This window comes from Leuresthes tenuis, unplaced genomic scaffold (assembly GCF_036924035.1).
Source record: "Leuresthes tenuis unplaced genomic scaffold, fLeuTen1.0.hap1 SCAF_4, whole genome shotgun sequence".
Taxonomy (NCBI): Eukaryota; Metazoa; Chordata; class Actinopteri; order Atheriniformes; family Atherinopsidae; genus Leuresthes; species Leuresthes tenuis.
In genome coordinates, this window is record NW_027325358.1 from 24,866,626 (window position 1) to 24,937,031 (window position 70,406).

Below are 70,406 nucleotides of genomic sequence, written 5' to 3' on the forward strand. Positions count from 1 at the left end.
TTAACTATTGGTTTATGAGCTCTGCAAATCACTTCACTCTCATGATTCACACAATGTCCCAACTTTTTGAAAATTGGGGCCGTGGATGAACATGATTATCTATGTGATTACAGTTGAGTCGAATCTAATTAGATTTAATTTCCTCCTGCAAATCTTTCTTCCACACCATCAAAACGCTTTTCATTCAAATTCCTCACTGCCCTGAATTTCTCGAGTCTGCGCAGCTTTGGCTCTGCTACCAATTGTGATTATAATTCTGTCTTTCAATTGTGCAGCTGGCCACTTTCCACGCTTCCTATTAGATTCTAACCACTTTACTTATCCCTTAATACAAGAGAGTAATTGGAGTTTACAGTCGTGATGGGAAGATTTTCATCCAGAAAGAGGTGGAATGATGCCAGAGATAAGAATAAAAGTTTAACAGTTTAGACTTTGGGTTATTTCTTTACCCATTCATCTTCAGCCAAATGTTCAGTTGCAAAACAATGGAGGATGAGATGAGACTTGGACTGCAACAACAGGAAAAATATACTGGTTCATCACAACTCGATATTCAGACCATGAGTCACGCCGACAGAAAACAGGAACTTGTGTCTGTCTCAGCAACAATCAGGTGGATGGATGGGGTTCAAGTTTTCTAATGTAGACAGTGTCATGATCAGGTGTTTTCTTGCAGCTGTTTACTTTCCTCCAGTTGCAATTAATAAAAAAACGCACCACAGAAATACTACAATTTCATCTGCAATCACCCGAAAATGTTTCGTTTAACAAACGGAGCTGAATGAGTTTCCTAACATCGAAACAAGCTTTTAATACAGATCCTCCAGCTCTAATACGGGGGAAGAATCTGCCATCATATTGCTTATTTCTCCTCTCAAATGTGTTCGGGAACAGATTTTGGTGGATAGCTTAAAAAATACAAATGAGAAAAAGGTCACATGGACAAGAATAATCATAAGAATAAGAATAAGAATAATGGCGACAAAAACAAACCAAAAAGTCTAAGTAGCAAAGAAGAGAAATTCACATACAGTAAAGATACTTACTTAATAATATAGAAATGATTAAATGGGAAAATATTTTTGGCTTGTCATGCCTGTATATTTCCACATTCATTTACGCTTCGGTCTTTATATTTCAACACAAATGTGTTGATTTCTGTGCATTTCCTACTTTATTTTCTTATTTCACATATTTCTGCTTTGTTGAACCATCATTCCATCCAGATCACGCTCAATCCAGCTTTAGAGATGAACATTTTTTTCCAAATTATTTTCTTTCTGAAAACACATCGCAGAAAGAAGAAAAGTCCTCCAGACCATCGACTCTGATGTGCTCCCGGTCCGTTGTGGCTGGTTTGGATCGGTGTTCACAAACTGCTGACGTTTTCTGTTCCCTGTGTCAATTCATTCATTCACAAAGACTAAAGAGACTCACCTAGATCGGGCAAACAAAATACTGAAGTCAATCTTCTCCTTTGCCTCACAAACAGAGATGTATGTTTGGAATAAAAAAAAAATGACAATGCTAAGGCCTTGACTCACGATTATTTAATCAGCACCTGTCAGACGGTCCATTAAATGCCAACATCATGCACAAAGAATTGTTGAAAACATACACATGACTGTCTGTTGTACAGAGGAAGTTGAGGGTTTTTTCTTTTCAACAGTGTTGTTTACTGGCTCCTGAAACTGCTCCTCTGACCACAGAATTGTGTCAGTGTTCCTGCCAGGTCAGAGTGTGCTTTTAACCGTTACTCTTCTGTTTGCACACTGAACATAAACTGTCCAGCAGGCTTTATGCCGGACAGCAATAATCTGTCCTAAATTTTTCCATGAGTTGCATATTTGGTATTCCATTTTCATTCAAGTGCATACATCACGTTACAGAGCATAATGTGAGTAACGACTCGCCCAAATTATGTCCCCCTTCGCCACCACAAGGTTTGCACTCGTCCAAAGCATCTTGTTCATTTCTGCTCACCCAACAGTCTCAATTCAGTTATTCACAAACCATCTGGGAGTTAAAGAAAGGCACACAGTGCCATTGTCTCTCAACTAAACATGAGAAATACCTATTGAAGTACTTCATATAATTTAGGAGTGCAACAAGATTGAAATACAGTAACTGACTGATGCTATGAAGGCTGAATGACTGACTTTTAAGCACCAAAAGTAGTTAAAATAGTATTAATACAAGAAGCCAAAACTGTTCATTAAAGTTACTAATAATAGTAGTGTGGAAAAAACCTGAAACTTGTTTAGGTTTGCTATAACTTAGGAGTCTGAACATGTGTTGTTGAACTTGAGAGCACTTTGTTCTGCAGGAAGTCTGAAGCAAGAGGAGCAACAACTTCAGGACTGTTCAAGTGGACGTGATGATCGCCCGGCACCATCACCACCTTGTGCTGAAAGACAAGTGAAGATGATGCTCAAAATAATGATTCAACCTGCACTGTGAATCCAACACTGTCACATCACCTTATATAGAAGAGGTGAGTGAAATGTTGACATCTAGTGGCTAATTTGCAGAATGCAACCAATTGAATGCAACCCGATAACCACACAAGGTTATTGGGTTGCACTAACCCAGCAAGGCAATTACACATTCAAATTAAACGTAAAGAGGTTTTAAAGCCTTTCATTTGCTGTTTGCTAAACAGTCTTTTGCTATATTGAGCATAACGATATCACGATGGCAATACATTTTCAATATATTGTACAGCCATACTGAAAAAATTAAACATTTTTTTCTTTGGTAAAGACAGTCTATATTATAAACTGCGCAGTCTGTGGACGTACGGGCTAAAAAGTAACCAGGTGGCTTCATGTCATTGGTGAATATTTTACACCGAAACTCATGTTGATTCAAAGTATATGTAATGTATGTTCGATTAAAGTAAAAGGTGAGCTATCTAAGTAAAAGAAGAACCTCTTTGAGACAGAAAACTCTGCTGTTAGGCTCACTACACCCCACTAACCCATTAATCTCACTTTAAAGTGTGTTCTTCTGATGTCTAAGTCCTGTGTTTACTCTCCTGTTTTGATACATATGTACTCCTGTGGGGAATATTGAGCTCTTTAAGCTGCTAAAAGCTCCACTGTGTTGACCAGCTGGTCTCTACTTGTGTCTGCTGTAAAACCTTGATTAAGTGGGGTATAGTGGACGTTTAGTGTTTCTTTACCAAGAGCAGCTACCTGACAAGCCGAAACCTGCTCTGGGAGCAGGGGGGAGCTGTGGATGGCTCTCCAAAGGCTAACTCGTATGTGCTGCATCTTTCATGGTGCAACAGAGTTCTTCACAATTCACAAAGAATAGAAATCATGAGGTACTCTGACGCACATCCTCTGTTCTCTCTCATCAGCAGCACTTGACCAAGATGCAGTATGTAGGTCAGCGCTGAGGTTCACGGATATTCAAATTTCTGTGCTCACACCAACACGGCTGAAGCTGTCTGCCTGTTAGGCTTATTACACACAGGCTTTACAGCTAAAAATAGACGAGAAGATGCAAGCACACTTATTTTGCATCAACAAACTGGAAAAGTGCACTCACATTTCTGTCCCTGTAGCCCCTGAGAAGCGCTGCCGTAAATTGCTTCTGCTCGGGTTCCGCAAACATTTTCTCAAAGCCGCTTTCTGCTCTGTAGAAACAAAGATTGCGTATGCATTTACAGTTGTGTTTGAAAGAAAGCACGCAGTCTTCACTTCACGAGCGTAAAGGACATGATCTCACGACCTCAGATGAAAAATGCAGAAGCAGTGTGTGAAAAACTAAGTGCGTCCAATGATTCAGTAGCTTGTAGAAGCACCAGCAATCGCCTGAAGTAGTCGTTATCTGTGTGATGTTATCAGTCTCTTGCATCACTGTGGAGGAATTTTGGCCCGTTCTTCTTTGTAAAACATCAGTTTGATGAGGGTTTTAGATGTTTTTTTGTCAACTACTCACTGAAGGTCCCACCACAGCGTTTCAATCAAGTTGAGGTCTGGACTTGGGGCCACTGAAATATTTTTTCTTTTTAGCCATTCAGTTTGTAGATTTACTGCCATGAATCGGATCATTTTCCTATTGCATCACAGTTTCAGGCTGCAGAACAAGCCCAAATCATCAGCCCTCCACCACCGTGCTTGACAGTTGGTAGGAGGTGTGTTGGCTGATATGTTGCGTTTGGTTTTCTCCAAAAGAGCTGCTGTAGATTATAACCAAACATCTCCACTTTGGTCTCATCTGTCCAAAGAACATTGTTCCAGAAGTCTTGAGGCCGTGTAGCCGTAGCTTTGCAGACCTAAGCCGTGCTGCCATGTTCTTATTTGAGACGGGGCCTTCTTTCGGCAACCCTTCAAAAAGCCTCTGGAAGTTTTTCACACACTACTTTTGCATTTTTGCTAAGATTCTGTTCAATAAATGTGTAGCTGTAGTTTATCAAATGTTTTATTCAACCCATTCTAAGATGAAAGCAACATCATAATGTGCAACATTTCAATGGATAAATGTTTCACTAAGGACTCGTGGGTTTACGTCACTATATGCAAAACATCAGAGTTCAAAGGTGGCGGGATCTGTTTTCCATGACTAATGTGGTGCAATAAGAAAATATGAGGAACATCTTACAGAATAACCATAACAGAGGCTTGTATCCTCGACTGCAGCTCCAGACTCTGCTCCAAGCTGATGCGCGCTATATTTTTCTGAAAACAAACAACATTTCACGAGCTGCACAGTACCCCTGTGGGAGAAAAGCTACAGTTTAACATTAACCCACCAGATTAATCCGGAAGTCTCGGGAGAACACAACCCCTGTGAGAGGAAAAAATCTGTTACACCTTCAGCACATGAGACAAAAACGGAGCAGAGAGGAAACAGATAAACATGCACCTCCTTCAACTTGAACTAAACCCCGCTCCAGAAGAAGTTTTGCAGACTCTTCGGACAAACTCCGGTTTCCAGCCAACAGCCTGAGGGTTGCCCAGAACAAAAAAAAGTTACTGCACGAGCGAATGCACGGCCGTCTTTTAAAGCAGCCAAAACGGAATGACGTGTTACCGTTCCACAGCCTTCTCGTAAGTGTAAACTTTCTTCTTGTCGTCCATCTTTTTTTCAAATTGAATCATCTCATCCAAACCCTGCCGTAACACTCCGGGCATTTCTTTCTGCAGGGAAGAGACACAAACCATGAGGACAGGCAGTCGACAGACAAGAGTGGACCACACACACACACACAACTGTTCTCTCCGTGCGGTTATTGAAAAGCGTAATGCAGGAACATAATGGGAATCGTTAGGATTGGCCCAAAGGACAAAACTGCACCAGATTCAATTTCACTGGTGACTGAGAGCATTTCTTAACTGTAATGTCTTTCAAAATGTCAAATAACCAACATATTTTCCCATCTTTGCACAATGTAAAATTCATGAGACTTGGTAATGAAGCCCTTTCAGCGCATATCAAACTAATATTAGCTGGAGGTCACTAAAGCAGCTGTTTGAGCGCTCAGCTGAAAAAGCAATAATAACTAAGAGTGCATTCTGAAACTGAACAGCGACTTTTCACAGTAGCTAAAGCTCTGCGTATTGAGCTGAAGAGATTAGAAAAAGGCAATCATATTAGACCTGAAGAGAAAGCAGTTTACTGTCCACCACTCTTTCGACCGTCTTTCTTCCAGCTCATCCTCGCTCTTTCTTATTAGGAAGGAGACACCATCACAGAGTGCTGTTGGTTGCAGCTCAAATACTCATGTTAATACCAGGAGTGAGACGATGCACTCAGCTCACGAGATCCAGACGAGATTTTAAGAAAACTGCCATGACTAAATATATGACTGGACCTACAGACTTTTATTTAACCGAGTTGCACATGCATTTTGAAATGTTTTATCATAACTCTTTACATGCATGATGTAAGCATGAGCTTTTAATAAACTTTCTTTTTCTTTTCTTTAAGTTTCTTCCACAAATTGAAACAAACTAAAATTTATAAAAGTTCAAATAAAATATTTCTTTATATTAGCCGCGGTGTACGGCATTATTTTCATACAATGCTTGCATATTGTCCGTGTCTTATCAGTCACTCTACTACCATTTATCATTTCCGCCGGGAACCCGAAATGCTGCCAAACAAATGATTTGAAAGTGGCGGGGGCATCTTCAATGGAATACCGCTATTTTCATTCTGGCTGCTTGCTGCTTCTCCTCTTCTTCTTTTCCTTCTCCTTCTTTAGGTTCTAGCAGGCTAGACGTAGCAAAGGCGCATTACTGCCCCCACAGATCACACATAGAAGTTTGGATAGCTCCCAAATCTCGTATATCGTTGAGATCTCGTAAATCTCGCGAGATCTCGTGGCACGAGATCTCGTGGCACCCCTAGTTAAATACTGAATATTTGTTTTTGCGAGTGTTTGTTTAAGGCTCTGCTTCTGACTGCTTCTGACTGCTCAACAGAGTGGTGCTGTGTGCCCCCACAACCCCCCAAATTCCCCAAAAAGGGAAGGAATCACCTTAGCGAGCAGTGACTCAACAGGTTCTTCTTTCATGGTTACATCTCGGTTAAACCCTGTAGCTTGGTTGTTTTATGTTGGATTTTCTACATAAACCATGTGCTTTCTTAAAGGAAGCTTCAGGATTCATAGAAGTGTGTCTGTCAGAGTACCTGAGCAGGTGGTAACTGCATTAGATTACATAGCTGCTGATTCTTATTAGGCTCTTAGGGCGCGCGTCTACAGTTCTCTCAATGGAAGCGGCCTGTTTTTATTTAATTATCTTTAATTTTTTCAGTCTAATGTATTAATCAGGGTTTCTCTTTTAACTGCATTTCAGTGTAATCATTATTGCTGGGTTCAGTTTCAGCAGATGACTAAGAGTCTGTGGGATGGGCTGCTAAATCAGGGAAAAAGGAAAAGGTACCGGATCTGTAGGTAAAAATCCATAAGAGTCCAGCAGTATGAGGGCGTCCACCATCTCAGGATACAAAGCGCTGAACTGTGGAAAACACCATGAGGACGGTGATGCCATTAAATGCAACAGCATTATTTCAACTTTATGTTAGTTGTTAATATAAAAAACCACCTACCATTCCAGCTATGTTCCCACCTGAAAAGAAAAGAGGAAAATGAATAAAAGACACTGAAGGCATTCTAAAGCTGTGATTCTTGTCTGTGGCTGCACTCACCCATGCTGTGGCCTATGATGGAGAATTTGCTCCACTGCAGAGCTGCGGGAGTAATTTCACACATCATCAACCCAGTTCAGTATCTCATCACAAAACACTGAGACCGTTTTTTTAGTTGAAAGAAACCGTCGCTGCTTTCAGCTGTTGTAAAGAGGCTCTGCAGAGAGGGTTATTAAGATATGCATGAAATTTTCATTTTTCATATGGATTTATGTGTCGTGTGTTATCAAGTATAATCAAGACCGCACAGTGCAGCGTTCTGCATGGTCTCGCCGTCTCCCTCACAGGACTGAATTACTATCATCGTGTGAGCAGGTTTTGTTCAGACTGTTATGATCCTGGCTGTCACACAGCAATGACGAGTGTGTGTAACACTAACTGCATGAATGAGGAAGACTTCCACTCAGATGTCAGATGACTTACACAAATGCTGAAAACACAGCTACATTATAAGATAGGGGCTTATGGACTTTTCTGCACACAAACTTGGCTAAGCCGTTTTTAAGCGAAGATGGCACAGCGCCCCGCTCCAACATGCCAAGGCCTCTGCCGCCATCTACAGACCACAGAGATGAATTTCTCAGAAGTTACTTAAGTTGGGAGCTTGAAAGTATTCGGCTGTTTACAAGTGATCCAAAACCTTTCATACGAGCATAACGCCAACATTTGGTGGCTGATTGTCGCATTGGAACTGCATTCCCAAGCCGAGCTGCTCGCATGTCTGAAGCACTGCATTTAAAACTCCAGTCTGAGAATTGAGTTGCCCCGTAACCATGGGAACTGCAATACCCATATACACAGTATGAGCTCTTATAAGGTCAACAACACTTTCATAGCTCGTTTCAACATGAACAGTGATGGACTGAATCAGGGGGAATGCAAGAGACCCTATAAAAGTTTTTTTCAAGTTTGTGAAGTGTTAAAAAAATGAGTCACTCGATCAATTTGAGCTAGTGGCTCAAAGTGTCCTGTGACTTCTCACACACCGTCAACGACTCTGCACACATCCATCACGTATGAAGGAAAGGCGTACAAAACTCCAGCCGGTCGATGCGATGACAGACCGTGACCCGCCAGGTCCACCGCCACATATCTGCATTCTGATGGAGGGTTAGGGTTAGAAGAGAAACCGAGTGAACATTCCTCCAATTATACAAATACGTGTAACTAAACTTGACATTTCTTTACGTTGAATTTGAGCGGGCTAGCTTCAGTTGAAGGGACAGAGCGTGAATGCTCGTCACAGAGACCCCAGAGATCTTGGTAAATGGCGTTAGATTCAATACTGTTGTCAGGTAAAATTTCATTAAAAAAAAGAAAAATGCTGATCAATTGGCTTGGTTTTTACTTTTAAGTTTGAGGCAAAACTTAAAGTTTCTATGAAGATATGGGGAGCAAAACAAGGTTTTACGTGAGCAGTGTGACATATTAAATGTGTTCTCCGGTACCTTTTGGTAGAAGGGGAAGGAGGGTGTTGAATGTACCGCAGTTGTCAGCCCAGCCGTGCAGGCACAGAACCGGATGACCGTGATCAGGACCCCAGGCTTTACCCCTGATCTCTCCCCATGGCACCGGCACGGAGAGCTCTGAAACTGGAGAAACGATGCTATTTTATAGACCATCAACAATTCCGATCACCGACTTGAACATTTCAGCCTGTCAAAGTACAGGATTTGCTTTCCCCCCCCCCCACATCGCACGAGTTAATGTTCCACAAGACAAATCGAGCAATTTGGCAGCTTGGCTTCGTTTCCTGGGGGAACTAGGCTGACCTTCAGGACGGACGTGCTACCAAACGCGGAAAATGCTAAAACACCAAGAATATTCTAACTCCAACATTGTTAATGCAGCTAACAGGTTTAGAAAAATAATTTATCTGCCACAAGGCTATGCTTTATATCTCCTTACTTATTGATTAACTGGGAGTTTCTGCACGTTGTGTACAAGGAACATAAATGCAGATATGCAGATTTGAAATTTCTGCTGCAGCAGAAGTTTTCTGCCTTTATATCAAGAATATATCCATGAATCAGCCACAGCGTGTCAACAACACTGATCATTTAATCAAATGGAATCAGTGGCTGGTCTGTATTAATAAGTCAGACTACAGACAGTTTGTTAAATTGGTGTGGGGGTGGGGTGGGGGGCATGACCCTCCACATTTTATAACCGAGCATCTGTGAGAAGTGCTGGTGAGGTGTATCCACTCCACGGGGGACCCTTTTAGGCATCTGCTGCTGGTGACTGAGACAACATGAAACATTCAGAGGACTTTTGGGCTCCGTGGCTCAACGGGTCAAAGCTGTTTGGGCAAAAGGAGGCGAACACAAGAGGTTCTAATGTTATGGTTGTTCCCTCTCCATAAAATTTACATTTTGACCATTTCTACCTCAAGTTCGTCCGAGGCTGCAATTTATTATTATTGTTTTGTTTTTATTATTCGAGGAATGCGATGACATTTTAACAGTTTTTCTTCATATGTGACTTTAACAGCGACTTTAATCATTAATAAAGGACACTTTGAATAGAATTTTCCTGCAAGTAAACTCTTGCCTCTTTTGTGACTCAGCAGGTTTTGAAGCGAACGAACGCTCGTTTTCCCCTGAGAAGACAGACTTGACTATGGTTACCTGCTTGTTTCACTGAACTGGATGTCATGTGTCTGACGCCTTTCAAAACTTGTTGCATCTCGGGGAACACCTCTGCTGAAAAACGGATACACTCAAAAACCTATTAAACGAAAGCAAATTTTGGGAAAAACTTCGAGAAAGACAACTTTTAAAACCTTTTTAAGGTCCGCCGATGCTTTCCGGGTGTTGAAAAACACGTGAAGTCAGTTGAATCTGCTATTGGATAGAGTCCCATGTGACACTGGGATCTGAGCCAATCAGCGTTTAGAAGAGGAGGAGCTTACCTTTCACCCAGTGTGATGTCAAACCGTTACCAGCAGAGGGCACGTTCAGCACCTGCTCAGGATCCAACAACTTTACTTTTATACCAGTAAAGATGATGACGTCACATCACAGCAAACTTTTACATGACAACGAATTGATGAAGATTAAAATGGTGGTTTCCATTCTCTTTGCCTTCCCACGCTTCTTTAAATCTACACTAAAAACCTACTTATTTCAGATGGCTTTTAATACCCAGTAGTATGATGACACTTTTATCTTATCTTATTCGATTTTGTTGTATTTTATTGCTTTTACTGTTATCTTATTGTTTTTTACTTATTATTTTTTTCTTTATTTATTATCTGCTGTGAAGCACTTTGGTACACTGAAATGGATTGTTGTAAAGGGCTGTATAAATGAAGTACATTTACATTTACGTCTTACAAAAATGCGTGAGGTTTGACATCACACATGTCCATGATGTAACAGCCCCAGCAAAATAATGTTTTTTTTTTTTCTAAATGTCTTGCTCACATGATCCAAAATGCAATATGATAGAAAGAGCTCAGAAGCTTTGAACTGATTTATGAATGTGAACATTATTGGTACCAGAATAGATTCAGGTTGTTCTCTTTACAATCAGTGATCCTTGGACTTCAGATGATTCTCAGAAAAGAGGTCTACGTTGAGTCAGAAGTAAAGCGACAGGCAGTGTAAAGCAAAACCTGACCTTGAGGAGAACTTGATGCTTCAATAAGAATCAGAATACTTGAAAAGTCATTTGAAACCATACAACGTAATATAGTTTTTTCTTTTATATCTATATCTTTTATATCTATTTTTCTTTTATATTCATTTTATGAATATATATAAATAAATATACCATATAAAAAAATACACCATAACTGAATGTACAATGTGCAATACCAATCTATGGGAAGCTATCGGATAACTAGAGACGATTATAAATGAGACTTCAAGACGAACTTACATTTCTATGTTTAGCTTATGTTGTAGCATCATTATAGTACAAAATGCAACAACATATGTAATTCAAAACTTTGGCTGATTCTGGTTATATTGCAGCTGTTTAGGTTTTAAATGGCCATGCAAGGCCTCACAGATTACAATAATTTACAGGGAGAACTTCAAGCAATCGTTCCTCATCAGCTGTAGAGATGATTTTTTTCAAATAGAGTTCATCTGGAATCAAAAATGAAATACCTGCGTGAGACTGGAGCAGAAGTTGCACCGCTGAACAGCAACAGGGCAATAAGTAACTCAAGCATCCCCCGAATATCAAACAAATCACGTGTCAGACGAACTAATGAGTTTTGATGATGCACGTGGTTTAACATCATGACAGCTTATTTTACATGCATGGTTAATGATGTGAGAAAAATTTGGATTTGTGTACAAAACATTGCAGCTGGTTTATACTAAACATCGAAGCTGTTTGTGTATTACTGCTGTATTTACCTCCTGCATGTGTGTGTGTGTGTGTGTGCATTTTTGTGCAATAGGATAAGTACATTAATAAAATGTTTGGCCCTGGGCACAGACTGTTTGAGGGTCCTATTCCCAACCACAGGAGAGCAGGATAGTTAGCCTCAATTCGATGCAAAAGGTTTTCTTACGGCTCTATTTTGCATCCCTGTGTTGTCTTTGCATTTTTCTGCTGCTCAGCCATTCAACAGCCGCAACCTCCAGACTTACTTTTGGGTTGAATCAACAGCTCTCTAAACACGTTTCATCACATGATGCAACATTATGCATCGCCTGCCTCTACACACACACACACACCTATGAGCATTTTTCTTCCTTTGAATATATTTTCTGATAATGTCAGAAATGCAGTGGATCATGTTTAAGCAGGGCAAAATGAGAAGATATCCCAGGTAATCACTTCGCGATCACTTCAGAGTCGTCGTTTGCTCGGAATCAGAGGTGTCCAGATTACACATGGAGGTGCTGAGAACATTTTAAGAGACGTGCAGTGAGAGAGGTGCACTGATGGGAGTGTTGGAAAAATTTGGTGGCGGGACAGAGGGAGGGAGTATAAAAGGTCAGCTTTGAGAGGGAAAGTCAGGCCAAGAAGAATTAAGTGATAATCACACAGGATATTTCATAGTACCATCCAGGTAGGTGATGCCTTCTTTTATCTGTTTTTATCACTGAATCTTTGATAAAAAAATCAGCTGATCGGCAAATAATGAAACTTATTTAGTTTTGGAAAGAATGGGCAGAAAAAACAAATCCCATGACTGAGGAGAAGTTTTTTTTTTTTTTTAAAAAGAAGAAAACACGATAAAGAACTCCTGATAGATAAGAAATAACTGAAACTGATTTTATTTGATTTAACATTCAAGCTGAATAGGAAATGTCCTTGTAACATAAGGTGACGCTTTAAAATACCAACTTTGCAGAATTAAAACAGGCAATTTTCTGCTCTTATAAAACTGACGTTTGCAGAGCAAAAATTAAAGATAACAGGTAACAGGTCCTTGAGGACAAAAACTCCTGTATTCAAAAGAAAAATCTTTTTCGATTTACATGCTTTTTTGCAGCCCTGGAGCAGCTTCAAGAGCAAACCAGCCGTTCATTTGATTTCACTTAGAATAAATTATACAGAGCTGCACTAAATTTACATTACAGACACACTGAGGGCAAACGAGGTAATGAATCCAACTCTGCTTGGTAATGAGGTGCCCTTGAATCAAGTGGCTCTTGGCCTGGGGCCATCAAATCAAACAGGAGAAATGCAACACCAAACATCTAGATAAAGCTTTCTGTGTAACTCTCAGCAGCGTAATAAAGTAAGGAGATTCTATTTTTTGTCCTCTTTCCCCTTTAAAAAAAAACGAACCAGAAGTTTAAACCTAAATGTTTTTTTATCCACTTCTTTCTCACCAGACTCTGTCTCCCGAGATCATGGCCGACTATGACATGGTTTTGAAGCACTGGGGTCCAGTGGAAGCAGATTACGCCGCTCACGGGAACTTGGTTCTGACCCGGTCAGTGGCTCGGGCAAAGCAAGGTTATTCTTGTTGCTGTGGGTCAGATTGTTTGCAGAGAATCAATTAGTATTTCAAAAATAGAAACCAGGCAACTTGAGATGATTCTAATTATAACTTTTTAACTTTCTTTTTTAAGCCTGTAATTGTTTAAGTTGCACACTTAGTGACCCACTCACACAATTCAGTCTGAACACCACCAGCATCACAAAAAGGGAATTCCAAATGAATTTTACACATTCCTGAGAAAGTCAAGAAACACTTTAATTCCATAAAGGTGTAGACGGGATAACAAATCTGTGCAGGTGCAGGCTAAAACATCAAAACCTAATGAAACGCTCCAAAATGGCCAAAAACACATCTTTGCAGCAGTTTTGGTCCCAGTGGTGTATTATCATCTGCTAAACTTTCTTTTCCCTCACAGTCTATTCACAGAGCACCCAGACACCCAGAAGCTTTTCCCCAAGTTTGTCGGCATTGCTCAGGCAGACATGGCCGGTAATGCGGCCATTTCTACCCACGGTGCCACTGTGCTGAAGAAGCTTGGTGAGCTGCTGAGGGCCAAAGGCAACCACGGTACCATCCTCAAACCGCTGGCCACCAGCCATGCAACTAAGCATAAGATCCCCCTCAATAACTTCAAGGTGAGGCTGGTGGACGCATGGGCTCATTTCAGTCTAAACGTTCCCTTCTTCTTCCCCTGAGATTGCTCTGTAACCTTCACATGGAGTAAAAGCAGTATCCACCCTTTTCTCTGCGTTTTCTCCCCTTCAGCTGATCGGTGAGGTGATTGGTAAAGTCATGGCGGAGAAGGCAGGACTCGATGCTGCCGGGCAGCAGGCCCTGAATAATGTGATGGCTGCTGTGATGGCAGAGATTGATGTCACCTACAAAGAGCATAACTTCTCCGGCTGAAGACCGAGGTCACTGGGCTTTTACGAAAGGAAAATCTACTTGCAAGTGCCTTTACTTTTAATAATGATAACAAGCCACTCTGTATCCTATATGTTTAAGTGCAAACTATAGTGACTTTACTCATAAAGAACCTTAGAAGCTTCATAAAACTTGCTTCATGAAACTTGACTGCATTAAATCGTTTAGATTTTCAAGTTTCAGTGGATTTTTCACCCAAACTCTTGAGAAACAGGTATAATCTGCTGGAAATGATCATCTCATTTTGCCAATAAACCTCTGTTGCTCTTCTCTGCTCTTTACTTTTGTCGTCCCAATGTTTCACTTGCCGACAGACTGATGGATTGCTCACCTCCTGCATCTTTTATTTTAGGAGACTGGAGTTCTAAATCAATTAAAGTGTTAGTGCTTCCGTTATTTTTAAAACGCAAGGTCATCTCTGCTACTAGTCTGAGAGTTCATCAGTTCAGAGAGATCGAGTGCCCACAGCTGTGTCACAAAAGACCCTCCCACACTGCTCAGTCATGTGATCCATCTGAAGCGCCTTTCGTCCCCTGCCGGTGGAATTATCAGGGCCCTTATCATTCCCTCCACATCCAGCCCTCTACTTTAAGAAAACAGAATGTTCCTCCTCGCTGCCCATCTCCACGTTCTCACCCCTGATTCAAGCCGAGATTCTTCTGCCCTCAATTAATTATGAATCTGCTCAACACGAGGTTCGTCTTTACTTGTAACTCCCTCGAGGTCACTTGAGTTTCTTTGCTACTAGCGGGATGCTTTTCCCTTTTGTTTTCCCCTCACATCTCTTTTCAGGAAACAGAATATTACAGCTCTCGAGCAGGTTAAAGGATTCAGCGTGTCACAAAAAACACTTTTTGTTTCAGGATTTGAAAAGTTTAACTCAAAATCAGATTAGAGGGGGGCTGATAATGACGAAACAGCATCGCTTTCTAATTTTATTATCCTTATATTTATTTTACCAAGTAACTGATTAAACATACAGTCCAGTCAAGTGCAGAAAATGCATCTCAATCTCATAAATTTATCCGACTCACGCCATGAAGGAGATTTGCTTATGTGTTTCCACACAGAACCTTCATCAGAGCATCTTAAGGCATACAAGATCAGCCATACCATCAATACAAAAGATCTGATGTGTTGACAGTTCATAAAGTCCTTATAAGAGAGTTTCCTGTCCAGGACGAAGATGCTTGAATAATTTAGCATTTGTTGCATTATTGCAACAGGGGAAGTTGCTTCACTGTACATGGTGTTTTTCTTTTTAAACTTTTATTTAACTGAACATTTGGTGGTACATTTCTGACAAATTTACATGAAATCTGAAAGCCAATTACTGGATGAAAACCAACACTTCGACCTTAATTAGCCAGGGGATTAAAAATCCTCTTCATCATAAAAACTGAATTTATATATAGAACACAGGACTCTGACAGGAGAGGTCATCTCGGAGGGAAGTGTTGCTAAACCGATTCTCACGGAAGGAAATGAAGCCAAACACGGGATGAGCTACAGCAGATGTTAAGCTCAAGCGTAGACAATAAGGAGAGCTGAGAGTGACCATGAACAAACGGTAAAAGTCCATGCAGTCGCACAGAGTTTTGCAGGGGGAACCCAAAATCAAAGGCAGATGCGCTCAGAGCAGATTCTTTTTTGTTGTCCTTGGATGTGTTAATAAAACACCCTAATCGCATTTTCAAGACCACATTTGTGTGAATAAGGGGAAAAACGTGATTGTTTCCTCTGGCCGGAGCGCTCAAGTGCTTCTGTCTAAGAGGACAGACGTACAGTTTGTGACAGAGCCAAGAGAGTCCAAGATATCAGTGTTATCACTGACATTCCTCACTCCCGATGACTGCTTGTTGTCCTTCCAGTTCCTCACTTGGTGCCAAACATTGTTTGGTTAACTTGTCTGACAGATATATGCCGTGATGATAACCTTTTATTATCGTATGTGTCTGTTGGTGCGTGCATGCAGACGTGACACCAGGCACAGTTCATCTGGGAAGACACACCTCTGCCTCCACCTCTTCTCCTCTGAAGGCTGAGCAGCTGATGACAGAGCTGAGGTTAAACAAATGCTGACATTAATCAGGACTGTGGATTTGTCCACTCAGAGAACAACAGGAAACCATTCATAATTGCTGATTTTGTTAGCATTTTCTTATATGATAAAAAGTTAGCTTCACTGGTTTGATTCTCCACTGGTGTTTAAAGACTATAGCATTGCATTACATCCCTTCTGGAGAGCCTAATTCCAACAGACGGTTGAGGAGAGACATCAGCAACGATCAAAGAGAAACAATCGGTGCGGCCAGAGTCCATCACCGTACAGTGAAAATTGTTATTGACAAAAAAATTCACAGCAGTTGGCAATCTCCCCAGGCATGGGCTACCCAGAAGGTTCACCCCAAGGTCAGGCCATGCAGTGCTCAGAGAAACGGCAAAGAGCCCAAGAGCTCCATCTCAGATTCTACAGGCCTCTATTAGCATGTTAAATGTTAAAGTTCATCACAGTACAAGTAGAAAAACACTGAACAAGTTGCCATGGGAAAGCCTTTTCTCTTTGAAAAAGAACTTGGCGGCACAATTGAGTTTGCAAGGTTGCATCTGAACAAACCACAGAATTTCTGGAACAATGTCCCTTGGGCCGACAAAACCAAAGCGGAAATATTTGGTCATAATGCAGAGCGCCGAGTTTAGTGAAAACCAAACACAGCATGTCAACACAAACACCTCCTACCAAACGTCAAGCACGTGGTGGAGGGCAGATTATTTAGGCTTTCAGCCACGGAGCCTGGGCACCTTGCAGTCATGAAGTTCATCGTGAGCTTGTCTGTATACTAAAGTATTCTAGGGACAAATGTGAGGCCATCTGTCTCACACCAAAGCTTGGCTGAAACTGGATCACACAACGAGACAATGATCCCATGCAGAGAGGCAAATCTACAACAGAACGACCGAAAAAGAATCGAAATGTTGCAATGCTCCAGTCAAAGTCCAGTTTCCAACCTTCTGGTAAATAAAAAATGGCAGTGTTACATGTCACGTGTTGTTGTTCAGACCTGGTATGGATCAGATGATTTTATTCTGTGTCCTGACACATGAAACCTTAGAAGTGAGAGCGGGTGTACTTATTTTCACATTACTGTCTATACAGCAACATGGTCCAGAGAACAGCTCCTCTTCTCATCCCTTCCAGTCTTACGCTTCCCGCTTCAGGCGAGAAGAGGCATCCATCAAAGTGATGGTTGAGATGTGGGATCACTGCATCATCTGCCTGCTACTAGCATGAACAATCTTAACGAAATATTTACATTTAACCAGTGTCTTACACATCTTCTACATGTCCAAGTGAAGAATACCAGCAACTTCCTGTCCTCCATTTGTAACTGATGTCAAACGTTTTAGTTCGTGTCAAAGAGCAACACCTGATCAGAGAGTTTCAACAGCTTTAACATCTGTACACATTAACGTGTGAGAAATCTAGCTCCAAGACTTTAGAAAAGCTTCTGCTGATTCACTAACATGCTTTACTGTCACATTTAATGGCTGCGATTGCATTCAATGACCATATCAAACCAAAGATTGAAACATTCTTCAATCCCATTTCTTAAAAAGACATTCAACCAGCATCCTGAAACTGACTCATCTGAACAGCCAGGTTCCAATTTCATCATCTGCAACTGCAGCTCCTTCCTACGGTGACGTGCCGAGTGAAATAAGGAGGCCGACAGATTTCTCTCCACATTTGAGTAAGCAGTGCTTATCATTTGTGAAAAGAACAAGGAGACGTTGTCATTGAACACCATGTCAGTAAGTGGATAGAAGCAGTCTAAGGACTTAAGTGAATGGTCAAGTGTTTATGTCAATGAAGTATAGAGCCACCGTCGCACATAAACTCTCGACAAGATCCAAGGTTCAGGACTTGTCTTTGTCCCGAGTTGCCCTTTCACACATATACTAAAGAGCCAAGAAAATGTGGGACACGTTCTCATTACTGGAAACAGTCCACAGTGGGTGGAGTGCACAGGAGGCGTGACATGTTTTCAAAATTTCAATGTGGACATCTGCAGTTTGGTGCTTTGGATGGTAGACAGGAGTACTGACTTGGTCTGTAATTACAGTGCCGATATCAACAGATGTGTGACATGACCTTCTGTTCGTCCCACTGGACTGCCGGGATAAAGTCCGAGCTGACTCATCCGGACATTTATGCTTTCACAAACAGCTCCTCTGGGAAAATGTGAAGGCTGCGACGCATGTGTGCAAACACCCTAGAAGTGCCAATAAAATCAAATATATCAGTCGTGGAAGTCCCTCGCGTCCACTGACTCCTCGTTGTCCTCACTTAAAGCCATAACAATGTTTGATTAACCTGTATGATGGCCAACTACCATGATGATGATAACCTGACTATTAATAGTGTGTGTGTGCGTACTGGTGTGCGCATGCAGACACTTGCCATAGTGACTCCGGTCACACTGGGTGACATACTTCTGCCTCTTGGTCCCATCACCTCTAAAGTAACTGAGCTACTCAACAGCACAGAAGAGTTAACTTTTTTTTTTATAGACACACACAAAATCATATTCAGTTTTATTATGGTACTGGTAACATGGTAATATGTAAGACAAGCACAGGTGTAATCGATAACATTACTAGCACAAATAAATATAAACACCAGACCTAATCAAAGCTTGGCTGGTCGAGGTCTGGAGGCAGCGTGCATTTAGTCAGGTTTGACAGGTACAGAGCAGTGGTGATGGGAACAAGGCCGGCTGCCACCTTCAGGATAGTCAGCAGCCTCTCTGCAGCACTGGTCACACCTTCTGCTGTCTGGAGGGGGGGGGCAACACACAGGACAGCTTTTAAAGAAACACAACAACACACCGAAGTGACATTTAGGGTTTTATTGTCAACAACAGTGCCAACGTTTAAAAAAAAAACAAAAAAAAACGACGCAAGCTGTAACTGAACGCCTGCTTAACAATACAGAGTGAAATAAGCCCAACAAATAAGGACTTTTTAGGTTTAAATCATTATTACTGCATCAAATGTTTGTTCTTACCTCTCAAAAGGATCGAATATCTGTTTGTCTGTACGCTGATGCACAAACTAAAGTTATTCATTCGAGCTCCATATTTTTGAGTCAGTGAGCTAATGACAGTGTTCATTACAGTCTTGATGGAGGCGATTTAAAAAAAAAAGGGCTGTGCACACTCGAGTGTGAGCAAAAAGCTTGCAAACAGACTCAAAAATATCATATAGTCAACAGGACTCTATGAGGAGGGGATATGAAAATAATATCGACATGTGTGACGTGGAAGGCCTTCTTTCAGGAAGCCAAAATGACATTAATAGGTCTGTTAAGAGAGATTTTTAGGTGTGATCAGTTCTAAATGTCTGCGACACAAACCTGATCCTCTGCAAACAACAGGGGGCAGTGCAGGGATGCAGCCAGCTTTCTGACGGCATCCAGGCGCTCTGTGGGGACCGAGGCATTGCGAGCTATAAAAGACAGACGCATAAGAAAAAGGTCAGCGAGCCACAGAGAAGGTTGAAGTTGGGCGTTTCTCGCAGCACAGAGGGTGAGGGATGTGCTGTGAAAAATTTCAACTCAGTTTTATCTCGTCTTATCTTTCTTGTCCTTGTTTATGCGATTGAGGGAGTGAGAGCTGAAAACAAATCGCCGAACTGGCTGCCTTACCATTAGTGACCATGAAGCAGACTTTTCCGAGGAAATAACCGGGGTCCAAGTATTTCACGGACGCATCTGCTGACTGGAAACTGTGACAAAACAAAACAAGAACACGTAGAACAGAATTGATCCGATGTACACTGGAAACATGCATTAAGTTGACCACAGCATGCCAGAGACACTGAGGTTCCCGGTCTATATATTGCGACTCTTGCAACTCTTTTCGATTTTACATGGATCTGCTTTTGAGGCAGGTTCAGGTGATGCTTTGGACTTTTCAGGGTTTCATTCAGGCAGATCAAAAATGCAAAATGATTACATCTACCTTGTGTGTTCCAGTAATTGAAAATGAAAGAATTCATCTGAGAGTTACCTGAGCTCCGAGGTCAGATTGATGATGAACACCACCAGGTCGATTCTCGGGCGACTCTCATCGTTCTCCATGGGTAGAGGGAGACTCTTAGCCAGTCTCCTGTTTGATAAAAAATGAAGACGCATGCTGTCAGATTCAACAACGATCAGAGGTGGTAGAGATGCATAAAAGCTCCACGCTTGAAATTAAACGAAAAAATATTCTATCAATGCCAAAGAGAAATGTTCTGCATCGTTGCAGAGCCGAAGAAGCCTCTGACTGAACACACCACGCTGTTTCAACACTAGGTTGAAATATATAATAATTATACAACTCCAAGTGGTTTTGTGTTATAGTAAGAAATACTTTGCAAGGACAGTAAAGCCCCGTGAAACCGTGATTAAACGACATTATTTAGCACTAAATTGGACGCTGAAGCTGTGATTATACGTTTAAGGTTTGATTATACGTTTAAGCTAAAGCAACAACTGCAATGGAAATACTTGATGAATGGAGCATTACAACTGACCCATCTATTCAAAAAAGAACAATGCTACTGTGCAAAAGTCTGGAGCCACCCCTCATTCCTTTCTATTTTTCTTCCAAGCAGTCCAGCTTTTTTTAAAAATACACAGATATCTTAAAGGGGTCTTAAGCAATAGTTCTCCAGTGTTTCTGAAGGTCTTTCAAAGGTTTTTTCCAAATATTGACCCTCAACCTCATTAGACCTGTACGAGCTCTGTTTGTGCCTTATATACTGTGATTCTACTTATGTTTGTTGCACACGTTTCAATAAATCGCTGCATCCATTACCCGCTTTCCAGGAAATGTTGATGAGGAGTAGCTTAATATTTTGCACAGTACATTAACTCTCCTGCAAATATAAATGATATAAGATAAAGAATAAAACAGACAGAATATAAAAAGACCATATGTTTACAAACTACCATAAACCTAATCATTAAAAATAACTTTGAATTCAACTATAAACTATCACAGCTGATCAGATTAAAGCAGGTGTGGCCCCAAATTGGACAATATTTTCCTAAACCAAGGATGACCTTAGGTTACAGGATGTAGTGAGCGCTACTCACACGTTCACAGTGACGCCAGTCTCCTCCACAAGAGCATCCGCCAAACTCTGCTGAAACTGCTCCTCAGCCTCCACCAGCTGCAGGAAAATCACTTCAGGTCAGCACAAAAACAGATGCTCGCGCCATATTGGAGCACGATAACACACCACGCCATTAAAAAGAAAAAGGAAGAGCAAAAGATCTTAAAGCTACAGTGGTGCTGGAACTCCACTTAAGAGTTTCCCTTGTAGGACACTGATTTCTACTCCATTATAGTCTACCAGTGTTGTTTCTGACAGCTGTTACTGTGAAATGTAATGGTTTAAAACGTCTTACACTGAAGCACTGTAATCCACCTCAGATTAAATCGATTAACGTGATGTATGAAGGTTGGCATTTGTCTCTGTGCCATCTTTTACTGTTTTTCACATGCTGTATATGAGCTAAACACACACACATATGGCTACTATTCCTCGACCATAAAGGCTGTTGCCCTCCGCAGCCTTTTCATCATCTGACTGTGAAAACAAAGACATTTCTATGTGAACCTCCTCCGGACGTGTTTAACACGTCAATGGACGTGCTGACCTGTCCAGTATTTTACTCTAAAAGCAATTTTTTAACAAGACAATAAGATAAACGCTATCATTTTAAGAAGCAGAAATCTGTTTTGGTATAACTTGTATAACCATACCGACGTTAGACTACTATATCAAGTGGAAGAGACTTCATAATAAGCATTAAAAACAAAAATAATGCTCAGTCATTTTGTCAAACAGAAGGTACAGTAGCTTTTCGTCCTGGACAGCTATGGCTGTTTCTTACATTAACCATTTCAAAGCCTCTTCCCCACTTGGCGGAAAACACCTTCTTCATAGGCCTATCTCACAAGCTGTCTTACTTGTACTCAGCTGTTAGCTCGTGCTGTTGTCACACTGCGTGGACAGTCTGTGCAGCCACAACACTGTCCTAACACCGTCCACGCAGCTAACAGGGTTTAAAAAGAAAGAAAAGAGAAGCAAACTCACCAAGATATTTGCCGTGTTCAGACCAGGGAGCTTACTATATGGCTTCAGCAGTGACATATTTTACATGTAAATACAGCCTCAGCTTTGTAAACTTTACAAAACAAACCCGGTATGAAGACTCATTTCTTCAAATCGCGCTTCTTTTTTGGAGCGTGCAGCGTGCGTGTGACGTAATTACGTGAACATTTCAGCGGTAGTAGTTTTCTGCCCCCTTATGGCTATCGGGTGCACTACAACTCATCCTTGAATTGCTGTTATGCATGCTTTTTTTGTTTGGTTTCTTCATCAAGTGATTTATTAATCCAAGGACAGAGAGACTTACACAATCGCCTTACACAATCTTATTTTTGAAGCGATATAGCCCCTGTAAATTAATAAATCAAATGAAAAGTGGTAATTCTATAGCAGTGGAAAGATGAAGTTCGAGATGTTGATGTGAGGTCACAATGCTTCATTCAAACTGTAAAAAAAAAAATCTATATCACATGTATTTTAACAGAATATTTTTATTCACTTAGTGGCTGCATCACAAAGTAGAACCCCACCCCCCTCCCCAAATAAGTCTACGCTGTATCACAGCAAGTATCAGTGCGTAAATATACATGTCATTTATAATGATTTACAATAATCTCTCCAGATCTGAGTGGAAATGTTTAGATTACATCTTTCAGGAGGGCAAGCGAGCTAATTTCTGAAGGTACACGCTTCATCACCGCATCTTGCAGGATGTGTGTCAGATTTCCCCCTAAATGAGATGTTTATGCTCAAAGGCAGCAAATAAAACACAAACATTAGAAGTGCCTTCAATCAGCCACGGTTCATTTCCAGCAGAACTGCGAGGGCCGTGTCACACCCACTGAAACTTCAGTTGCTAATGGAACAGGGAAAACTGAATTAAGGTACAGGTCCAACTAATTATTAAAAAAAAAAGAAAAAAAGAAAACGGCACTGAGAAAAATAATTAAAAAAAAGACTTCAAGAAGGGTTGCCATCTGTTCACTCTCTCTTCCCTTGTCATGGTGTAAATAACTGTACATAAGGTCAACAAGTTGACATAAAAATGATGACTGTACCGATTCCATGTCAGTCTCGCCTCAATCTTCTAAAAGTCGCCACCACTGAAGTTCGTCCCTCATCTCCACCATCGACATGTACATGTCCCACCTTGAACATGCATACAGCGCTGACAGACAAATACACTGGCACCAGCAAACTCATCATCTCATGCTCCTTTTTTTTTTTTCTTTTTCTTTTTTTACTCAATATCTTCAAATCAAAAAAACAGGACTGTTCATATCTCTCCGGACTCTCGCTCCTCGGAGCTGGAGCGTCGATCCCGCTCGTACGACAGGGACCTCTCCCGTTCCCTGCCCCTGGCCGTGTCCGGAGAGGTGGACCTCTCCTTGTCCTCCCAGTCTCCATGATTCGCTCTGTCGTCGCGCAACCCCTCTGCTGGAACCTCTCGCCACCTCTCCTGGGACAGAGAGCGTTCTCTGTCACGGGTATGAGATGCTCCGTCTCCGGAGGACCTGAGGGGAAAGCAATCAGCCACAGATTAAACATCCTGCTCACAGAGTTTGTGTCCTTGCATTCAGTTGGTTGTGTGGATGGAAAGAAAAACGTTACTTTGCTACTCTAAATAAGTGCTTTCAGACTGAGCAGTCTTCTGGGGATTTTTTTTTTTCAGGTTTGCATTTACGCCTGCGCTTTCAGACCCCAGTCGATTTATACTGGTAATGGCGTTCATGGCATTTGGAAGCACGAGCCAATGCTGCAAAGAGTGTCAACAAAAGCCAACTGCTTACAACCGCTTTTGGAAAGTCAGGCTGGTGATAGTAATATATTCTCCGGGAAATTTAAACAAGCATGTGGAAATAAACTGTCCACTCTTGTTCACAATGCACCAGTCGGAGGTTCAAATGACACGTTGGAAGAGACTTTAAAAGTTACACAATATAAGTTGGTGACTCTCTGGCTGTGGAAAATCAAACTTCTTCTTATAAGGTTCTAAAGTTGAACTGCCTCCGACGGGGCTCTAGCCCCAGCGCCTGATCAAAAACGGTTATGAGAGGACCAGCCCTGAAAAGTTCCAACAAACACAGTCCCACAGACATCTGGGATGAGAAATGTTCCTGCTGCTGAAATAGATCCACACCTCTTCTTTTTGTGCCTGTGGGAGTGAGAGCGTGAGCGATGTCTCTCCTTGTGCCGATGTTTCCTCTCTCGCTCCCTGTCCCGATCAGCCCCATCTTCTCTGGGACGAGAGGAGCGGTGGCGCCTCGAGTGATGAGACGACGAACTGCCTCCATCCCTGGATAAGCATTTGCACAGAGAAAAACAGATTTTATTTAGCAGGTAATAGAAAGAGGCCTGTCTGACCGCTCCGTGCTGCAGACGAATCTCAAATAGTTCGTTCTGGTTTATAAACGACGGCCAACGCCAGCTACAACCGCTACATGTGTGGCATTTTTTATGTGTCACGCCGTCTCTCTTCTCTGCTCTTTTCCCCCAAAATTATAGTGGATGCAATTATAGCCTGACAACACCAGTCTGTCTTGGTAACAGATCAAATGCTGTTTATGTAGAACCACTGAATCATCCGTCTTTGTGCGAAATGTCAACCCCAGTCACAAAAGAACCGGGACGCCGTGTAAAATGTGAATGAAATCAGAATGCAGTCATCTGCAGATGTGACAAAAAAAATAAACAATTCCAGTCACAACACAGAAAACATGTCTGATGTTGAAAGTGGCGCGTTTTACAATTTCGTGAAAAACTTTCGCTCCCGTTGACTTTGATGCCGTGTTTACCACTGCAGCATCCCCTCTTCTTTTAACAGCAGACCATAAATGTCTGAGAGCCGAGGAAACCGTCAGCTGGACAGCAGAAGATCATGGGCGTCTAATACTGATTTTCAGATATGTTCTTGTTCTCAGATGTCTCCGGATTCATCCAGATTTTTACACGGCGTTACAACTTTTTGGTCATTGGGGTCATAAATACCTCTGATACATCAGTCAAAGACAACGTTTCAAACAACTCTGGGTACGGTGAGCATACCTGTATCGCTCTCCGCTTCTAGATCTTGACCTGAGAACGTCACACACAAAGAAAAAAAGGTTTCCAGATGACCAGAAGCTTCTCACTGTACACAGCTGCTGCTGAAGCTGCCCGTTTCCTACCTCCTTCGCTCCCTTTCTCGGTCTCTCTCCCACGCTCTCTGTCGCTCCCGCTCCCTTTCACGTTCCCGCTCCACCTCCCACTGCCGCTCTCTTTCATCCTCTTTTTCGCGCTCCTCTCGTCTTCTCGTGCGCATTCTCTCTTGTTTCTCCACAACAGCTTTCTGGATTTCAAAACGAGAAGCAAACGCATCGTCACAGGTCTTACGGTTTCAGCGCAACTCCAGCGGTTTGTCCGACTTCCGTGGCATCCTCACCCGTAGCTTTTCAAGCTTCTCACGGATTTCAATGAAACCGAGGTGAAGTTTGCCCCCAAAGTGGTCGGCCAGACGGCGATCGTTGTCGTGGAGACCCAAGTAGGCTGAGCACACCTCACACACCCGTAGTTTTTGTTGTTGAAAGCTGGAGGCCGGCATAGAGTTCCTGTAAACGTCCTGCAGGAACAAAGACTTTGGTCTTCAGGTGGAGTTCCTCTTCGTGCATTCTTTGTTAACTCCATTATCAAAGCTGATGAGTTAAGCTAAGGTTTACAACGTATCCTACTCAAAGCCTTAGGGTTAACCTGCTTGCTGATGATGCGAGTAAAAACATTTAATAAACCTATCACAACAACATCAGTCCCACCTCTGCCTCCTTCTTTAAGGCTCGGGTCTTCTCCACCTTCTCCAGAATCTGCTGAGCTTCGTCCACGTTCCCCTCGCTCCCAAGTTGCTCTGCTTTGGCCAGCAGCTTGCCGATCTCCTCGTTCAGCTCATGGACTCGCTCGGCCTTATCGTGGCAGATGAAAAAAAAAAAATGAAAAAAGAAAGATGAATTCTAAGCTGTGAAGAAAAAAACAGCACTGCACAGAATCCTGATAATCAGCTGACGTAAAATAGTCCCTTTCCCCAAAAGATGAATTACTCCGTGGAAGGAAGAGCACAGCGTTGATAGTAATATCACCAAACCGTGTCAACATGGTGTTCGTCACCTTTGCAGCTACTTCAGCACTGATCTCATCCTGAGTCTCAGCAAGTCTCTTCTTGGCCAGCTCAGTCCTGCGGTCACAGTCAGCGATGAAAGACTGAAGGTGTTCCGCAGCCTTCGAGAAAGCACATCAGACAGCTCGGTAACATCACTTTACACAACACTTCCGAACGTTTCCTTTACTGCCTGCATGCACAAACCGCTACGTCTGGGCCCGTTACACAACATGTGAACCAACAACACATGTCGATAGCTGTAGACTGTGTCGAAAACTGTGCCATATGTCAACTTTAGGGCTCACGAATAGATGCTGGAAAAATAACTTTCTTGGCTAGGAAAAAAAAAAAAAAAAAAAGTAGAGCTTTAAACTGAAATTCAAATGAGGAAAATAGTATGTGTACAAAACTTACATCAAGTTCAAAGAAGTATTCTTGCTCTTTGGAGGCAATCTCGTAATCTGCTCTCAGGGCCAGGTCATGGACTTTGACACACTCTCCCAGGTCCATCCTCTGTGGGAAAGAGACTGATGTCAATGTGTAATGTCCACCTGCTGCACCTCCACCTGCCCGGTCAACTTTAATCCTGCAACCTTAAACCATTCAGAGCTGCGATCGGAAGGACTCCCATCGAGGATGCAATACAGCATCGATCTTTTTATTTGTTCTAAACACGCTCATTTACTTTTTACCCTTTCTTTCTGTATATCCTAGATTTTTAATTAACACTGCAACAATAGAATTCTCCTCTAGGATTAGGATGGGTTTTCAATGTAGTCTCAAAGACTCTCAGATTCCGATCACAAAGCTGACCGAACCTCGTTATTTCTTGATTGATTGATTAATAGAGCTGAATGTCTTCAGTGAGGCCGCAGACGTTTGGTCAGGACAAAACAAAACAGCTAGCGTGGTTCCTGATATTAGTTATATTTTCACAACATTACCTTTGACAAGTACCATTTCACACATCGTGCCCATCTTATAGTTCTTTCAAATGCCCCCCCCCCCAAACACTCACTGCGCAGCTCTGTCGTCCTTCGCTTTATCATCTAAAACACCTCAGTAATGGTGCTGATGAAGATGCTCAGTCATCCAGGCCATGGCAATCAAGACTTCTTCCCGGATCTTTAAGACGTTTTACTTCTCATTCGAAAAGCTTCTTCAAGATTCAAGAAGTCGTCCAGTTGCCCCTATTTAAGCACTTGTGATTGGACCCATGTGTTTTGGGCTTTTTAAAAAAAAATTAAACCATTATTCTGATGCTGATTTCTCCTTTTTGATGTTTTACAGCAGGGGAATGTAGCATAAAAGCGCATGCAACTTTACTGTTCCAGAGTCCAGAGAAACACCGTTTTTCATTGTGTGTCCGATTCACATTCTTGATGAAGTTCGCTCGAGACATTTCCACACCTCCACAATAATTACCTCAAGTTAAAATGCTCTAGGTTTGAAGCATCGTCACCGTCATCACTTCAGGAAACTGATATGTGACAACCATAACCTTCGAGTTGCAGCACGGGAGAGCCAAGCCTGTGACTGACTGTTATTTTACAGTATCGGCACCAACTGAATACATTTTAAAATGTTTCATAAGGAGACAACACACTGATGTCAACATATCATTGCTACTCTATTATGAACTTATGACAAATAAAGGAAAAAATACAAGCATAAAGAAAACTTCAAATTTGCATAAATATACAAATTACAGAGCTACAGCTGCCACACACAAAGAACTTTTCGTCACGTTCTTTGGCATGTTTCCGCTTCAGGAAGAGAAACCAAACCTTTTTTTCTGCACCAACTATTCACCATCCTCCAAACTGCTTTTCTCGATCAACAAAATACTTCAGAGGTTTAATACCTTCTTCTTTCCAAGCGTGGGTATATATATGTGTATGTATGTATGAATGAATGTATGACTGTGTGAATATACCAACGCTCTCTGTGTGATTGTGTGTAACTGGTACTCACAGTGCCTGACAGGATGTCATGAGGACACGAATCCAAAAGGTGGCTTTTGCAGACTCGCTCATCTGTGAATTTGATCCTCTGCCGCATGGTGTCTCCTTAAACGGAAGGAGCAAACCCGCAAACATGAGTTACAGCCTTGTTTTGAGAGCCAACCAGTCAATGAAAATGTCTTGCGATAGAAAAGAAGAAAATCTTGATAACACACATGCTAACTCTGGTCGGGGCGGAGGCACACAGCCAGTTATTTCTGTGTACCGTTAACTGCCCGCATATATCTAAACAGGGAAGCCTTAAGTTAGCTGCTTGAACAGAGCAGAGCAGAGATCCAAACAACCTGCTTGTAACGAACGTTGAAATGAAGAAAAGTGTACACTGAAGATGGCTCATTATAACTATAGGTTGTTCAGATATGGGTAACGTCACAACTAGGTTTTCAAACTCAAACACAACAGGTAGCTAAGCGGCTAGCTGTCCTCATGTTAGCTAGCCCGATTTGTGAAGCACACCTCAGTCACTGACTGCCAGAAAGATTAGCATGTTGGCTAATGCTAGCAACACTCCTAAACTCCTGTAATGATGTTATTAGTCACCCGTCAGGAATACTACGGGCCTCGCTCACCGTCTCTCCCCGTTCCCATTAACTGGTCCAGCATCGCTCGCATCTGTGCCTGGGCCGACATGTTTGTCTGGCGTTGTGTGAGTCAGTCCTCGCCAGCTGCGATCTTCACACATGCAGCCTCCTCAACTACAGGCCTCTTTGGCTCCTCCAACAACAGCACGAACAACTTTCCCCACAAAGGAGAAAAAGTCCGAGTCCCCGAGAGCGAACGAGCTGGTTGTATTGGGTGTTTGTTCAATTTACTGGATGTCACAGCACTTTTACAGAAGCTAAATGTGACTTTGTAATGGTAAATTGCCTCGGGTCGGCTGAGCAAGTGCAACGTCTATTTGAAAACTGCTCTAGTCCACTGGTCGGGTCGAATCGTATAACGAGTTGAAACAGCGGTGACTGAATGTAGTCAGGGCGTTTGATTAGCTAAATAAATATGTAGGAAAGTAAGAAACAACGTCTGCTGTTAACATAGTATAGACGTGTATTTCTAGCCAGTCAGCCAGAAGTGTTCAAGTTTGTTCAACGTCCTCTCTTCCGCCTTCCCAGTTCCTCTTCGTGCGCGTCGCCGCGAAGCGCGCTCACTACTGCCTCTGACCTGGGGTTGTGGAGCCGTGAGCCCCGCGCGCTGGTTTGACCTAAGTAAAACCCTCACTATTGAAATGTGACGGTGTAAATGTTTTTGCTCATTATAATACATTTTATTATAGGAACAGGTTAACTTTTACTGGTTTTTGTTTTAGTTGATGTGTTTTTTGTTTTGTCGAGAACTTTCGGCCCAATTTGAATCAATTTCACAACTTCGCTGTTTCACCAAAAATATCTGTCCACAAAAACAAAAATCTGGAATGATTATTCTACTAAAAAAATATTTATTCTGGGAGCCAATATACATGGCTCTTGACACATTATCTCCTCTAAGGACAACATACACCCTACTTCTGGTGACCCAGTCAGGGCTAATTGGACCCAAGTCAAGGCCGTAACTACCATTGAGGACACCGAGGTCGTGTCCTCGGTATTTAAAAGAACATTTTTTTGCTTAAATTGTGGCGATTTTATATTTGAAAAGCCAAGAGTAGCGCGACTGTTTAATAAAACAGTGGCTCAGTTTGGGCATATGTGCTGCGCGTCATCAACAACATGCACTGTCTATGGTAACTAACACACACAAGTCGGACGCCAGGCAGTCACACCAGTCACCGGAAGAGGAGCACATCAAGCTTAAAATGTTGACGGAGAGCAGTTTAAGTGGTAGATGACTGTGAAAAAAAATCATTTTAATGTGGAGATATTTTATTACAGCCCAGCGTACTACTCAGATAGCAAGGAAACATGAATCAAAGTTTAATTTTGGTTAACTCCATCAGTCCCGGTCGTCAATAAATTTCCACCGGTTGAGTCAACATTCATTTTGCGATTGAAATGTCAGCGACGTCTTCGATTGAAAATGAAACGTTTATTCAGTGTTGATTTCTCAATGTTGGATGCTGAACCTGTTATATATTTCTGCCAGATGCCGGAGCACAACGCAGAAAGACGGCACAGAGCAGATCGTGCGGGAGAGGAAGTTGTGCGCAGAAACAAAAATAAAACACCCGGTTAATTTTCAAAATAATAATAATAAATCATTTGCTTTGGTAACTTGCCCTTTGTTTATGAGTCACCATAATGGTCCTTCAAAAAACCTCAGAATGCCCCATTTTTACCTCAAATTTCAAAAGCTCCGCACTGACCTCAAGGTTTTTTAAGATTTCTGACACATCTGACTACATGATGTTGAAATGGCGTATTGTTTTCATTTCTATAAGTTTAGTATTTGACTTGTGTTTATATTCTTCACTAAAGAGAAAGCAGGATAGGGAGGAAAAGGCTGAGCCAAACCAAGCTCATCTTTGGGCCAAGCAGCAAGAAGAGGAGCAGTGATAGAGGGAGAGCAGGTACTATGAAAGGAAGAGACTATGCCAGACCTGTATACGTTTTAAAAGTCAGATGTGTAATGCATGGTAATTGAATTATCGTGTAAGAGTTTAATAGAAATGTGTTCAAAAGCTGGCTTTCCTTTACAAGAGTGAACAGATTAGGCACTATCATCAACATAATAGTATAATAGGGCTTGGGTATCTATTTTAAATACTGAAGGAAATATGAAGCATTTGTATATATTATCCCTCCGTACCAGGAAAGTTTATAACTTTTTATTCCTAATCCATGACTTGATGAAATTCATTCTCCAGTTTTACATTGTAACTCATTTGCAAATCATTTAGAACGAGGTTGATGTTCTCTGATACAACACGTGCGTACAACACTGGACAATGTTGCCCCTCTGAAAAGGAAGGTAATCAGTCAGAAGAGGTTGGCTCCTTGGTATAATTCACAGCTGCGTGCGTTAAAGCAGACTGCAAGAAAGCTGGAGAGACAGTGGCGTTCCTCTAATTTAGAAGAGTCTCAATTAGTCTGGAAAGATAGTTTAATAACGTATAAGAAAGCACTTCGTAAAGCTAGAACTGCTTATTATTCATTATTGATAGAAGAAAATAAGAATAATCCCAGGTTTCTTTTCAGCACTGTTGCCAGGCTGACAAAGAGTCCGAGCTCTGTTGAGCCATGTATTCCTTTAACTCTCAGCAGTGATGATTTCATGAGATTCTTCATCAATAAAATTGTTTCTATCAGAGAGAAGATTAATGGAATCCCTCCCATTATTATAACTGATGTATCATCAAGTAGAGCAGCTTTAGAAGTATCTTTCGAACCTGAATTGTATTTAGACAGCTTCTGTCCAGTTGATCTTTCTGAGCTAACAACAGCAATAGTCTCTTCTAAACCATCAACTTGTATGTTAGACCCAATCCCAACCAGACTGTTCAAGGAGGTTTTCCCCTTAATTGACACTTCCATATTGGATTTGATCAATCGGTCTTTGTTGATAGGATATGTACCTCAGACTTTTAAGGTTGCTGTAATTAAACCTTTACTTAAAAAACCTACTCTTGATTCAGAAGTGTTGGCTAATTATCGACCTATATCCAATCTCCCTTTTTTGTCTAAAGTTCTTGAAAAAATAGTTGCAGTTCAACTTTGTGATCATTTACATAGAAATAATCTGTTTGAAGAGTTTCAGTCAGGATTCAGAGTGCATCATAGCACAGAAACGGCACTGGTGAAAGTTACCAATGATCTCCTGTTAGCTTCTGATAGCGGACTTGTTTCTGTGCCTGTCCTGTTGGATCTCAGTGCTGCATTTGATACGATCGATCACAGCATTCTGTTACAGAGACTTGAACATGTTATTGGGATTAAAGGAACTGCATTAGGCTGGTTTAAGTCATATTTATCTGATAGATTCCAGTTTGTTCTTGTAAATGAAGAATCTTCCTCACACGTTGAAGTAAGTCATGGAGTTCCTCAGGGTTCTGAAGTCAAATACTAAACTAGTTCATGCATTTGTTACTTCAAGATTGGACTACTGTAATTCCTTATTATTGGGCTGTCCCACATATTCTCTGAAAAGCCTCCAGCTGATCCAAAATGCTGCAGCTAGAGTTCTGATGAGAACTAACAGGAGAGATCATGTTTCTCCAGTTTTAGCTTCTCTTCATTGGCTCCCTGTTAAATTCAGAATAGAATTTAAGATTCTTCTTCTCACATATAAAGCTCTTAATGACCGAGCTCCATCATATCTTAAAGATTTAATTGTAAGGTATTTTCCTAACAGAGCACTTCACTCCCAAACTGCAGGTTTACTTGTTGTTCCCAGAGTTTCTAAAAGTAGAATGGGAGGTAGAGCCTTCAGTTATCAGGCCCCTCTCTTGTGGAATAAGCTGCCAGTAAATGTCCGGGAAGCAGACACCCTTTCCACTTTTAAGATTAGGCTTAAAACTTTCCTTTTCGATAAAGCTTATAGTTAGGGATGGCTCAGGTAATCCTGAAACATCCCATAGTTAAGCTGCTATAGGCTTAGACTGCTGGGGGACCTCATCTGTCACACCTTTCCTCACTTTGCTCTCTTTTTCCCCCTGTTTAATTTCACAATTGATTTTATGTACATGTGACATTATTGTGGTTATTAACGTATGTTTCCCTGTTTCAACAGATATCCTTTGAATGGCGTTATGGTGTTTTTCCCCCCTCTTTTCCCTCTTTTCTGTCTTCTCAAACCCCAGCTGGCCGAGGCGGATGGCCACCCTTCCTAAGTCTGGTTCTGCCAGAGGTTTCTTCCTGTTAAAAGGGAGTCGTTCCTTTCCACAGTTGCCACAGGCACGCTCAGGACGGGAGATTGGACTGAAGACAAGTTTCGGTGCAATCTGTTGGTTTCCTTAGCTAGGATATTAATTTTTTGAATTAGCTCTATATGAATTAATTGGATTATGATTACAATGAATTGAATTCCAATTGGCTTGAATTGGACTATATTACTTAAGTGCCTTGAGATGACAATTGTTGTAATCTGGCGCTATATAAATAAATTGAATTGAATTGAATTGAATAACAAACAAAACAAATAAGCCTAAAAGTCATTATGATGTTGTTTTTGCACTTTAAGACTATGAAAATAGCCAGATTTAAATAACGAAATTAAGAAAAATTTCCAGGGGAGCCCGACTAGAAGTTCTGACTCATGACCTCAGTATTTTTGGGCCCTGCGTACGGCCCTGGCCTAAATTATTTACTTATCATCCTCTATGTCTCTTTCAAGTCACAGAAGTTGTCTCTTTTAGGGCTCTCCAACCATTTTGCTGTGGGGTTTAGCAAATATATGCTTCTTAAGTGTAGTCTCAAAAATATGTGAAACAATCTGAGGTGTGGGCTTTCCTTGTGTTGGTGTACCTTTGCGGATCCGTTAGCTTTTCTCTGCTGTGGAACAGACGGAGGTCATACTGCTTTGGAGTGAATAAATGTGAACTTAATGACGACCATCCACAACTACGATCATCATTGCTCTTCATTCACACTTTTCAGTTCTTTAGAGCTGGTCAGGTGACAAAGAGGAGGGTATTAGGTAGAGAAAATACAACGTTAACTCAGTTTGTGACCGTTCCAAATCAACCATTGTCACATGAAAGATTAGATTAAAAAAAAGTGTTAACAGCTTGCAGCTTAGCATCTAATTTTACCATCAAAATGAATATTTACATAGCATGTGGGAAAAAAAAGAATTATTGGGTTAGTCAAAACTGGACTTTTTAAATTCATATAAACGAGTTGGACAAAATGAAGCTTCTCAAAACCTGACTAAGAAATCCAGATGAAGCAGACAGGGTTTGAATCCCCCCTGCGTGTATATGCTCATTTAGATTCAATATGAGCTTTGTTAATCTGTAAATGCTGAGATGTTCCATCTTTTTGCAGCCGAATTTCCAATAAAACTGCTATCAATATTGCTTTTGATAAACGGCTAAATGTGGCAGAAGTTATAATTGAAAAATATGTGTCTTCTCACACAGTCCACAGCACCATAGCACTGGACATACTTCAATAAATATGTCAAGGCCTTAATTTCCTCTTAATCTTTTACTCCTGCTGCTCGCAACAGAAAAGATTAATGAGTTGAATAAGAATTTTGATTGCAGTCATTTTCTTTTGGTTTCACATTGTTAAATAGTTTCTCTGACTGCAGCTTCAGTAAAGTATCCATCTATCTTAAGCCAGTCTATGCAAATGACTGGTACAACACACTCACTCATTGTTATTTATTTGGCTGGCCTCTGGAGAAACCATCAGCCACCTGGATCCTGTTGAAATTGTGAATGCCCTTCAGATGGGTTTGGTCTGGGCCCTCTGCACAATAGTTCAACCAGCCCCAAGGGAATTCCCAGTTTCCACTCAGCCACAAGGCTTGTGTGATGTAAATTTCATTATCTACTCATGTAGCCTGAATATTTGTAGCTGTGCAGACCAAGTGCTCAGACAACACATGCACCTGGATCAATCTCCATTCAGAAAAAAAACAAAAAAACAAACAGAAAATTAAGATGAGGAACTCAAGAACAACACAAAAGCTTATAATGAGAGACTTTAAAGAAACATCTCTGTTATTCACGCCGCTGCAGAGTTCTGTAAACTGATTACATTCCTATGAATAAGAAGCTTCAGCACAGCTGAACTAATAGGTAGTCTGTATGGGACTTTAAAACCATCCATCCATTTTCTATACCCGCTTAATCCATCAGTCGAGTCACGGGGGGGGAGGGGCTGGACCCTATTCCAGTGGTCATTGGGTGAGAGGCGGGGTACACGCTGGATAGGTCACCAGTCCATCACAGGGCTACACAGAGACAAACGAGACAAACAACCACAACCACAACCACACACACGCTCACACTCACTCCTAAGGACAATTTTAGAGTCACCAATTAACCTAACATGCTTATTTTTGGACAGAAGGAGGAGAACCCACGCATGCACGGGAGCAAACTCCACAAAAATCCTTTATTTTCAGTGCTCGAAAAGCATACAATTGGGTGTCTAAAGTCACTGCTAAATAAAAAACTCCCCCAATATTGGAAAATATGTTATTAAGTGAGCCATTCAGTTCTACAGGGAAAAAGTACATCACTTTACAGGGTCATCCATCCTCCTCCGTCTGTATCTCCACCTAACTTCAACTTGAGATGATGCTGCATTTATGGTACCTCGAAAGTGGGAAGTTAAAACTCTTATTATTGCTTTTTTGCTTTGCTATTAACATAAAATCTCTTTGCTGGTTTTATATTTAAGTTAAATGAAGAAATAAATGAGCTAATAAAGCTCTACCAGTACTTTGTTTAAAGTCCTATATTCCGACAAGAAAGTTTAACTTCTTGGAAAGTTGGAAAAGTTGGAAATTCCAATATCACCTTTGTGAAATAATGTATCAGTACTGCACCGATAACTTCAGTTTCAAAAACAAACATTGGTGAAACATTAACCATTTAAGCAACAGTCCTTAATATTAGCGACTAAAAACTTCACTGAGGAATGGAGCAACAGTGAAGTGCATAGTTTATGGAGTTGATATGTTCCGGAAGAATTGCAACACGAGTTCTCAATGGTGCTGTATGCTCTAATAACTCGGTAAGTTAAACGTGACTTGAGACTGTTCCTAAAAGAGGGATCAGCCTACCAGCTGTACAAGGTCTAACTGCAGAAAAGGCAAGGATAGGTAGGTATTACCAGAATAACATTACCAGTCAAGTATTGTTGTATTAGTTTGGTGTGTGGTCTGAGTTCTCAGGCTTTTTACTACATGTTCTCTCATAGCATAATAAGCAACAGCTGAGGGCTATTGAGTACTACAGATCTCAGAAGAGATGGTTTTGATTTCAAAAGAGATCTATAGGTGGAGAGGGGTGGAGTGGACTTGAGTGGGCCCCTTTCCCTCAAATTATCCACTTACATAGAGGTGTATATTAATGGATGAAATGTGAAAATGCTGTTGTGCTGTCTATGTTTTATTTTGACCCAAAGAAATTCAAAGACACTTCATTTTTAGACTCCAGGAAACTGTCAGCTTGTGAAAAAATGACACAATCTGTCTCCTTTGCTGCCATGTAATGTATCAGTCTGGGTTATTTTTCTGTGAAATTACATTTTTGTTGCATTTTGATTATCTTTTTAATATAAAAAAAAAAATAGAATGTTTACATAGCTAATCATGCTGTGTCTGATCTAATGGGCCACCCGGCTCTTAGCACAGGCCATGCTTATTGCTCACCTTGACTACAGTGACGCTCTTCTAAATATTTATATATAGTCCAGAATGGAGCAGCTTGTCTGGTGTTACATCACCAAAAGGGGCACATGTTGCACAACTACACATTGAACCCCACTGGCCACCCATGGTTGCCTAAATTAAAGTCAAGTCCCAAACTCTGCTTACATAATGGCTAGAGTGTGATTTAGATAGCTGCTTGTGCATCCAGCTAGCTAATCTCAGCCATACAGGCTTATACATCTTCTCAACAACTGTGTTCCTCATAGGAAAGTCATCCCAAGGCACAAAGTATTCTCAATCCTGACTGTTCTATTTGGGGTTCCACAGTGCTGGAACAAGCTACCACATGCTATCAGAGATGTGGCTTCTTGCTCTGCCTTCAGGAATCTCTTGAAGACGTATCTCTTCCAGAAACACCTCCTAACACATCAAGTCTGCTCTTACTTTTAATGCTTTACGCATATGCCAGGGTTGCTTACCGTTCACAGGCTTGCATGCTGTTCCTCACCTGTCGGTTGCTTTGGATAACAGCATCTAATAAATGGCCGAAAGTAGCTAAACGTAATACTGGCTTTAATTAAAAGGTAAAGTTAAAACCCTTCCTTTTGTATTTTTTCCACTATATTTCCACTATTTTTTCTTTAATAATGGGCAGGGTTTTATCAATAGCAAATGGGAATAATTGTGCACATTGGTGTTTCTGGACTGAGTATTACTATTAATAACTAATTAAAGTCACCATATTTTAAGTGTATTGAAATGCCAGGATTTTGGTTTTAAGCTACACTTTCAGACAACTCAACATAACTTATATTATTTAAAAAACAATTTAACAAACATCAAGATCAATGTTAAATATATTAATCCACGTTGCTTGTAAAAAGTATATAACTATGTTTTTCATGATTACATTGTTTTTTCTAGTGAATGCAGTTCACTGACATAAAAAAAAAAAACACAACACATAAGATACATATAAAAGACGGTGTGTAGTCCTGTTCCAAATCATGGCCATGGCGATAAATTCGTGGTATTTCCACAGAAGCCTCAAAGTGACTCATAACTGTTGGTGTGGTTTTCTGTCAAACTGCGAGTCACGCCCATAAAGTCAACCCAGCCCAATACAGAACCGTCCCACTGCGTCTGGAAAAAAATGGCGACGAGTCTGCTGCGGCTCCCTCTGCGACTTTCAACCAGGAATACGGGCATAATGAGCCGTAACCCTGGCTTGAAAACATCTGCCATATCAAGGACAACTCAAAGCAGAAACGTGGTGTCCACACCGTCCGGAGCAATCCTTCCAAAACCAGATAAAGTGAGTGCTTTTCTTTCTTGGTTATAGAGAGAAACCGGACAAGAAGCATTGGGCGGTACTTACTCTAATGGACACCAGTATTGGCGAATAGAACGGCAGTATATGCAGTAGCGTTGTCATGTCAGCCAATCAACGGAGTGTTTCGCAAACCTAGAGGCACTTACAGGAAGTAATTACCCCTCATTTTGTAAATATGAGTACATTTATTGATTTATAAGAGAAGGCGATGTGAACCTTGGGCCTTGAGTAAGTTATTTTGGGGTGGAGCAATATTTGAACAAAATATCATATTTTGGCAAACATTTATTTTTATTTTTTTTTCAGGCAGCATATATCTAAACGAATCGGGCTAACGATGGACATATGCTCATGTCACTGCAAAGCAAGTAAATTTTAAAACAATAAAGCGATATTAGGCTAATAACATTCCTCAAATTAAAGTCACAGTCACTACCTTATCACTGACACTTCCGTTTAACAGAAACAGAAGGGTAAAAGAGCACTTGGGTCAAAAGTAAAGACCATAGACTGTTTAGAATATGTTATCCAGGACACTTTGAAAGAGCACAGGCTGGGTAACCTCTCTGCATATTTGTGTTGTGTGTACAACTTTTAGATATTCTTCTGTCTGGTGCAACACTATTGGCAGAAGTATTTGCACATAATCAGAACTCTAGACCAAAACACTTTACTGCAAACTGAAGTGGAGCCACTTGTTTAGCCATAACTTCACATGACGGTTGATTTTTGCAGACTGCTTTTGGTCTCATCCGCATGACAGCAGTGGTGGTGCCTTTCCTCTACGTGGGAACTTTGATAAGCAAGAACTTTGCCGCTCTCTTGGAGGAGCACGACATCTTTGTTCCTGAAGACGATGATGACGATGATTGAGCTGAGCTCGCAGCATAATAAAAGCTAAAGGTATTGTGTCCTTTAGCCACACCTTAAATACTGTTGAGACATTATTGGTTGGCCCTTTCATACGCAATCTTTTTCTGTGTAAAGGGTGTGTTCAGGCACACTTGCATGTAACATCAGGTCTTAACGCGTTAAAGGGTGTAGTCTGTAGCAGGTCTGCTGTGACGAAAGCTGCTAACAGATGGCTTTTACAAACTTCTATCCACAGGATCCTTTGCAATATCCACCGCAAGAATACCAGCAGGCTCAAGGAAGTTGAGGAAGATGGGGAAGATGGGGCACTTTGACTTCCTAAAGCATCCTCTACCTCCACCCATCTCCTTCCTCTCCTCTGATATTTATCCTGTTTTTCAGAATCTCATATCATGTGAGGCTATCAGAACTACGACCGATGCCTTCACTCTTGTTTGCATGTTTGTATGTGTGTCAGCTCAATAAACAGAATCTATTACACATGGAAAACAGTTGTTTTTTTTCAATTTTATTTTATTTTATTTCAACAGTCATGACATCATGTTATTGTGATATAATTGTATTTAGTAAATGCCCTGTATTGGCTGGCTGGCTTTATTCCTCTTAGTAGATTTTAAGCGTTGCACTCGTTAGGTTTGTCTCGCTCCTTCCTGAAGTGCAGCATTGGTCAGTCTCAAGTGTTCGTTGAGGGAGCCCAACTCCAGCTGGCTCCGACCCCTCGTGTCACTCAGCTCTACGTAGGCCTCCTTATAACGCTCGTAAGCTTCTTCTTTCTCCTGAAGCAAAGATAAACAGGAAATCACGGACAAGCATAAACGTTTGAAGTTGTACTTATTTTTATCGTCTGCATGATGCAAAGTCGACAAATAAGACAGACGTACCTTGGTAAGAGATTGCACTTTGTCATGGAGACAGCTGATTTCTTTTTTAAGATACTGAACCTCATTTTCCTTTGCCCTTAACAGCGTCTGTAAGACACAATTTTTCATCTCTAGTTTCAAAAAGATGCAGACTGCGACCGACTTCTTATTTTTCCAAGATCAGTTCATTTGCCCGTCATGTCATAGAATTCCTTTGCCTCGTTGCATGTTTGCCAGTGTTAAAATTACATTGTTTTGGACCATGAGATATTTAGAAAAACTAGAAGGGCAATCTCTGCATCTCCTGCCATAGCCACTTTTAAAGTAAAACAAATTTGGATGGATTCTTCACCCTTGCTCCTCCTCATCACCAGGTTTAGTCAAATTTGATCACTTTTGTGTAACCTTACCGACAGATACAGAAACATCAGAAGAGAGAATACAAATGAAAAAAAAAAATGAAACTCAAACAAAATACTTTAGAAGCCAAGTTAACTTTTGCAAATGGGTTTGTTGGACCAAAAGTCCTAAAACCAATAATGTCAGACTTAGAAGCTGCAAATTCCCTCGTTTGAGAATGTCGAGTGAGAATAAAAACAATTGTTTAATAAAAAAGTGCCAGTTAACTTTCTTTTGGTCACCTTGTCTCAATTAACTAACAAATTCTTTCAGCTTACTTTTATTGGAAAGTTAAAGACTTCAGAATATAAATGCCCCCAATAGATGTGTGCAAGAGGAGAAACATGCGCTGTAATTTCCCCAGTAGGTGGCAGCATATGCTTCAACATGAAGCCTCTGGCCATGGACGCTTCATGCAAATAAGGCCATAAGAGAAAAACAGGAAGCAGGTGAATATGCTGCCTCAGGGAGACATTACTGGGAACACAGGACAAAATGGTTAAACTGCTTTGTCCCATTTGTTTTACATAAGAGTCCCACAGCGTAAAGTTAATATTACAAGTGGGATAAAGCCTGGCTGTGATGCGGTGAGAGGTTGGGGCGTCATTGTGCTTTGCACCTACTTTTCTCTTTTTTTTTTCAGTACCTCTAAATCTGAACTCGTGCACTCAGTGGTTCCAAGGGATAGCACATCTGACCTCTGGCCTGTGATGAAATAACGCATTCGACTTATCTCTTCAGCCAGTTTGTTCTTAAGCTCCTAAAAATAAAGCAGAAAAAAACAGATTTTTAGCTCTCATTATGTTACAAAGAAACATTTTGACCTTAGATATAAATGTCCTTCAAGCTGTGACCTTGCAGTTTAATATCGAAACAGAATCTATCAAGATATGTTCAGAAACCTGGTTCTCTCTTTGGAGCTGCTCCAGCTCTCGCTGCTTGCGGTCCAGCTCGGTCTCTCGGCTCTTGCCGCTCTTCTCGGTGCAGTTCAGCTCCAGGCACTTCTGAGTGTAGCGTTCTGACAGCACATCTAGCTCGCTGCGTAAAGCATCTGCCTGAGGCCTGACGCAAACAAACACACAAGTTCTGGAGTGAACTGCACTCATGCATGTGATCATTGTAGAGTGGAGAACATCTCGAGCCTGCAGCAAGAGCCTGTGAGGAAATGCCTGCCATCAGCATGATAACAGGGCCTATAATAAACTTACATGTGGCCTTTGAATGAAGAATCCATGCATGCTGCTACCTCACGCATACCCCTGGCCTTCTCCATCTCCCTCTCCAGCTCCTCCCTGTGAGCTGCTTTAAGTGCTTCCATAGCTTCAATGAACATATAGTTTATTAGTTAACACCATTCCAAAAGGTTTGATAGTGCAACCCCAATTCCGAAAAATACGACACATGTAAAATGTAAATAAAGACAGAATACAATAATCTCATAAACCGATATCTTATTCTCAATAGAACATAAAACAAAATTCAATTGTTGAGGGTGAGACATTTTACTGTTTCATTAAAGATATTAGCTCATGTTGAATATGGGGACGTGAACACATTTCAACTTTAAAACAAACAAAAAAGCAACAAAAGGCTGGAAAAATAAGTGGTACTAATAATAAACAGCTGAAGGGGGATGTTGGCAACAGCTCAGTCACATGACTGGATATAGAAAGAGAACTATAGAGAGGCAGGGTCTCGCAGACGTAAAGATGAGCAGAGGGTCGGCAATCTGCAGGAAACTACATCTGCAAATTGTTGAAGGCTTTGAATATTCCATAATCTACGCTACGTTACACAGAATATTCCCATAATCTCCAGATTTGGCCCCAAATCCTGAAAATCAATCTTTGACGCTCGTGATCTTCATGCTCTCAGGCACGATTCTGTCATGGAAATCACTGCATGGGCTCAGAAGCACTCACAGAAATCATTATCTGTGAACACAGTACACCAGGCCATCCACAAATGCAGGTTAAAGCTCTGTCGAGTGATATGCTGCTATCTTCTCTGGGCTAAAGGTAATTGAAGTTAACCGAGACAAAGGGGAAAAATGTTCTGCGGTTACCCAAATTGAAATTTCTTTTGGAAATCATCGCATCCTCCAGACTGAAGAGAAGATCGACCATCCGGCTTGTCATCACCGCTCAGAACAAAATCTTGCGTCTCTATGGAACTGCTAACTTGCACATCTAGAAAGGCACCATTAGAGCTGAGAGAAATGCACAGGTTTTGAAGCATCCAGACAGCGTGTTTTTCAGGCAAGGTCTTGCATGTTTCAGCAAGGCAGACCTAAACCGCATACTGCATCTATTACAACAGCTTGGCTTCAAAGTAGAACAGACCAAGTGGTGTACTGACCTGACTGCAGTTCAGCAACTGAAAACATTTGGTGCTTCATGAAAAGCAAAAAGACCCAGGACTGTTGAGCATCTAGGATCCTATATCAGACGAAATATCAGACAACTCAAATCCAAGATGAGCCAATATTTTTCAGGATAGTAAAATGTCTTACTTTCAACATTTGACATGTTTTCCATGCTCTGTTGAGGATAAAAAATGTTTGCAGATTGTGTTAAGTTACCTTTTGCACAGACTCACTTTTTTGGGGGGTTATACTTCTCTGCTTACCTTTAGCTGCTGATTGGCTCTCATCCTGCAGCATCCGGTCTCTCTCCTCCACCAGCTCCTTTATCTCCCTGGCATGTTTGTCCTGCAGCTCCTGCAGTGCTCTCCTATGGGCTATTTCCATGGCTTCGAGCCTGGCTCTACAGGGTGCCTCTGGGCCACATGGGCTGTCCACCTCGATTCCCATTGCTGCACGCTCCTTCTTGATGCTCTCTACTTGCTTTCTAAGAGAGACAGCCTGGAAGATAGTTTTGCACAGACAATATGAGGAGGAAATGTTGGGAAGACATCACATGTGAACATTCACATATTGCAGAAAGAAAACATAACAATGTAGGCTTTTTAAACTTTTTTTAATTACTCTGGCCCTCCACTTTGCAGAGGTAAGGGGCGCCATTTCATCTAGACCCCCCCCCCACAATCCTGGTTAAATTATTTGATGACTACTATTCTTTGAAAGAAAGTGACCACCTTACCTCTACAAAATGGAAGGGCAGGGCCAAGGGGCAGAGCCAATAGGGGAAACTGGGATTTGGTCTGACTTACCTCATTTTGAAGAGTGTCCGCTGTAATAGTTTGGAAGATTTGGGCACTGTTTAATGAATCGAGGGCCTCCTTTGAGTCTGACACACAAGTCTGTAAACCAATGCCAGACTGTTCAGCATCTCCAGGACTTGAGTTATAAGTTTGTGAACTAACTAGAGACTCTGATGCCTGTGGAGTCCCTGACTGATAACCCTGGGCTCCAATAAGAGTCTGAGCACTTAAGTCCCTAAAAGATAAAGTCTCAAATTCTGTCCACTTCTTGTTGACCTCCGAGTCCAGAGCTTCAATAACAGGGACAGGTACACTCCCCTTTTTCAGCTCCATGGATTCCCATCTGCTGCCCATCTCACTGAGAGGGACCCCCTCCTCAAACCACTTGTTCCTCTCCTCCAGTCGCTTTGCTTGCTCACGGTCCCAGCCCTCCCCTTCTTCTCTCTGACTGACCGGAGGCAGGTCTGCACCAAGGTCTCCGTCTACACTTTGGTGGCGGTGGCCTTCCTGGTTAGAGTTTGCAACTGTGGTGGTGTAGCTGGAAGTGGCAGGTTCATAGCCGGAGCCCTTGCAGGTGAAATGAGCAGGCGGTTGGCATGGCGACGGTCTCCGGGAGAGGAGGTTCTCTTTCTCGCTGCTGTATTCTGATTGGCTAAAGTGAGAATGGGGAATATATAGAGGAGAGTAGGATTACACATCTGAAGAAAGACAAGAAAGGGGGCTCGCTGAAGGCAGACCACCAAATCAGAGAAGTGTTCAGGTCTGGTGAGCACTTGCTTGTGGTATTAGATAAATGATTTTTGTAAACATTGTAACCTACAAGCTATAAGTTGTGTCTCCCATGAGAAATATTATTACATCATTTAATACATTTGAATTCTTAGTTTGATTAAGAGGAGCGATACATTTCCTGTCTACATCATACACCTGGTGTTAATTTTCAAGTCATTTTCAAAGGTTCAGTCACAGCCCAGGCCTTCCTGGACCTTAAGTCCCATTACTTTTTTGGACCTTATTTGGACCTTGCTTCATTTCCATGTCTTCATCAGCCTGTCTTTTTTTTATATCTCGTAACTTTTTCTTTTCAACCTTCAATCGACCATCTTTTGCCTTTAAACAAGCAATAGTGACACTCAAAACACAAAACATATGGCTATACTGTCAGAGTGTCCATCATATGCATTATAATTTTGTTTTTCAATAAATCTTAACAGATTTGCAGTTTGAAACTAACTGACTGACTTCGATATAAATATGAACCCAATATGTCCCAACCAACAAGTTTTTCAACTGCAATGGTCATACTTTTTGAACAACAATAGTGATATGATAATAGTAAACAGTATCCCAGCAGTATTAAGTGCTTAAGTGATGTATTACAAGTAGGGATGCACAAATACATCAGCCTAATATTCAGCTTGTTCACTGCAATTTACATATCGGTAATTAGGTTAACATCAACTGAAGGCTGAGGCAAATATCTATCTGGTGAGTCCTAGTTTTGTTGTCTTAACTGAAACTGACAACATTTATTTACATAAAATTTTGTTTTTGCCCCGCCTTTCGCCCGATGACTGCTGGGATCGGCTCCAGCCCACTCGTTACCCGATTAACGGACTGACGGTATAGAAAATGGATGGATAAATGAATTGGAAACGGTTTTCTTCATTGATTTATTTGTTGATGTTTTGTTTTTTTTTACAAATAACCTTTGATCTTAAAGTTATATTAAAAGATTTTTTTGAAATACATTTTTATTCACTTCAAACACAGTATCACAGATATTCACAGATAGTGTGATGAAATACTTTAAAACTGTTCAGTCAATATTTATAATGCAGATCTCATCGGCTTCCCTGGCATTAAAAGGTATCAGCCCAGAATTTTACAACTGGTGCATCCCTAATTGCACCAGTTGTAGAATTTTACTTTTACAATACTTCAAATTAGAGGGCATACTTAATGCTTAGATTTTACATACAGTGTAAGTCTATCCTCATGGAGTACTTAAGGTACTTTTCTGAGGATAATACTTGCATGCTTTTCTTTGGGTAACATTTCAAATTTAAGAACTACATCTGAGTATCTCTGCTGGGTGCCATTTGCTAACACTTATGTAAAAGATTCAAATATTTCTATCCATAACTGTCTCTATGTATAAAGCCAAACTCACAGTTTGTTGTTCTGGATTGCCTGCTTGAGTAACTTTACCCAGTTCCGCCGAATTCTGGATGTTATTGCAGATAGAGTAAGTGCTGCTGTTTCTGTCTGGAAGATATCAAGAGACGCACAATGAAGTTAAACAGGAACTAGTTATAACAAGTACGGTCTGTCTACGAACACAGGAAGAAGGTGGTTTGACTCACTGCCCATCTGTCTGGTGGTATTCTGCAAAACATGAGCAAAAGAGGATATATATATATATGCATACTTGTATTTGAAGGCCATAGTTCTTCTCGATGTCGCAGTCTGACACACGCACACAGGATGTCAAATCAATCTCTCCGTCCAAATCATCTGACTGCAGCAAGGCGAGAAGAACTCAATTTTAGTCCAAAAAGGCTGCAACTCAAACAAATGTTCCTCAAATGCAAATTGTAGAAAACTAATGAAATCGCATGGTGGTAACAAAAGCAAGGAATAAAAAAAAGAAAAACGATTTACTGTATATGGCAGTGAAAAGAGATAAGAAATAGCTTTTGATTCTTTAACACATCGGGTCGTACCTCCCCGGCCTCTGAGTCTCTGTAGTACCTCAGCGAAGTGTCACCAAGAACAAACCAGTGCTTCTTCCACTGAGGAAAATACAGCAAACATTGTAGTGACTTGGTAATCGAGTCATGTTGTCGGTGAGCAATTTGACATACTGTATAAAAAATATTTAGCAGTCTGCTGGCTTGCAGAGGCATATATTTTAATTGAAATCTACCATCTATGTTTTCATATTGAGAGTGATGACACAACACTGATCTGCATGGGGATTAAACTCTATCACTAAGCCTTCACCACATGATGAAATAAGAAAAATGATTTACATGCATTTATACACGAATTGCATGCATAGGTTTTTTTCACATTAGAATAAAATGCGTGTTTTTGTTTGAGGAGTGAACGTCACGTGGATCGTCTGATCACAACCATTTCAGATCAGATAAATCCTGTGGAATGTCATTCTTTACAGGTTAACCAAAAGGCTTGGGAGTGCAGTGAAATATTAACAGGTTTTCTCTGTTTTAATGATGAGAACTTTTCTTAAATGCAACAAAAAATTTAAATCTAATTTGTTTAATAGCTTTGTTTAACTGACATAAGTTAATTAAATTACTTTTAGTGCCTTCAATGACCAACTTGATTATATTTGGAAAATTTGTACAAATCTATACTTTGATGTTTACAACGCATTAAAAAAAAATTGGGAGTGAGGCAAAGAAAGATAGACAAGCTTACAGAATGTAAAAGTAAGAGTATAAATCAGCAAATAACTGGTGACAGATGAGGGTGTCAGGATGAGGTATAAAAGGGGCATCCACCAAAAGCTTTGGTTTTTCCAAGCAAAGATGGGTCTGCCTAACCATTTTATGCCAAATTCCATCAGAGAATCATCAATCAGTTAATATCGTTTATATCGATTATGTAAAAATGAAAATACTGTTGGATCTGACCTTTGAGCTCCCAGGCGACACTGCTTGATAAACCATCATGTAACCATGTTCAGTGTGGCCACATAAGCCCAGAAATACAGGAAAACCCTTGTCACATCCTGAAATAATATCATATTACTGAGGAAGGAAGACATATATCAGCTCTGTGCAGAAACGCAGCAGAGTTCTCTGGGCATGAGCTCCTCTCAGGAATGACATGGATGACTTGCATATGCATGAGGGGACAGCTGATGCAGAGGTCTATGGTGGAATGTTGATGTTATAGGCCAGGGTGAAGGGTTATTTAGAGGAAAATCAGACAAAAACATCCACAGACTGCTGAGCAGTGGAAATCTTGTATTCAGAAAGAAAGGACACAGATTCATCAGATTCCAACATTTAGTTACCTCACCCTCCAAATGATCAAAATGTGATCAGTGTGGTGATAGAACACAACGGTAAAAATACCTCTAAACCAGCTTTTTGAGTTAGTTAACCGTATGAAATTCTAGATACAATAAAATTACAATGAGCTTGGTCAGTGAAGACACTGAAAATAACTTCCTTCATATCCGTGTCGGGTCCATAAATGCTCAAACTAATGCTCGAACTACAATTTTTGAAAACCTTCCAACTTTTCCAGAAATGGGATTTGAAAAATATAGCCTGAAATCAGACTATATTTAGCCAAAAAAATCCAGACGTTCATCAGAGCTTAAGCATGTTTACATGGCATCTTGTGCCCTTTGGGTTTGGTCTGTCTGTCAGAGTCTGAAACTGTGGTTACAACAGGAATTAGCAATAAAAAATGACAGTAACCTCTTTTTCAAAATATCTTAGAAAAAACACTCAGCAACAGCCATTTACCTTGCCTCGTTCATCCAGTTTAGACATCCACCCCTTCCAAGTAACACCATCTACATTTAAAGTAATAAAGCCAAGTAGTTTGAAAGCGTTCTTCTGTGGTTTGTGTCTCACATTTGATTGTGAAACTAAAGGAAGCGGAAACTGTCAGCAGCAGACAAACGTGTCTCCCTTTTTTCAAGAAAACAACATCTTTCAGAAGCATGCATGGAAAGATGGACAAAAGAGTTGTGTATGAAGCATGGGAAACATCTTGCAGTGGGAACATATAACAGGAAGAAGTGTAGTTCCTGCGAAACCGTGAACATCGCTGGAGGAGAAAGAGGAACCGGTGAAACATTATCAGAATCTCTTGAAAGCATGTTAGGGTAACATAAAATACTCACCAGATATGACGTTGGATCCGATATTAGTAATGTGGGATGGAGAAAGAAAAAGAAACATTGAGAGAAACGACCGACCATGACTTGAAGTCGAAAGAGGAAGTCACAAAAGTGTGATCACACACAATGTTTTTCATTATGGACAGAAAGGCTGAAAGGTTTTTGACCCACTTAAAGCTTTTCTGCATCGTCATGGCAGAATTTTGTTTTGTGTTCGTTGTCATCCACCAGTTTATATTGTACAGTAAGTCAGCAGTTTTCAACATGATAAAGAAGCACGGAAACTGCAAGATACCTGCTATCTTTGATGCTATTAATAAAGATAATAAATCATGTGCACATGCTGTCCTGAAACAGAGAGCAAAGTAATGGAGCTTCAGTGAGAGAATAGTCCAGGGAAAAGAGATGCAACAAGCTACATAAGAGTGAATGTACAGAAGACCCATTTTCTTTCAAACACTTGTGATTCACACAGATGCAGGAAGTAACAAGGGTGTGCTCACCTGTGTCTGCAGGTTCTCAGCAGGAGCTCGCCCCTTCTCCCTTAAAGATCTGTGTTTCCCACTTTGTTCATCTGAGGTCTTTAGTAGAATAAGAAGGATCTCTGTCATCGGTTTCAGCTTTTATGATTACTACAACTGCAGCTATTGCATCTTACCAGGGTATGAAGAGAAGCTGTTGACTGTCTTCGAGATAATCGTCCGTTCTCAGAGTCCCGACATTTCTCACGTCTGTCTCTCCCCCTCTCTCTGCCCCTCCCCCTCTCCTCTGACTCGAGTCTTGAGCTGTACATGTCTGTTTCATCATGATACCTTCAGAGACAGTCATTAGGTACAGTAGGTAAACATAGCTTTTTTTTTTTTGCTGAATTTTCATCTACCTCTGCAGAAACCCGAGGAGCTTAATTCCTTTTCTTTTTGCCATAACACAGAAAATGACTCATGGTCATATCAACCGACCCGGTTGATAGATGGTTGCAGATGTAGAGAAACTCCACCATCTTATACCACCAACCTGTATGTCCTGGGTCTGTGGTCCCTGCATGGACTGGGACTCTGGTTTCGCCATCTCAGTCCTTGAAACTCTTCTTCTGACTCCACCTGGATCTTCGGTATATCAGCCAGCATGATATAATCCTCCATGGTCATCCCCACCTTGGATACATTTTTAAAAATGTATTAAAATGTTACATGATTTCACAATCCAAATCCAAAATATAAATCGTAAGAGTAAAAGTAGCAGCTTTGCAAGTCCAGAGTGAGATTTGAAAGCTTTTTTCTCACAAAAAGAGGACATCCTTGTCTTATGACAGTGAGACATGAAATGTCAGTAGTAATTCAATAAATTTTTCATTCATTCTTTAATTATTCTGTTTTCTTTTTTGTTTTTTTAAATTAAATTATTTTTCAATAATATAAGAAATTTGCTTTGTGGAGCCACCGTTACAGGCCAGTTCATCTCAGATTAAACTACCCATGGAAAGGAGGTTAAAAAACCCAAAACAGAACCAATATCAAAGAACGTTTGTAATGAAAATGAAGTTAGAAAAAAAAGTTCTGGATGGATATTTAAAAGAAATATATGTATATGCCCCAAAAACAAACAAACAAAAACTTCATAATCTAGGAGGAGTATAATGAAGGAGGGGGTGATGATTTGGGCTTGTTTTGCAGCCACAGGACCTGAACTCCATGCAGTTATTAAGTTGTGAAGTCCTCTGTATATTAAAGGATTCTACTAAAGAGTCAAATGCGAGACTATCTGACCAATAGCTAAAGCTTGGCAGAAACTGGGTCATGTAATGGGACTATGATGTCAAACACAGCAGCAATCCTACAACAGAGTGGATGAAAAAAACAAAGAATCAAGGCGATACAGTGGTTCGGTCCAAGTCCAAATCTCAACCTAAAATTATTTGGCGTAACTTTAAGAGAGCTATGTATGAACAAATGTTTGCAAACCTCAACAAAGCAAAGCAACATAATAAAGAACAAAGGGTTAAAAATATCTACCACAAAATGTGAGAAACTGATTTAACGATTACTTCAAGTTATTGATGATAATAGGTGGTTTTACACAGTTCTTTTACTGAATCACAGGGTGTATTTCATTTTTCACACTCTTTATTCTGGTCCAGTTTTTGTTAAATATATCATGATACAGTGTAACACCTGATGTGCTGTTTATCTGTAAAACCTTAAAATTTTCCTCTGTTATGATGAATATCTAATATTGCTTCATGTTATTCTTTCTATTGTGAACTGCATTGTCATCTTATGGAAACAAATTAAAGAGAAAAAAAACTTTAAAAAACTTATTTGAGTCAAAGACATGGCATTTTGTAAAGAAAAAAAACTGGAATGCTGTTTCAAATAGCTTCACTTGTGATCCATCCATCCATCCATCCATCCATCCATCTGCTTATCCGAGATCGGGTTGCAAAGGCAACAGGTCCAGGAGAGATATCCAGACATCTCTCTCCCCAGCAACACTCTCCAGCTTCTCCTGGGGAATCCCGAGGCCTTCCCAGGCCAGTAGGGACAAATAATCCCTCAAACGAGTCCTGGGTCTGCCCCGGGGCTCCTCCTAGTAGGACATGCTGGGAAAACCTCTAAAGGGAGACGACCAGGAGGCATCCTAACCAGATGCCTGAACCACCACAGTCTTTTGATGCGGAGAAGCTGTAGCTCTACTTCGAGCTCCCCATTTGAGCTGCTTGTATCCACAATCTCGTGGCCTCGGATTTGGAAGAGCTGACCTTCATCCCTTCACACTCTATGAACCGCTCCAGTGCGCAGTGAAGGTCCTGGCTTAAAAAAGCCAACAGAACCACATCATCTGCAAAAAGCAGAGATGCGACCCTGAGGTTCCCAAATCAGACGCTCTCCTCTATGCCTTGAGATCCCAGCCATGAAAATCACAAACAGGATCAGTGACAAGGGGCAGCCCTGGCGGAGTTCAACTTCAACTTCAAGTGCAAATAAGTTTGACTTAATGCCAAGAATGTGGATACAGCTCTTGCTTTGGTTAAACAGGGACTGGATAGCTCGTAAAAGCGATTTCTGGTACCCCATACTATCTCAGTACCCCCCACTGAATCCCTTGGGAAACAGAGTTGTAAGCCTTTTCCAAGTCTACAAAACACACATAAACTGGATTGTCAAAGTCCCATGATCCCCTAAGTAACTGCCAGGGTAAATATCTGGGCAAAAGCCACACTGCTCCTCCTGAACCCCAGGTTTGACAATCAGTCGGAGCCTTCTCTCCAACACCCTGAAGTAAATTTTCTGAGTTGTAGGCTGAGTAATGTGACCCCCCTGTAGTTGGAACACACTCTCCAGTCCCTCTCTTAAAAATGGGAATCATCACCACGGTCTGCCACTCCATAGGCATTGACTAATACCTCCATGCGACACTGGAAAGGCGTGTCAGCTAAGACAGCCCCCCCATGTCCAGAGCCTTTAGCATCTCAGGGCAAATCTTGTCCACCCCCAGCTGCGTGGCAGCTTTTTGATGATCACAAGTAACGACTTTCACCAACGTAATTGATGACTCTTCTCCCAAGTCCTCAGACTCAGCCTCCTCAATGGTGTACTTGTAAGCCAGAATAAGGAGATCCTCAAAGTGCTCCTTCTACCATTCAACAATATCCTCATTTCAGGTCAGCAGTTCTCCACCCAGGCCAAGCACAACCTGGGAAGGCCCCTGCTTTCCCCTTCTGAGCCTTCAAACTGTTTGCCAGTACACCCTTGAGTCCAAACAAAAGTCCTTCTTCATAGTCTCCCCCCAAATTCCTCCCACACCCGAGTTTTAGCTTCAGCAACCACCAATGCTGCAGCCCTTTTAGAAGCTCAGTACCTGTCAGCTGCTTCAGGTGACCCCTGATACAACCAAGTCCAAAAGGCCTCCTTTTTCAGCTTCCCTCACCACTGTCGTCCACCAGCAGGTCCTCCGATTACCGCCACGACAGGCAACGACAACCCTTAAGCCACAACTCTTGGAGGCAGCATCTGCAACAGAGGCCCTGAACATGGTCCATTCAGATTCCATTTCCCCAACCTTCCTCAGTATGTGAGAGAAATTCTCCCGAAGGCGCGAGCTAAAGCCCTCGCAGGTCTCAGGTCTGACGACACGACTACAAAGTCGATCGTCGATCTTTGGCCTAAGGTTAGCCTGGTAACAATGATACCGAATGGACAATCCATGTCTAGCACAGAAGTCCAAAAACAAGACACCACTCGCGTTTAGATCAGGGAGGGGGTTGGGATTCATCCCAATCACGCTTCTCCCGGTCACTTCATCATTGCCAACACAGGCATTGAAGTCCCCCAGAAGAACAACGCAATCCCCAAGTGAGAACTACCGGGGAGAACTCTAATGCAGAGGCATTCAGCAGAGGGCTTGTGAGTATCCCCAAACCTGCCTGATGCCTCTCTTCTTCAGGAGGTTGGTTCCAGAGCCAACGCTGTGGGTGGAGTTGAGCCCAACTATATCTAGTTGGTACCACTCCACCTCACACACCAGTGAGGTGACATTCCACGTCCCTCGAGCCACTTTACATCGTCAGGGATCGGCACATCGAGTTTTCGGCCCACGTGTTGGTGGAGGTTGGACAATTTATCCCATAAATTATAATCAAGAAATTTCAGGCCAATTCAAAGTTACCTACATTACACCTAATACACGTACCTCCTCAAGTTCTGCTGCAGTCTTTTTTGGTTCAGACATCAACAAGGCCTCCATGCCTCGCCTCATGTTGCTCCTGCTTCTGTCAGTGCTGAGCTTATAGTTTCCTTCATTGGCCCTATCAGTATCTGTGACCGCAATGTGCGACAGTGAGCCACCAAGGACCCGAGAGTCTGCACCCCTTCTTGAGCAAGAGGAATCATGTGATTGTGGGAGACTGAGTAAAGAGTGTGAAGACCCCTGCCAAGAGCCTTGAGAATGACTCAGTCTGCTGTCCCTGGAGTCAGGCTCCCTTTGTAAGGTGTGGCTGTGAGAACTGTTGCCGGTCCTGGATGGTGATATTTCACGACTGTTGTGAGCTTGAGTGTTGGCCAAACTGCTCAAGGCTGTTCTGGTACGAGGCGATACTCGAGATCCATCATATGAGTTTTGCTGTATTGCTGAGGAGCCACGACGGGATATAGACTCAAGATTTCTGTACAGTTTGTCAGAATCCAAACTGTGCTTATTTGAAGCTTGTGATTGACTTCCTGACTCTCGCCTGCAACAGTTTTTAACTTTATGTTCCCTACTCTGTGAGAGGAGAGAGTCTGTGTGTCTGTGAACATGGGTAGCTCTAGAGGGTGATGCAGTACGAGAGGATGTGGACCCCTTCCTGCGGGATGGACTGGACCTGCCTGATGTGCGACATGACGGACCCGGAGATGGATGCTGAGAGGAGCTGTGAGATGAAACATGAGTCTGCAGCTGATTCCTGCAGAGGGAGCTCCCCCTCCGTGGTCCCACAGGAGATTCAGTCAGCTTGTAGCGGTCTGGACTTAAGGAGCTGTTACGTGTTGGAGAATTTGTCTGTGAGTCAGCACCTCGTCTAAAGTTGGAGTGGTACGTGTACCTCTGTGGGGATTCACTTCTCCAAGTTTCCTGCATGTATGTCTCTGGGTTTCTTCTCTGGGAAGGCAGTCCGAGGCTGACGTTCCTGTAAGGTACGCAGGCTTTAGGCTCAGGAACATAGTTGCTTGGGAGAGGACGGCCCTTCTCGTAGTAACGATACGCACGTTTGTTGGCCTCCTCCATCTGCGGCACACCATCACCTCGTCTGTCTGGGGAGAAGTAGCCACTTTCTTTTCCCCCGTCTCCCCTGGACTCTGAAAATCATACAAGCCTGTGATCATTGTTTTAATTTGTAGCCTTGAACAGAAACATCATGGATGACAATTATTTGGTTTTGCATAAAAGATGTCACAGATTTAAGGATGTAGTGGGTTTGTAGCTAACCTGAGGCCCGGTGGGACCTGTCTCTACCCCTCCTTTCATCCATCCAGGAGCTTTCAGTATCTCGGGGTGGCGATGGGTCCAGTCGAGTCATTTCTCTTTGAGATGCACAGAGCCTCCCTGTGCTGGGAGATCTGCTCCTCTCTGAGCAGTCCCACTGATTGGGAGAGCTGGAGAAGGTAGAAGACAACTGAATCAAAAACTATCAATGCAACTACAAGCATTGCCTAAAGCCTAAAAGCCTAAAAGCCTAAAGCCTAAAGCCTAAAAGAGCACACGTCACCCCTCTGTTCATTGAACTCCAGTGGCTACCCTTAGCCGCCCGCATCAAATTCAAGTCACTGATGTTAGCCTACAAAGTGCTTAATGGAACGGCTCCCATCTACTTGAATGCTCTTGCAAAGGCTTATGTCACAACTCGGTCCCTCCGTTCGTCCCAGGATTGTCGTCTAGCAGTGCCTACACCACGCCTAAGACAATCCAAACTCTTTTCATGTGTCGTCCCACGATGCTGGAATGACCCACCGAGCACTACCAGAACAGGGGTGTCCCTGTCTATCTTCAAGAAGCTCTTGAAAACCCAGCTCTTCAGAGAGCATTTCCTATCCTAGCACTTACCTTGCACTTACCTACCCCCTCTATCTCTGCACTTTATCTTTCTGCACTTCTTTCTATGCCTACACCCTATCTCTACTCTGTCACCTCTGACATAGTTTATTAGTTAAGGATCATGTAGTTTATTGTTAGCTTTATATAGCTTGTTAAATCTTCATTTGTAAGTCACTTTGGATAAAAGCATCTGCTAAATACATAAACATAAACATATTTAGGTAAATAAAGTAATCTCTGAGTCTCTGTAAATCATGATATTTGTTTTGCAACAAGTGGGTTTTTCACAAATAATTTCTCAAATAACTTCTCTATCATTCACTGGAAGTCAGACTCCCCTTACCCACTCACCCAAACCAAATCTTACGGGCACCTCTCTGGCTGTTAAGCAGTCTCACTTATCTCTTAGTTTAAGCATTTCATCAGACGGAAATTTCTGTCCGTGTAAAGAAATTTGTATTGAATAATTTTCCAGTATTTATATAGAATTTATATAGTACTTACATCCTTGCTATTATTTGGTACTGATGTCTCTATAGAGCGTTATTGGTTTAAAGGGGTCCTCGATTAGAAATAAAATGCATTGAAACTTTGCCAGTTATTGTGAGATGTGCCTGAGGTGGGTTACTGAACATTTCACCGGTAAAATTGTTATTTTCTGTTAGTATGTCTGGATGTGTACGGTGTGAACATAGTTCTACTGTGAGTCAAGGAAATTATATGTAGACATGGAACGAATGGGTTTATCGTATTTTCACTCCTAACTATTCAAATAGCAGCAAAATGCACTTTCTAAGATTTCAGACTTACTAGCTTCTTTGCTAAAATTACTTCTTGCTCTTTTGTAGTGAGCTGTGACAGGAGCTGGCTACAGCAAGTCGACTAAGCAATACATGTTCTGCTCTTATTCAGAAAATAAACTGTGGCATAAAAAAATTTGCAAGCTCTCCATTATCATTTTCTGCACAACACTGAACTGACAGATAGCTTGGACCAGTCAATCTTAGAAAAGTGTAGCTGATGTGGTTACATCTACTGAGTGGATCATATTTTTAACCCAAATCTGCAGCACATTGAATGACACACATCAGGCAGTTAGCTTAGCTTAACATACAGACCGTTTACAGGTTGACAGTACAAGGTACAGACAGCAGAGGCTCCATGAAAATAAAACCTAATTTAAATCTATTGAGCAGGTAATGTTTGTCAACGATTTTTTCTCCAGCAATTACTTATTTCCTATAAGTTCTTAATAGTTTGATGATTAATCTAATGTCCATAGCAGCTTTGTCAGATATAGCCCAGTTATTAGTAAAAAGTGGTTTCTTAAATCAGGTTACAGGATACAGTCACCTGGATTGTATGTCAGTGTCACAGTTCTCAAGTTCCCACTCAGGACTCAGGCTGCGCACCAGACTCCACTCATAGGTCCAACCACCACTGATGTCATCACTACTGACACTTGTGGTCACCTCAGACAGGGCGCGATCATCATCATCAGCATTCTGGTTTGTGGAGCACAAAATTACGTGTGACAATAGTTGGATAATTCAAGATGAGGCTATTTAAACCAAGCAATGATTGAATTTATATTAAAATGATGAGATATATTGGAAATTTTGGTGACCAAGACATTTGTTGCATTCTTATTGCATTTTACTACTTCTGTAAATTATACATATATAATTATATATGTATATATGTATATATATATATATATATATATATGTATACGTTATTCTGTTATCAGAACAGCATGTTTTCTATTTTATTTTGAATTATAACTTTTGAATAGCTTTTGAGGAGAGTCATTAACACCAAATTGTGATCATGGTAAAACCTTAACACAGCACTTACATGCCGGCTGGTGGCTTTTGTCCCATAAACCTTAAAGAACAAACAACCCACAGCAACACAAACTTTCCATACAAACACAAACTAACAAGCCAATTCTAAATATTAAGACATTATTCACTTACTGTGACTACTTGCTTGTCTTTTCACCAAATCTGCTATCAAGGCTGCGCAGCTGTCCTCCTTCTACCTTTTCTTCTGTTTGCTCTAGCAGAGCTTGTACATTTAAACTGCACAGGACGTAACTCAAGCTAGTCTCTGCTCATGCTCATCATTATTTCATTGCTCTAGTGCTTTTACATTAACACAACCGCCCACTCAGAGCCTTTCTTGTCAATATCTTGATACCTCTTTCACTTCTCCCTTTCATTAACACACAGATGAGAGAAATTCCGTTGCTCCTTTCAGCTCCTGATCTTTCAACTAGATGAAGGTTCAAAGATTTTCAAATTTTGTCTTTCTTATTTGAATGAAGTCTGAATTGGGATCATAACTTAGACTAATTAGAATACTCTCGGCAATATTCTACTGTATTTTAACTATAGCGGATCAGTGCTGTTTGAGGGTGTGTGTTTGCATTATGTGGACATATTGGATTGCAGCTCATTCCCAGAGGACTAAAACAAGCTTTCATTAATTAATGATACAGAATCAAATGTCACGCCGTTGTGTTATCCATCTCCCACCTCCACAGTAGTTTCACTTTGGTGATTGTGTTACAGTTTGGCATCATTACCTCACTATACAACTTGTGTTTTTATCACACCTTAATCATTCACTGATATATAGTCAGTAAAAAATACTTTTCCTCATATTTTCAGCATCTGTCATCACTGATATGTGGTCTTGACATTCTCTGTATTTATCTTAGCAGAGTTTGTACAGTCACATATGTGCCTTGAGCTGATTGTGAGCTTCAAAACCTATAAAGCCAGTCACATTGAAGCCTTAAGTTATTCTCTCCTGGAGTTTAAAAACATCACATTCAAATTCAATCAAAATCCACTGAAAAATAGAACCAACAGAAAATATAGTTTTGGGAGGAACTTTTCTCTGACATCTTTGTTTCAGTTATTCCAGGTGTTTGTTTACAGAAGTCTATGTTATTTAATTACATAGTGACTCAGAAGCGCTGGGCTCATCAAATGACAAAATTTGTGATCACTTGAGAGTTGCTCCCAGATGGTACTTTCGTCTTGCCCTACAGTCACCAGGTTTCAGTTCACTGGTGAAGCAAATCTGAACATATTTTTCGAAAAGCCACAAAAAATAAGTGTGAATCAGACACTGTGAATTAGACTGGTTCATAGTGAATGAACTGGGCTGTGTAGTAGCTACATTGCTAGTGTTTATAGTTCATTAGAAGAAGTAGTTGTCTGAACCAGAAAAGAGACCTAATGTCTCAAAGAGGAAAACAACAAAATGCCAATGAATGCAGCAATGACATCCACAAGAGGAATATGAACAGCACTCTTCTTGAGGAATTACTTTTATCTCTGGAAATATTTGGGATATTTTATCATATTATGGTACTAGTGAGTTGTTTAGATTTACTGTTTGTGGAAACAGAGCAGCACTCTCATGAATATCAAATCCTTTTTTGGAATTATTCACACTAAAAATGGCATTGGTAATCCAATTCAATCCAATCCAACTTTATTTATATAGTGCTTTAAAACAACACAGTTGGCCAAAGTGCTGTCTACATTTATAAAGTACAAGTGAAACATCAAAACATAAAAATAAATACACTAATAATAAAAAGTCACAGTAAAACAACTCAGACTGAATTAAAAGCCGATGACAAAAACTGGGATTTAAGAGAGGAGTTAAAAACATTAAGTGAGTCAGCCTGCCTGATGTGTAAAGGTTATTCATTCCACAGTTTTGGGACAGTGACTGAGAAGGCACGGTCCTCTCTAAGTTTTCTCTTTGTTTTAGGGACGACTAACAATAACTGATCTGCTGACCTGAGAGAACGTGAAGGAGCATATGGCTGAAGCAGATCAGACAGATACTGTGGGGTAAGGCCATGAAGACATTTAGAAACGAAAAAAGAAGAATTTTAAAATCAACTCTTAAATGAGCTCGCCAGGGAAGTGTTGCCAGAACTGGAGTAATGTGCTCACGTTTTTTTTTTTTTTGGTAATGAGGCGCTTCGTGAATTTCTTTAATTTTTCATTCTTATTAAAGAACTTTTTTCACTTATTTTGAATAGCCCTTGTTTGTAAAATACATGCCCTGAAGATAAAAATAAAACTACAGTTTGAGTGATACACGTACCCACTCCTGTGGATCACCCAGTTGCTCTGCCTCCGTATATGCTGCAGTGGTGCTGCTGAGGTGCATGTGATTTGGCCGCAGGCATGCACTGCATCGGGAAAGATCAAAGGTGTTGGGCTGGAACTGACGGCAATAGTGGTCTTCACCAGGAGGCGCCATGTTGATCATGCCCTGTTGACTGCAGCATGTGACTGGGGATTCTCAGGCACCTCAGCACTAAAATAGCCTTTGATTGACAGATTTAAATTAAACTGGTGTTGTGTCATTTCCCAGGAGGCTGTCTGTGGGTTCTAAGCACAGGAATTACCATTATATAATAACAACCATCATCAAAACAATTGAATTCTTATTAGTTACTATTAGTCAGGCTTTTAGGGATTATGGATGACTTATTCAGATTTATGTATTTGAATTGCATATAAGCAGAAGAATAGCACTTAAAAATGACTTTGTGTTACTGCTGTGAACAGATATCTGCGGGCTGGACCTCCATGTCAGTCATAATGTAATATCTGTTTATGGGTGTTTGTGAGGACAGTTACTCAAATGTCCTGTTGAAGGGAACAGAAACATACACCACTACTAATTTGATAACTTTTCACCTGTGCATAGAGTTACCTTTATGTAGAGGAAGTCATTCATAAAGTGTGTATGTCACATGCACATGAAAAAATCTAATACAATATAATAAAACTTTTTACCTCAGTGACGTAATCCAATGATGCATTAGAAGAAAAATTCAAACAAGGTTATATTGTGATGGTAAATTTTATGTCTTAGAAGACGACATCCTGTATCCTGGAACTTCCACCACAATTTCCACAAGGTGATCCTTAACTGAAAGCTCTGTGTCATGATGCCAGGATGTAAATGGCCCGGGTTGATCACAGAGGCATTAGAGACTGGGGTCTTTAGTCAGAAAACAAACTTTCATTGGTTCTTACATGCTGAATACGTGGAGTATGTCCTATCAGATATCACCATCCTTAGAAAGTGAAACTTAGCACTAACTCCCCTGAACAGATGTCTTATAGGGATGGTGTTGGGCTGTTGCACAGATGGTTTCTTTGACTGGGCAGTCACAAAGAGTAGAGATAAAAGGCATTGATGAGCTAGCCTCATCTGGCAAGACATGACATGAAATCCTCATTGCAATGATGATATTCAATAATACCACAACCAATAACTGATATATTTAAGACCTAATTTGAAACATTTGGAAGAATATTTGATGTTAAATGAGTGAGAAGTTTAATTTATAACCATAAGTTGACGAACTAGACCTTACGTTGCCTATTGTGGTTTCCCTATTGAGTTTACTTATACTTAATCCTATAAAGTACACGTAATACAAGTACAAGTGTATCCACATTAGAGCAGACATCCTTCTCAAACTTTTCGCTGAAGAAGTCATAAAATTGTGTTTGCAAACAATAATCTTTTGTGATTGATGTGGTTGTGACTATCACCATCACCTTCATGGATACCATTATTCTATAATTGGTATGTAGTCCGAAAAATCAACCAGAACACCCTTTACTACCACAAAGGTTGGAATGTCACCAGCCTCTCCCTCAAAAACCCAAGATGGCTGCCACATGCAAAACAGTGGTAATTGCAGAAGTAATAAAAGTGTTCATTGTCACTTCTTTAGGTTTGTGCCTCAGTACAACATGGCAATGTGGAAAGTGTTTTTACAGCCTAACTTCAACCAAGTGATTTCAAAGCCTATCAAAGTACAGTTGGAGAGTGAAGGAAGTCAAAATAAAAACTTGAATGCTGGATTTGAACAAGTCCCTTGCTTAGGTGTCAGGTGTCTGTCATTCTGTCATGGCCAGCACTTAATGGAGCTTTCCTGTTGTCTTTTACTCTCAATGCAGCTGGTATAAATAGGAAGGAGAATGCATTGAGTAAACAGGCTGATAGGCGTTTTATACAGTGTGAACCTTTTGCAACCAGTGGAGAAGCCCCTAACTGGCCATCTTTTATGTACAATCTGTGGCCAAAACTAAGTATAGAGAAACATCTGTTGGGTTTTAGGGATGATTTTTTTTTTTAAAGCGAATCATACACAACTGCTTTAGTGAGTCCAAGAATAAAAACATAGGTGCAAATTAACCCATCAGTTCCTTTAAAAGAAATTGACAAATTATACTTGAAGTTACTTCCATTAGCAGAAAACTCCTTCATCAATATGTGAAATGGAGTGATAACTTTGGAGTGATGATTGGCAGGCATTCTTCCCAAATACCAGATAAGATCACTAATCGTACAGTAAAAACAGAGCAACAAGCTGTTGGTTAGCTTAGTTCAGATTCAAGCGCAGATAGATGAGGATAATCTGCACATTACCACAATCACCTTATTGTGGTACACGTTTAAAAAATAAGGTATGATATGTTGATGGATGGGCTTTTAAAATTGTTTGGTTGGATACTCTTTCTTATTCATGCAAAAACAAGCCAAGCTAACAAGCACTAGTGGCTTCGTGGCTTCATACAAACAAGACTGACAGAAATCTTCTCTTTTAAGGGGGGGACTCAATGTGTGCCAACAAACTAAGGCAAACATGCAGCATTTTGATCCTTCTGCCACCTGAAGATGTGTATTTAAAAGTGATCCTTAGTTTGTGTCTGACCTTAAATGACTGGTGAGAGGGTGCACTCACTCCCAGTTCACGTTACGTACACCAGTGTCTCATCTTAGAGCCTGTCCACAGTTTGTGATGATTAATTACAGTTTTCTCAGCCTACATTTTGTCAAGCAGTGCTATTTACTCCTAAAACAGAGGCAGTATAATTAAACATTTTGGCACAAGAAATGACAATTAAGGAGAGATATTTTTGTCCTCTGCTCTGTGACACATGCATTCTGTAGCTACAGGCAGCCTCTCTGGCAGACGTTGCTATAATGAGAAAGAGGAGCTGGTATCCATGGAAATACAGTTGGAAAAGTTCAGCTTGTTCATCAAAAGAATAACAGTAAGGTTAACACTTTAATTCCATTAAAGCTATGTCTTTCTTTTTGCTCGTAAATCTTACAAGATTATATGTACGCATGCTAAATCCACTTATCAACAAAGATATGAAATAATGTCTTATTTCACTCTGTCTCAACTGAAAAACAAACACTGAGTGTTGTATTATGAACAAAATTTTGTCTGCATGCTACTTTTTTCATGTGTTCTTTAATTTGAAATCAATATACAGAAGTCTAAAAAAGTCTTTAGTCATGCCTCATTTCTTTATATACGGGAAACGGGACATAAGTGCAGAATATAATTAAAACGCGTAGTATGTAAGGAGAAAAAAACAGTTTCTACAACAATTCTAACAAGTTTGAAAATCAAGCATTTGGTAAAAGCCCCTTTATAATTCAGCACAGCCTTGGTCCTCTTTGACAACAGCTTCACTAATGCAGAGGATTTATCACTCCAAATGGTCTGTTGCCACTGAATTTCTTTCAAGTTCTTGTGTCATCTGGCATAGGTAAGCCTTTTCTCCCAGTTTCCTGTCCTTACGCCTCTCGTCCATGATTAATATGAGGCTTCAGTAAACAGCAGAAGGATCAACTGAAGGTCCATCTCTCAAGTCCTGTTTCAGGTCTCTGCTTACTTATTTCTTAAGGACATCATTTTACAGATACTGTTCATCTGCTGTCGATACTTTTTTAGGGCCCGTCACTTCCTCTTTTGTCTCTTCTTATCCAGTTTCCTCTAATGTTTTTTAAAATTCTACCTTTTTGGCTTATAACTCTAGAAAACAACTTGTTGGTGCAGTAATACTATTCTGTGCCTGCCAAACTTTATCTTTGGCACTTTTTAGAGGTGCAGTGCGTGAAATGGGAGGATCTTTTGTTTAATCTGTTGTGGGTAGACACAACATGAACATCATGGACACCATGACCTCCAGACTAAAAAGGAGAGGGACCATTCAGCTTATCAGTGCTCAGTTCAAAATCCTACATCTTTGATGCTATGGCGGTGCATTAGTACCTATAGAACTGGTAACTTGAAGATCTGGAAAGCCACTATCAATGCTAAAAAGTTATTGTACATAAAGGCTTTAGAACACCTCATCCACGGAGCATCTTTTTCAGGGAAGGCCTTGCATATTTCAGTAAGTGTTCGATGAAAATACAACAAATAAGATTTCTACATCAAACAAGAATGGGACAGTGTACCTATCTCAAAAGTTCAGTAACTGGTCTCCTCAGTTATCAGATGTTTACAGACTGTTGTTAAAAGAAGATATGATGTAAACATGGCCCTATCCCGACATTTTTGAGATATGTTGTTGCTGCCAAATTCAAAATGAGCTGATGGTAAAATGATAAAATGTCTCAGTTTCAACATTTGATATGTTTTCTGTTCTATTGTGAAAAAAGTATTGCCCTAACATTGTCTTATCCCAGAAAAATAACATGTATCTGAAAGAAAAAAAGAGATACCAAAGAGCCAAAATAGATGAGATGCATAAAAAGCTGTACAGGGCTTATAAAGGGGAAAAAGTGGCATTAAAGAGATGATTATAGAGAATTATAATAAATGGACACAGAAAGACTACAAATAGGTGCAAAATTACCAACATTTGACAATTAAAGAAATAAATGAACAGAGATGTAAAACCACCACAGCTATGTCACAGAATGACAACAATAAGATATTAACTGACCAAAATGGGTCATAATATCACCAGTTAGCAGCCCTAAAGAGATGCATAATGACCAGAAATTATGCAAAACCATGCTAAACATTTGCAAGAGATGCACTTGCCTACACTGCATCTGTATTGTTAATGGTTGTTTTGTATCTCTTTCAGTCTCTGCGTTTTGATGCTTGTTTTAGCCAGCAGTGGGGCCCTTTTACACACCTGTGTCCATTGTTTTACAATCTCTACCTGCGCATGACAACTGTGAGAAACTTATCATGTGAAAACAGAAACAGGCTACTGCTGGGTTCCCTACGTTCTGTTTCCCAGCTGCAGGAAGGATTTTACTTTAGTTACAAAGAGTGTGTTTTGATCTCCATGAGTTGGTTCTCTTATATCGTCCATCCTGCACAGATTCATGAACCTATGGGATAGCTTTTCGCATGGAAGGTTTTACGTCAGAGTTACAAATCTTTTCACGTGTGATCAATTGTTCTAATCTGCTTTTCTCTGTGCATCACTGTTTCCTAGAAGCGTGAAAATGCTATCAAATCAAAAACAAAGGCAACAACAGAACTCCATTGCAGTGCCCCTTAATATTACTAATTATAAATGACGAATCAAATCCCGATGAGCAATCACTGCAGTATAGGAGACAATTAATGATCGAGCACTCCTAACCCTGATCCTACATCTAACCCCAAGGCAAATATTGATCATGACCAGCACCCCTGCTCACAACCTTTTGAACCCGACAACCTTTATCTTTTGTTCTCACTACCACATCAACAATCCAATACATTGTATGAAACTTTATTTATACAGAAATGTGTGGTAGATTTTCCGCAAATTTTTGTTTTACTACTTATCAGCTTATTTTGATTCTTTATCTTTGGTGTTCATCGTGTATCCGACAATGAAGCAAACACAAATCATCCACATGACGCAGTTGTTAGCCTATAACTAACAGTAATTCAGCTGTAAGCACCATGAAGGACAGTCTTAACTGATTGCACATGTGAATTATCCATAACTGGTGACATAAACAGTTTATGAATCAATAACTTACTCAAGTGCATGGCAAAAAAACATATTTAATCATACTAATGTGTCATAAAGTATTCACAGTATGCACAAATTATTGAAAGGAATGTTTTAAAGAGTGACTACAATCAATTTTTTCGAATATCAGCGTGATAGAGGCCCTTCTAATGAAGCTTCTGCTGCCCTCAGGGGTGTGGTGCTTTTTATATGGGAGTGTAAATTTGATGACCATATGTGTGAAAATTAAGTTCTGGCTGCTCTCAAAGGTTTTTTAACGACTGTTCCTTTGGTGACAAGTTTACAAACATTGATCTATTATTACTAAGCACAAATGTTAAGCTGATTTTTCTGAATAAAGTTCATGAGATCATTAATGTTACACTTAATTCATTACCAAAAATACCTGGCTAATAATCCCCCTCTGGAGGATCATATCCAGATTGTTTGACAAATTCAACTTATGAAATATCTAGGTTATACTTCTGCTACTTTTATTACTTGCTGGAATTCCACTCCCAGGTGAAGCAAATCTTATGTGAACTTTTGAAAAGCTCACATTCTAAAAGTTTCAATAGACTATAATCCAAAATACCAAATTCAGAATTATAGTTCATAAACCATCCTTTAAATTCAGTTTATGCCACACACTCAACCTTTTTGTAGCCATTCTCACTGCTGTCTGAGGTTCACTTTTAGTTGCAGTTCTTTTTTACAAAGAATGGTAAATGGTCCACACTTACATTGTGTCTTTTTAACCTTGTTCAGGTTCTACAAAGCACTTTGTGTGTGTTTCTCATTTACCCATTCACACAAACACTCATAGAGTGCTTTCTGTCATATTTGTTATATTTCATAGATCATACAGTATACAGCACTTTTTCTCTACACTCACACACTGATTAACAAATTATGGGCAATGTGTTGTTCAGTATTTTGCCCAAGGTCACTTTAGCACATAGATTTACTGAGGAACAAACGGCTGACCCTCTGGATGGAAGACGCCACTCTCCCTGCTAAGCCACATATCTAAATAAAACACTGTACTGTTACTTCTCTGCACCAGACCACAGATAGACACAGTTTATAGACACGTCCACGACATATGTCCGCAGGTCTGATAATGCGACTACAAAGTCGGTCATTGATCTTTGGCCTAAGGTGGCCTGGTAACACGTACACATTTGAACCACCTCATACTTGAACATGGTGTTCATGATAGACAATCCATGACAAGTTTAGGTATGAAATCCTGAAAGTATACACACATGTTATGACATTGCATTTTCAAATTCATGACATGACATCTTAACCATTTGTATACCACCATGTATACTGGGACAAGAACAGTGATCTAATTAATTAGCCAGGTCAAACTCAAAGTGTAGCTAAACTCATCTGTGCATGTAATCGTGCTGACTGTTGTGTTCGCAGATTATTTCTACTCCCCCTTGTGGTAGAAAAGGATAATTGAGTTTTAAGGTTCTTTAAAGGGATTTTTTAAAAAAAGAAAAAAGTGGAAGTCTATCTGCAGTAGACAGCAGTCAGAATGTTCTCAGTTTGGAGAATGAGGGAGCAATTCTGACACGGAAGCTTAGCTAACAGCTACTCAGAACAGGGCAAAAGAGAACCGAAGAACATCTTTGTTGCTCCATATCTACGACTACTCAATATACGCTGCTGTTGATCTGCTGTATCTCCAAGAAGATGTGCCAGACTTGTTGGATAGCTTGGTCATTACTTTTAAAAAGATTTAAATGGTAAAATGCTTTTACTTGTTTTCACTGTCTTGTGGTTTGTATTTTAGGATTAGCACCTGCAAAACTGTGAGTCACATCTTGTTATTGGGAGGATACACTGCCCAGTTACTAAACATGCAATGGCAGGACATTGTTTGGCTAAGAACATAGTGACAAAGTAATCAAGTGTCTAATCCAAAAGTGAGTTGGTGTAAAATTAATTGAATATAGCATTTACTCTAACCCCTATGAAATGTCTTGAAAATTGGAGTATTTTTAGATGGCAAAAATTCACTCATCTGTGACCCTGTTTGAAGTAGCTCTCATCTTAGGTCCCCCGCCAGAATTCCTTTAAATATCCAGCATGTGACCTTAGAAGCAGCAGTATCTCAGTCCAAAACAAAGTGAGCCAAAACCAAAAGTGAAATCTAATATGAAGCCCTTAAAAGCAGTTTGTCTTTTGATCTTAGGTAAAACAGTGTAAAGCGTAGTAAAACAGACAAAGAGGAAATATGTGGTACTTGCTGCTGTTAACAATAGTTTTCCTCTACAACACATAGATGGAAAAAGTGCTCCAAAACCTGCCTGAAATGATTCTCCGGATTAGTTTTTTGTTAATCTAATAAATTCTTTGAAAACAAAACCTGTGGATTGGAAGCTTGGAACAAAATGCACTAAACAGTACTGAGGATAATATGGAATTATTGTATTTACCCCTTTAAGAACAACACTGCTTACAGCTCGAATTTAGAATCTAATTTTATTACATTTATTCATCCACCAGGAGCTGTATATTGGCCGCCTTCACCCCCCCCCCCCCCCCCCCCCTCCCTTCCCCGTCGGCCTGCTTTTCTAAAAACATATTGACCTGGATCGGCTCTGAAAGTGAGAAATGAGGCAGCCGCCCGCTTCTAAGTAAATTGGCTCTCATGGCATTCGAGGGGAGTCATCAAGTGGGCCCACAGAGACAGCCAGCACTACAGAAAATAGCGCCCATCAGTTGCTCATCAAATTTAAAAAGGACTAAAGGGAAGAGTTAATATAACGCTGTTGAGGGCTTTTGGTGGGGGTTTTCGTCACTGACCTTCTCAGTGAGGCTTTCAGTGGAAAATAATGTGTGTGCTTTTCTCTGTGTGATGAGGAAAAGTGGTGTTTGGTCTTGAAAGAGAGAGAAGCACATCTAGCAAAATATGCCACCAAAAACGAATTAATATCTCACTGCTCCTGAAATCAGTGCTATTTTCATACACAGATGGCCATTTTGGCTAGAAGAACAGGCTTTCCTTCACCTACCCCAGCTTCATGTCCTGCTGCAAATTACAGGGTCTTCTGTCAGGCACAGCCTTTGCCATTTACAGAGTTGCTGCATGCATATGGGCTGTTTTAACCCTCATGTTTTTACCATAATAATTAATTAGTTTTGTTTATGTTTCATCTTCACATTCAACCCACATTCATTTCTCAAGTGTAAGTGTTTGATTGTAAAAACTTTGTGTACATGAATCATCACACTGCTCCCTTCACAGACCAACACCGAAGTAACAACTTTTGTTTTGCTCAGACTTGTTAAATAAAGGACATCGACTGTGTTATTCTCTGTCCACTTGCTCCCACTTTGTTAAAATTTTAACCTCTAAACTGTGCCAACACCACTCAGCTCCACATCACTGCACCCCAACACTACTCCCACGCAATGTAACACCCACCTGTTGTCTCGTGAAGCTATAGAGGACTCTTAAAAATAAACTGTGTGGTGAGAGTGAGCAGATTTTATGTGCGGGTGAAAGAACAAAAAGAAGGAGAAATAAGGTTTCCATGGAAACTAAAGAGTTGTGTCTAATTGGTAAAAGCACCTCAAAGAGGTCTGATATAAGAAACGAGAAATCCAGCCTCAAACAGCCCAAAGGAAATTCTTACATTGCACTGAAGTGCACGGTCAACAATGTTTTCTATGTTTTTATTCTTTTGTACTTATTTACACAGACTGACTGTGTTCAGTCTGCCCAATGTGACAAGCAGAAAATGGTTTGGACTTTTAAGGTGCTAATTCCCTGCAAGGTCTATTTCTGGCTCGATTAATTATGAGAAACTAAAGCAGCAGAGATTATTCTTAAACACAGGTAGCACCCCAGATTGATTTAGCATCCCACACAGACACGCACACACACACCAAAGCCAGGCTGCCAGAAGAAAAAGCCCTCTTTTCATGAGAAAGGTAAAAGCGGTCAGGTTACAGCAGGAAAATGTATTTACATCATGTCATCTCAGACAAACCCAGCTGCTCCCACAGCAAAACACTGCCTTTTGAATACATTCATGTGAAAAAGTTTTGCATAACAAGGCATCAAGAAAAATGATGTTATATTAGCAAGGTCTTAAAATCAGTTAAATTTAACTTTAGATTTTCATTTTAAACAGCCACAATCCTGCAGATTTAGTTAATATATCTGAAAAATTACCAACAATACATGACATATTACAACGTATCACTATTTATCAACATAAACTATGACAAAAAAACAAAACAGAAGCAGTGTGCAAAAAATCACAACCTTACCAGTTCCTTTGGAATTAGGAGCATAAGTAGCAATAAGATGCTGTTAATCAAATTTATTGTACTACCTCTATATAAACAGAAGTTTTGGCAGTTTTAACTGGTCCGCAGCATTCAGGTGTGTATCAACACAATGAGGAAAGATATCAGCATTTATCTTATCAGCAATTATCTTAGAAAAGTAATCGGTGCAGCTCATCAAAGAGTCCGTCAATCTACAGTAAGAGATTATTCAAGTGCAAAAGGATAACATTCATAACAGTTGCTAACAATGCTCAGAGAAACTGCAATAAAAACACGAACAGCAACAACAAAAAACAGATCTTGCCAATACAATGATCCAGAGCACAGCAGCACATTTATAACAGAATGACTGACAAAGAAAAGAATCAAGGTGCTGAAATGGTCCAGTCAAAGTCCAGATCTCAACCTGATTAAAGTGATGTGATGTTGCTTTATTATCTTTCTTTCTGTTAACTTTTGCTATCACTCACTGTTTCACTAGGTTTAGCTGCCAAAACTTTTTGATTAGGGTTGGGAAGACATAATCTGGCATGAGGCAAAATCCAGCATAGTCTTCACAAAACGTCACAATATGAGCAAACTAAAGAGACACGAGGATTTTTTGTTTTTGCTGTTTTGACTGAGCTGCGCATTCATTCATTATTTTTTAATCTGATAATTATTTTCTTAATGAACCCTTCCTCCCACATATATCTGTATAACAGAGAGTGCAACTCCAGGTGATGCCCTTAAATTGTTATCTTAAAAGTAAAAAAAACAAGACTATAGACCAACTGTAAATATTCTTAAATCTGAAATCTAACAGCTTTTATGCTGTTTCAAAATTAGTGAAACACATAAGTTTTAGTACTTATCTTATGACTTATGACTTTTTGTCTCAGCTCTGCATTTTTCTGTAAACTTGGAGATCGACAGCATACGTTTAATTCCTCATTCCTTATCGGAGTCATTTGAGGAATTAAGGTTCCAGGAATTACAAAATGATGTAAAATCACTGTTACGTAACCTGAGTTTCACCAGTAACAGCACACGAATGTTACTTAAATATGGCTTAATCGCCTCGTGTGGCATAGCATTCCATGTAAATGTTGCCCGAGAAGAGGAGAATGATCCAAGAGACATCAGAGAAGACACACGTTCTGACATTTTTTTAAATGTTTCACAGACTAATGACTAACCTCTCAGTTTAATGTTAAACTCTTTTGAGTTAGTTTTGTGAGGTTGTTGGTTGGGTGCTGTTGCTCAAAGCAAAGAATAGTATGCAGTTGGATGCAGAGAATTTGTTGCAATTACTCTCTTCTGCCTCCCTGATTATCCTCAGGAGTCTGGCTATTATCTTATCATGGTTGATAGTGCAAATAATTGGAGTAACCCAAAAAATATAGAATTACATCACTTCCCCAACTTAAAGCAACACTAGAGAAGTTTGTGAACCTTAACACTTCTGAGTCGTCTTGAAGCACATTGACTTTTATTAGGCACATTCCTGGGCCTGCAGCTGCCCCAGACTACCCATGGGCTGAGATTCCACAATTCATAATGATTTTCTAGCCCCGCACCATGCTGATTGACTTTACGATCACTTGACATTTTTGTAAGC

General features: G+C 40.6%; 6 protein-coding genes across 7 annotated transcripts; 2 read left to right on the forward strand and 4 right to left on the reverse strand.

Moving 5' to 3' along the window:
* Positions 1-1,535: 1,535 nt before the first annotated feature.
* On the reverse strand, positions 1,536-9,995 carry serhl (serine hydrolase like). Its single transcript, XM_072383373.1, has 12 exons — positions 9,795-9,995; positions 8,613-8,756; positions 8,151-8,264; positions 7,165-7,206; positions 7,066-7,085; positions 6,900-6,974; positions 5,044-5,150; positions 4,876-4,955; positions 4,763-4,797; positions 4,612-4,688; positions 3,556-3,643; positions 1,536-2,407 (listed from the first exon to the last, which is right to left on the reverse strand). Exons 1-12 carry the CDS (start codon positions 9,850-9,852, stop codon positions 2,270-2,272), a joined length of 978 nt encoding a protein of 325 aa, XP_072239474.1. The 5' UTR covers positions 9,853-9,995; the 3' UTR covers positions 1,536-2,269.
* Positions 9,996-12,091: 2,096 nt separating this feature from the next.
* mb (myoglobin) lies at positions 12,092-14,286 on the forward strand. The gene is made up of 4 exons (XM_072383374.1): positions 12,092-12,199; positions 12,972-13,072; positions 13,497-13,716; positions 13,847-14,286. The coding sequence occupies exons 2-4, from the start codon at positions 12,990-12,992 to the stop codon at positions 13,985-13,987; spliced, it is 444 nt and encodes a 147-aa protein (XP_072239475.1). The 5' UTR covers positions 12,092-12,199; positions 12,972-12,989; the 3' UTR covers positions 13,988-14,286.
* A 4,303-nt stretch (positions 14,287-18,589) lies between these two features.
* pane1 (proliferation associated nuclear element) lies at positions 18,590-22,306 on the reverse strand. 2 transcript variants are annotated; one of them, XM_072383860.1, is made up of 6 exons: positions 22,157-22,306; positions 21,150-21,226; positions 20,077-20,175; positions 19,713-19,792; positions 19,422-19,513; positions 18,590-18,841 (listed from the first exon to the last, which is right to left on the reverse strand). In XM_072383860.1, exons 1-6 carry the CDS (start codon positions 22,211-22,213, stop codon positions 18,692-18,694), a joined length of 555 nt encoding a protein of 184 aa, XP_072239961.1. In that variant the 5' UTR covers positions 22,214-22,306; the 3' UTR covers positions 18,590-18,691. The 2 variants fall into 2 exon arrangements, with proteins under 2 accessions (XP_072239961.1, XP_072239962.1); XM_072383861.1 differs by lacking the exon at positions 22,157-22,306 and adding an exon at positions 21,954-22,025.
* Positions 22,307-23,387: 1,081 nt separating this feature from the next.
* On the reverse strand, positions 23,388-29,446 carry LOC140304650 (putative RNA-binding protein Luc7-like 1). The gene is made up of 10 exons (XM_072383375.1): positions 28,891-29,446; positions 28,272-28,366; positions 26,712-26,810; positions 26,306-26,416; positions 25,960-26,103; positions 25,593-25,769; positions 25,339-25,499; positions 25,217-25,246; positions 24,312-24,467; positions 23,388-23,685 (listed from the first exon to the last, which is right to left on the reverse strand). Exons 1-10 carry the CDS (start codon positions 28,949-28,951, stop codon positions 23,448-23,450), a joined length of 1,272 nt encoding a protein of 423 aa, XP_072239476.1. The 5' UTR covers positions 28,952-29,446; the 3' UTR covers positions 23,388-23,447.
* An 8,249-nt stretch (positions 29,447-37,695) lies between these two features.
* smdt1b (single-pass membrane protein with aspartate-rich tail 1b) lies at positions 37,696-39,275 on the forward strand. The gene is made up of 3 exons (XM_072383377.1): positions 37,696-37,895; positions 38,649-38,816; positions 39,022-39,275. The coding sequence occupies exons 1-2, from the start codon at positions 37,734-37,736 to the stop codon at positions 38,784-38,786; spliced, it is 300 nt and encodes a 99-aa protein (XP_072239478.1). The 5' UTR covers positions 37,696-37,733; the 3' UTR covers positions 38,787-38,816; positions 39,022-39,275.
* Positions 39,188-48,855, reverse strand: triobpa (TRIO and F-actin binding protein a). The gene is made up of 13 exons (XM_072383376.1): positions 48,754-48,855; positions 48,599-48,676; positions 47,716-47,765; positions 45,934-46,002; positions 45,639-45,728; positions 45,381-45,475; positions 43,217-43,859; positions 42,674-42,908; positions 41,254-41,365; positions 40,948-41,107; positions 40,692-40,805; positions 39,668-39,754; positions 39,188-39,562 (listed from the first exon to the last, which is right to left on the reverse strand). Exons 3-13 carry the CDS (start codon positions 47,740-47,742, stop codon positions 39,416-39,418), a joined length of 1,779 nt encoding a protein of 592 aa, XP_072239477.1. The 5' UTR covers positions 47,743-47,765; positions 48,599-48,676; positions 48,754-48,855; the 3' UTR covers positions 39,188-39,415.
* Between the last annotated feature and the right edge of the window lie 21,551 nt (positions 48,856-70,406).

Bases quoted from the DNA above. Each gene is read 5' to 3' on its own strand.
- smdt1b (XM_072383377.1), top strand. From the start codon at position 37,734: ATGGCGACGAGTCTGCTGCGGCTCCCTCTGCGACTTTCAACCAGGAAT. The intron at 37,896-38,648 runs GTGAGTGCTTTT...TGATTTTTGCAG, and splicing joins TCCTTCCAAAACCAGATAAA to ACTGCTTTTGGTCTCATCCG.
- triobpa (XM_072383376.1), bottom strand. From the start codon at position 47,742: ATGTCTAAACTGGATGAACGAGGCAAG. The intron at 45,476-45,638 runs GTATGCATATAT...GATATCTTCCAG, and splicing joins ACTATGGCCTTCAAATACAA to ACAGAAACAGCAGCACTTAC. The intron at 43,860-45,380 runs GTGAGTTTGGCT...TTCTCACTTTAG, and splicing joins GCAATCCAGAACAACAAACT to CCAATCAGAATACAGCAGCG.
- LOC140304650 (XM_072383375.1), bottom strand. From the start codon at position 28,951: ATGTCGGCCCAGGCACAGATGCGAGCGATGCTGGACCAGTTAATGGGA. The intron at 26,104-26,305 runs GTGACGAACACC...TGCCACGATAAG, and splicing joins GTGCTGAAGTAGCTGCAAAG to GCCGAGCGAGTCCATGAGCT. The intron at 24,468-25,216 runs GTATGCTCACCG...ATGCTTATCCAG, and splicing joins AGAAGCGGAGAGCGATACAG to GGATGGAGGCAGTTCGTCGT.
- serhl (XM_072383373.1), bottom strand. From the start codon at position 9,852: ATGCAACAAGTTTTGAAAGGCGTCAGACACATGACATCCAGTTCAGTG. The intron at 8,757-9,794 runs GTAACCATAGTC...TCGTTTCTCCAG, and splicing joins CAGTTCAGTGAAACAAGCAG to TTTCAGAGCTCTCCGTGCCG. The intron at 4,798-4,875 runs GTGCATGTTTAT...TTCCTCTCACAG, and splicing joins TTTAGTTCAAGTTGAAGGAG to GGGTTGTGTTCTCCCGAGAC.
- pane1 (XM_072383860.1), bottom strand. From the start codon at position 22,213: ATGTCACTGCTGAAGCCATATAGTAAGCTCCCTGGTCTGAACACGGCA. The intron at 20,176-21,149 runs GTGAGTAGCGCT...TTTATCAAACAG, and splicing joins ACTGGCGTCACTGTGAACGT to GAGACTGGCTAAGAGTCTCC. The intron at 19,793-20,076 runs GTAACTCTCAGA...GTTTTGTCACAG, and splicing joins AATCTGACCTCGGAGCTCAG to TTTCCAGTCAGCAGATGCGT.
- mb (XM_072383374.1), top strand. From the start codon at position 12,990: ATGGCCGACTATGACATGGTTTTGAAGCACTGGGGTCCAGTGGAAGCA. The intron at 13,073-13,496 runs GTCAGTGGCTCG...TTTCCCTCACAG, and splicing joins GGGAACTTGGTTCTGACCCG to TCTATTCACAGAGCACCCAG. The intron at 13,717-13,846 runs GTGAGGCTGGTG...TCTCCCCTTCAG, and splicing joins TCCCCCTCAATAACTTCAAG to CTGATCGGTGAGGTGATTGG.